The following is a 72,089-nucleotide window of genomic DNA, read 5'->3' as shown; positions in this document are numbered from 1 at the left end:
ATACTTATTTATAACGCTCAATTCAATAAACTAAAGTGCCCCGCTACGGTGATCTAGTGGTTATGGCGCTCAACCACTGACCCGAAGGTCGCGGGATCGAATCCCGGCTGTGGCAGCTGCATTTTCGGTGGAGGCGAAAATGTTTGAGACCCGTGTACTTAGATTTAGGCTTACGTTAAAGAACCCCAGGTGGTCGAAATTTCCGGAGCCATCCACTACGGCGTCTCTCATAATCTTATCATGGTTTTGTGGCGTTAAACCCCAGATATTATTATTATTATTAACTAAACTGAAACTATTGTTGCATGTCGTCGATAGAAGACGTCGCAGCTGAAGGCAACGAAGAAGCTTCTGAGGTTTTTAAGAGAAACGGACTTGGACAAGCGGCTGTGACCGTAATGTCGCGTACCACGCAAGAGTGACCGGCTGCGACTGAGTCTGTGTGTGCCGTGTCATGTGCTGTCTTTCTCTCTCTCATCATTTCCATCTTTAAATCTCAAACCGCATTGTTCCCACGTGTAGGGCGGCAAACCGTCTTTCCTAAACTGGTTAACCTCCCTGCTTTTCCTTCCCTACTATTTCTTCTCTCTTCTAAGGAAGAAAATCAAAATTCTGCAAAGGGGCCGAGATGAGAAACACTGGAGAAACGGAGCGTGCAGGCCTTGTCTACAAATAGATTCATACATCAACACGGATGCTAGGATTTACATAGGCGATGCGCGGAGCAACCGCTCCTGGTGAAACATCTGCGAAGGTTCGCAAAGTTGCGGCGCTTTATAGGCGCTTTAAGTGGATTGAGAGCAATTAACTTATAAGCAGAGTTCTTGCTTCTGGTTCGAAATCTTGTGGCGGGACACGGTACAGAGCTCGCTCAGGCATATAAGGGAAGCGCGGGAGTGAATGCAGGGTGTATCTAGTATTGACTAGACAGTTTAGAGGATACCCTTAGACAAAAAGCAGAATTAGTAATGGAAGTTCTTAGATTCTTGCTGTATGTTGCTGATGTCCCTGACAATCGCCGAACGGTCACGTCTTGACGAGCTCCCATTTTCTCTCTTTTTCGGTATCATAAAATACGCCTACCAGTTTTCAAGGGGGCGCAATGATTTGGCACACATGTTGCGCTTAAAAGTGTTTTTAGAGACGAGGACATCAGGGTGAAAACTGGAAAAGTTTTTGAAGGACCCTGTTTTTGCTGTTGGCCAGTGCCATGTAGTAACTACCTAGTTTTTTTTTCTTGTAGGATAGCATGAGTGCGCCGTCATTTTTGGCTACTTTCTGATTGCTGAACGCCACACATCTTCAACGCGCACGCATTTCGCAGGAGAGTATTTTTAGATGAAGTGTAAAGATTTCACCTAGTATTTTCCGGACTATATATCAGTACAAGTCTCTTTAACCGGAGCTTCTATGAGTTAAAAATTTCGCTGGTGGTGGCATAGTTTGCGGGTGTACACAAATAGGCCCTCGAAGGGGCGCCGGTAACAAGGGTATTTAATTTGTATGCGCCGTTTTCAATAACTCATGTCTGTACATCGTGGGCTTGTCGGCGATCAGCCGTGTCTGATATGAAAATGTGATCGTTTTTTCAAGGTCTCTTGTCATTTCACGTTGCCGCATTCTTTATTTGCGTTTTCTTGTTGCACTTTACTGCTTCACGCATGACCGTCATTGTTGCCGGCAGCAGCAGAAGGGTAGCTCTCCTAAGCACGTGGTTGTAGGTCTGATTCCCGGCATAGAGGAAGGAAGACGTTAGGAGGGAGCACTACGCTATGCAAGGAAGGAAGGAAAACGGGAGAGAGGAAAGATAGGGATGCTAACCAGTTTGGCATAACCGGTATGCTACCCTGTGCAATAGCATAGAAAAAGAAATGAGGAAAGAAAGAAAGAAGGAAAAGAAACAAAGAATGAAAGAAAGAAAAGAAGAAAGAAAGAAAGATAGAAGAAAAAAATTGGCCGCGTATCTGCGTGCTTCGCTGCAAATGTCGTGTAAAGACGATAGAAGAGGCGCTGTGTGAGATATGGACGCCATCTGGCAATACGTCGGGAAACATAAGTGCTGTGTTGCGTGCTGGTAGTCCCGGCGCAGCAGCAGGCGAAGACCGGCGCTGACCAACGCGACCGGCGGGGACGCCAGCCAGCCCGAAAACGCGGTTTGGCGCGAAGCGCTGAAGCAGAGAAACGTCCGCACTCAACGAGTACTCTCCACACACTCTTTTATTTACACGTCGCTTGGGTAAAACAGGAACGCCAGAGCGGCGCCCACAACCGGCAGCCTGAAGGCCGCCCACAACGCTGCTTTTTCATTTTTTAAATATTTTTTTCACCTTCTTGGCCTTCTCAAAACTAAAGTTTTTCAGCACCAACCCATGGCATTCGTACAGTGCAACAGAATCGAAACCGAAAGACAACAATGAGCTCGTGCGAAGGGCACGGAGGAAGGCAAATTTCAGCGCAGTCGCATTTTCACCTTTGTTGAAACAGCGCTCACTAGACGACGACGAAGTAAAAGAAGGCACAGGACAGGCGCTGCCTGTCCTGTGCCTTCTTTTACTTCGTCGTCGTCTAGTGAGCGCTGTTTCAACAAAGATGAACGCATACCAACTCGCTCAAGCTTCCATTCTTATGCATTTTCAGCGCAGCTTAAGAAACTAGGGTCCTTAAAATTACGTATGTACGCATTTTCTATTAAAGGAACACGCCACCTAATACTTACCTAGTGATGTTGCACCTCAGATATGCATGATATTTACTTTTTGATCGACAACGTTCACAAGTATGAACAGCCGTACCAGTTCAAGACGGCTGGCCCTTGGGCAAGTGGTTCAACTTTGGCCGAGTGGCTGAATCGAGGGACGTGCCGACAAACAGAAAGACAGACAGAGAGACAGACAGACCAAAATTTCTGCGTTTAAGTTCCCCAAGAAAGACTATCGTCTTTAAAAGAATAGTAGGTCAGGCACGCACCTCAATTTTTCCTTGTGCCCATTTTCGCGAAAGGGGTCGTGCTGCAGTTGTAAATGCGAAGCGTTTCTTACCGAACCTTTGACACTTTGAGCGTTTCTATCTATCTATCTATCTATCTATCTATCTATCTATCTATCTATCTATCTATCTATCTATCTATCTATCTATCTATCTATCTATCTATCTATCTATCTATCTATCTATCTATCTATCTATCTATCTATCTATCTATCCCAACTTGCCCAAGAAGTTATTCTGATGTACAAGTGCCGTTTGTAAAATATTGATGACCCTGACTGCGCCATTTTACGCAAATTTAGAACTGATCGATTTAGTCCCATACTTGTGGGTATGCCAGTACACAAAAAGCAGCATACTTTTCGTTTCTAGAAAGTTTAAACTAAGTTAACTTCCTTATTAAGTCAGGCGTTTACCGCGCAGCGATCGTTGCAAACGGATATTTATTACTTGGACCATGCCTTATTTGCATATACCGTAATGAACCGAGTTAAGAATGGAACGGAATGGTCCTTTCAATCTCAAAGGAGTATCTGCTACAAGAGGCATTGCGCCGACTCATGGAGTTTAAAAAACGTACACTTTCAAATGTTGCTCTCACGAATACATATTGAGATACTTGACAGGAACTTTCAATGCTTGGTCTATTCCGGCCCGTGTCTTAATAAGGTTTGGAAACCCTTTCCTAACACAAGAACAAACAAAAACGCTACAAACAGCAGGTCTCCCGTTATTATCATACTATACGCGTATACATATATAGTTATAAAGCTTGATGCTATCAGTACCCAGATTTCTGGCTCTACTCTAGGACTTACGTATGCAACTATAGTTGCATACGTAGTCCTGGTGTCTTCCTTCTGCTACTGATATAAAGAAAAGAAATACCGGCAGCTAGAAGGCAAACTGTAGAATCATTAGAGACAAGCAACCGGGCAAGAATGCTAATGAAACAAGGGATTAAAAGTCGAGCCAACATGTACCATAAGAGAGAAGTGTACACAACAATATATATATATATATATATATATATATATATATATATATATATATATATATATATATATATATATATATATATATATATATATATATATATATATACGTCCTACGTGTCCCTTGCATTTACCTGCCGTTAACTCTACAAGTTAAGCTACAAACTAACGTGAAGAGCACATATTGCACAGAGCGTGTGCCTAGTTCACGCCGGAGGGGGGTGCCAGCTACTAGGTAGCGGCCGAATGGCTTGATGCAGTCACGGTTTTCAAAAAAATACCTAATTATAATAAACAAAAATAGCAAGACCACTTCGACAGTTGCATGAACGCCGCTATTACCCGTTAGCGACAGGCGCCTAAACAGCGTAGAGTACACAGATATAGACAAAATTATAAAAAGCGCGCCACGTATTTACTGCAGCCTAACATGGTTGACAATGTTTTGTTTATTTTTTTGCCAAAGTAAACGCATTTTCTCCACTACAACGTGGTGACTTTGCCACCGCAGTAAACTTCCGAGTTATCTCCTTCCTGTAACACCATACAACCTATACAGGAATGGCAGTTCTTTCTAAGCTTGAACACCAAAGAATCGATTTCTGCTCACCGCCAGCGCATGCTTCTCTTCATTGTAAACGTAGGCGAAGCGGTGTAATGCGCGGCACAAATTTTTGTTTCCTTCATTCGTTTTAATCGCATAAGAGCTGTAGGCAGCCTGCTACTACAGCTTTCTTCGCTTTTCTACTTTCTTCAAGAACGAAGCGGCCGAAGTAAATTTGGTTAAGCGAACGACGAACAATAACGAAAGTATATAGTGCGTGGTCGTTAGCGGAAGCTGGTCCTCTCGGCCTCATCCTAAACTCCTTGCTGTATTTGTATACTGTTGTTGGCGCTTTGTTGGCAGCTTTTTTTTTTTTTTCTTGAGCTCAAGTTGGTTTCTTCCATTCTCTTACGTGCTCCCTCATTTACCTTCCCTCAAAGTATAGAAGCTTAAGCCTCCATTGAAGCAGCCACACAGTTCAGCATGTCAAGCAATGTGAGAGGCCATTTAAAAGCTGGCTACGGTGCTTCCTTCAGTAATATTTCGAACGGCGGCTCTCATACAAACGTTCATAGAAACCATAATTAACGAACATATTTTGAAACTGTTGCACCTATCATAACTGTTTTTTTTTTTCACATATATACTCCACCAGCTGTAAGCTAACAACCAAGCGTTCGTGAAGGGCCACGACATTCCGTTCCAATAGTTGCCGAGCCCATGAGCAAGGGCACGCAACGACCAACGTTATAGAAAACTTGGCAGACGACAGCGTTGATGAACAACGCGGCGATCTCACCAACAACATTTGCGGGTGCCTACGCCGCTCATTGTAAGAAATTCAGCGCGCCGCAAGTTCCATTTACTTTATGTATTATTTCCCAAGGAAGTGCACGGTTGCGTGCCCTGCAACCTATCTGCACTTCCCTCATCAGTTAGCACTCTACCCTATCAGTTCAAAAGATGATCAGCATGTTCTAGTATTATGGCTTTCCGAGCAAAGTGTTATTGCAGGTATATTAAATCATTTGGATGCTTGTAGGCAACCAAGCCATCAAGCTGTAAAACGACTTCTGCGAACATGTTTTTTTTTTTATCAACAAGCGAACGTAACCCATCTTTCGCCGACTCCCACAACTCTTTATCGCCCTTTACGCACGGTTGGTTCAGAATGCACGTGCTAGCGCATACCCACACAAAAAAAGATTACGTTGAAAACAAGGCAAGCAGCAACTTGTAAAACCAGCTGCGTGTTGGTTGACGTTGTATCTTAGAGACACGACAGTGGGGAAGCGCTTAACGTTATTACAACCTACACATGCACGCCTCAGCTCATCACGTCTTATCTGCGCTCACATTTTTCAATCCCATTAGTTTTTCGCGACAAAACAGCGAGAGAAACTCAGTGGCCGCACAGTATCGCTTCACAGGTGCATCTCCATGTCTACAAGTGTCAACTGCTCGCATGCCACGCGAACTGTTACAGACGCTTTATGAAACGCCTCGGTAAACACACCCGCAAAGTTGCGTAACTGGGGCCGCAACTTGAACCACTTATGCTTGGGGCGTAATACAGCCGCTACCGCGCAGTCGCTATTAGCGTTTTTTTTTTTTCAACAGCAACCATGACTCTCTTGGGCTTGGTGATTTATTGAGGACAAGCTCCCCTCGCAGAGCAAATTAGGCTTTCACTGTTGCGAACGGCGCATTACGGACAGCATTCAGGTAAGCCTGCCGCACGTGATTCCCGGGTCAGAGTAGTTGGGATAGCTCTGACGGGCTACGCAATTTTCAGGAGTGCGTTCATCTATCAAATATCTGCTCTCTTTCTCGATGCCGCCGCCATCTGTCTCTTTCTTTCTCTGCTTGCTTGCGCTCTCGCAATAAGCTATGGCCCTTTTCGTGCGAATGTGGATGGCTTTTAGTGTTCAGGCCATGACCCACGTGGAGAGTGCAGCTCGGAAAGCTCACGAGCGCAGAGAAAAGAGCCATGATAGGTGTACGTGTTCGCCGAGCATGTCAGGGCAGTTTGTCATTGCCATCTGCGCGTGTAACTTGTTTGATCTTCTCGCAGCGTCTGTTGTGGTCTTCATCGAGACGCCATGGTAGAACCTCTTTAATCATTTCGAGAATGACGTTGTACATGAAAGCAGTATTTACCAATTAAAGTGAACTCTTTTTCCGATTTACGTTTGTCCTTTGTTTCTTTCTTTCTTTATTTCTTCGCGTTGTTGAGGTATGATTTGTGACACGTGTGTGCAGTCGCACAGGTCACGCGATATTCGCCGTGTCTCTCTTGATGAGCTTCGTAGTGGAATTCACGATACACACGTGAACTTGAAGTTCCTCGGTATATGGCCATTATTCGAACATCGCTACGAGATAAAAAAATGGTTCATGAGCAGCGTACTCTGTAAACAGATATGACTATCGCACGAAGTTCATTGAAGAGAGGAGGAAACACAGGGCAATATCCAGCTGGTTGATAAACGTGCAAAGCTTCATCAACGAGAGGTAAACTGTTGTACTTTTTCCAAGATTATGATAATCCTACAAAGGCTATTTCATTCCACGGATGTGTACCCTCCCTCTCTTAATAATGAACACCAACTGACTCAAACTTCAATTGCATAGAAGTGTTACCTGAGTGATGTAGCTAAACGATGAATAATTAGGCTTGTAGGTACTTCATAATGGGAGCGCGCTAGCAACAAATGCGGAAGTGTACTCATAGAAGCTCTCGCTGACAAGAGTAATTACTGGGCCTCCTTTTGAACAATAATCTTCTTACATCTTCAGCGCGTTCCAAGTTTGCGAAATTATCTCACTACCGTCCTGGTGAACGTAGTTGCGTAAACTGGAAAAGCAACAAAGCGTGTACGTAAATTGCAGCCTCGGGGTTCACTCATGTGCTTAACAGTTGTCAAAGTGGGCGTAAGGTTGAATTTTCACAAAGAAACTGTCCATACAATAATAGAGTTACGGAGTTATGTTGCGAACTTCGTTATTTTTTGAGTGCGAGTAATATCCAACACGCTTTTAATTCTTTCGTGCTACAACCAGCGATGAAGAAAAACGCTATCGGCGTACACTGTCGGCATATTGGCGTACATGCCTCAAATCACGCTAGCACGATTGTCTCTGCGGAAGCCTCGCTTGACAGTAATTGTCAGGTATCGCGAAAATATCGAGTCGCCGTCGGAGCGGTAAACATCGAAGCTGGTGTCGCTCTCCCGCCGCCCGCAAGTGATTGAGATTCCATGCACGGCGCCAAACTTGGTTGGTGGAGATGAGCCCGAAGCGTTCCTCGTATAATAGCGAAGAGAAAAAGCACCGCAATAGAAGATGCGCTGCGCTCGAGTTCTGGTCGATTTAACACTGTGTAGGTGGCAGCAAATTTCGGGTTGCTGCGGACAACGCATAGCGCAGTGACACTTTAGCTACAACGGTGTTGTTTACAATGCTATTCTTGAAAAAAAAAAAAAAAAGTGATTGCTACTGAAGCGCGGAAGGACGTTTTTCTAGCATCGAACGCCAGATTCGTGCTCGTAATGTTGATCCAACACTCCGTGCTTTAGTTATTCAGCTTGCGTAGCCACGCATATAACAACCTCACCCCATTATATCCCGTGTTGCACATATGGTTGTATTGCATTGCATCTGAGCCTTGACGTATACTGTGTGCCAATGTTTCCCCTGAACTGTACAATGTACGTAGATGCACATGGCAGCTAGCGTCAAAAACAACCCGCGCTGTCGCTTATTCGCTAGTGAATGGAATCTGTTCGGCGCTCAGGCATATTTAATCATCACCAGCAGCAAAAGCATCAACAAAGTGAGCAGTTACGTAGGTTCGCGTCTTGCCTTACGGACGTGTAGTGGGCCCTTCGCTGATTCGCAAAAGGACGAATTATCACGTAGTGGGCACTGTGCAACTGTACTTGCAGTATAGGTATTCTAGGATGTTTGAAACGCCCAATGTTACGCGCACAGACGTTCGTTTGCTTGTGGCATGGTTGAGGAACAAACCGAGAACCTAAGCGAGGCTATAGTAATTAGGAATTACGCTGTCGTGCTCTACTCTTGAGGACGAAGCTCAAGCATCCTCCACGACTTCTTAAAGGCGAAGCATTTCTTAGCGAACCTTTGGCACTTTGAGAGTTTATATCTATCTGTCTATCTATCTATCTATCTATCTATCTATCTATCTATCTATCTATCTATCTATCTATCTATCTATCTATCTATCTATCTATCTATCTATCTATCTAGCCGCCTACGTCTGGGTGCTCTCATGATCGCCTCCTTAACTTCGTGTACACCATAACTGGCATGGGAAGGTAAGATTATTTGACGAATATGACTGTTGGGTCATGACATGAATAACGTGAAAAATCTTGTCGCGTACGTCGCCAAACCCTTTCCTCCAGACACGTTTGGCACATACCCGTTTACCACGGGCCGTGGTGTACGGGTATGCGCCACAGGTGATTGACAGTTTATATCTACCTAGGGATGGCGAGAACAAAATTTAAATGAGAGAGTGTTAAGAAAAAACCCTCCTCGGCAGCATTCACAAAGGAATCGAAAGAATAAGAATTAGACTCCCAGCAGACATTGAACCCAAGCGTTCTGCGTGGCAATCAGGTATTCTACCACAGCGCCACGCCAGGTCTATAAACTGGTTTGGAAAAACAGACCATGCAGGCGTAATGTCGGCGCAGCGTCAATTGTGGCGTCAATCGCGTCAATCTAAAGCAATAAACGCTACATATGTACTCCTATGATACAGGTGTTATATCAGATTAACGTCTGCGGTTCCACTGTTGGCTCCGCTTTTGCGGCAGTCTAATAAGCATTACATTTGTATTCCGATGCCAGAGCAAGCTATATTGAAGTATTGCTCGACCCCGGAGGAATACATTAACGAAAGTTACGTGCCATATTCACATCACTGGACCATGATGTGCACTTAGTTTTGATAATACTGACGTATGTACTCTGGCGTGAGGGCTGACGTTATGTCGCGCCATAAGTTACCATTTAAACATCAGTGCAGTCGACGTGCGTGGTAATCCCACGATGTGCACATAGCTACTACGCATACAAAAACACGTCGATCCGCCTCGTAACGCTTGGCACAAAGCCATAAAGTACAGCATAGATGTACTCGCTGACTGCTTCGCATGAAACCGATTCCCACAAGGCATGGGATCTGCCGAATTTTGTAGCGTTAGCTACACTTGCCTAACCGGAGCCGATTTCGCGTGGGTCATCATGAGCTGTGCTGCGCATGCGCGAGGATGAGTGCGGAGCCGGCATCCCACGCGCTCTCCGCCACCGCCGCACGCGGCTCGCCGCTGCAGGTGGCGGAGAGCGAGAGGAGTGGCGTCGGCCGGGCAGACAGACTGGCGCCGGCGCGGGCGACTCGCCGCTGCTGCTCTGCGCATTCGAGATGGGTGACGTCGTAGCCAAGGCGCGCGTAGCTATTCGCCTTCGTTGTGCAGTCGCCGTCTGACGATGCGCTGGTACCGCTTGATAGCGCCTCTGACTGGCGTTTGCAGGTGGGTAACGCCATGGAGAAGGAGAGCGCAAATGCTGCTCAACGGCGCAGAAGAGCCGAGAAGCTTATGTCATCGGATCCCGAAGTTGTTGCCTGGCAATTAGCGGTTCAGCGTACGAAAAATGAACAGAGGAAGGCTAAACGTGCTGCGGAGACACTGGAGGAAAGGAAGGAACGTCTAGCAAAGCGGCGTCGCCAGGATGCTGAGCGACGTGCCCGACCATCTCTGCAGCAGCAACAACAAGACGTCCTCGATGACGTCAAGGCTCGCCGATCGACTGCCTATACTGTGAAACTTAGCGAAAGCGCCAGTGCGACTCGGACCTTCGAGATGGACTTCGTAAACAATCCGTTTGGATAAGTGTGCGACGTGTGTGAAAGACTATGGCACACGAAAGACTTGACGCCGCTAAGTATAGTGCCATGCCTGAAACGTTGAGTTTAGTGGCGGCGCCTGAGTGCGGTGAAACCGTGGCGCGGGTTTGTACAACGTGCAAGAACTTTCTGTTAAGCAGAACATTCCGCTCTTTAGCGTTACCAATGGGTACCGTTACCCGGCCATGCCGCCAGGTCTGCCGGTTCTGAACGATGTGGCCGAATGTGTGTCATTGGAGCAGCAGTAAGCATGACAATCAAGCTAATCCTAGACATTCTGGAAAGCTCAGAATAATCAGCTGAACCTTTGCTAACGCTACGTATATATCCTGGCATAGCCGAGCTAAGCCACTGCAAATTTTTTTTCTTTTTATTTTAACCCTACTCAATTCGTCGGTCACGGACAACGTTAATTTCTCGCTCGCAACCAACGACGCCGTCACCGATGACGACACCGACGCTGACACCGACGCGGACAACTGAATTTCCGCGAAACGAGCTCTTTAACGCTACCTCGTTAAGGTATACGGAAGGACAGGGCAGTTAGCCAGTAATTAGACCGGCTGGCTACCGTTTGCTGGAGAAAGAGGTCAGGGGAATGAAAGAGGATAGAAAAAGGATGTTATCTGTGATATCCTTACCCGCCGAAATATGAGGTTAACGGAAACAAGTCTTCTAAAATCAACCGTTCTTTATCTGCTTTAACAGTTTGGACATCAGAGGTGTAACAAATCTGTTCGGTAATAAAATTTACGCAATCGCAGATAAAATGAAAACAATAAACGAGAGAATGCTAAACGTGGAATTGGTGGAATGTGAGAGGTATGGATCTAAGATAAACAGAGAGAGAGAGAGAAATAGAGAAACAAAGGTTACAAAGGCAGGGGGTAGACCAAGCACGCACTCGTATTTCAATCCTACACATGGGAAGGCAGAAAGAGAGAATATTCGAGATGAAAGACAGCAGCTATATAAGAGAGGGGAAGCAACAGATCGAAAGACAGGCGTTTAGCCAATAGATATATAAAATAAATACAGCCTACGGTCATACAGACTGGAAATAAAAGCCAAGTCATAGCACTGGTGTTTTGTGTGCTTGAAGATATTGATCTCAAATCATTTTTGTTGCAATCACATCATACAGGGTCTCACTAGACGAGGCGATAAGAATCAGCTCAGAATATATGCTTACATAGACTACCGTCAGCAGGCGTTCTTCACACCAAATTGCATTAGTTTAGTCGCGATACCAAGCGTCACCGTCGGCATAATGTGAAAATATCATCGTGTCGTTGAACTGCAGATACACAGACGCTGCTGGGTCGCGCGCTCATTCTTATAATACACATGTTACTGTCGCTCCCGGCGTTGGCTAAATCAAACTCGTTCGTCTGTTATTCACGGCGACAGTGCTATTTGCATATCAGTACCAGAGGATAATAGAAGTTGCTAGCTTCTATCCCCAGGTCCTCTTCTGTTCAGAGTTGCCGGAGTACACGAAAAAGCGCATACCGAGAACGGCAACCCGAGCCAGACTGTTCGAACAAGCGCGTCTCTGTTGCCGAAGTGTGATCGATCGGGCCTTGGTCGTTCACCGCTGGTGGTCCCTGGATGATTTGTGCTCACTTGCTCATGAATATTCACGGTCGATATTGACGAAACGACCGTGATTCATCACACTTCATTCGCGTTGGAGAAAATTACTCAGAAGAATTTATTATCCCGCTTAATTTTTTTTCACATTATAGCGCGCTTGCCCAGCTTATTCCTATATCTGTATTTTTTATCAGTTAATTACAAGGTTGTTATCCTGCACATATTGTTGCAATGTCTATTATTATCGAGGAATAGTAATTGGGTACCATACGAATATCATTATACCGATGAGCAACAGCATCGTTCAATGATCGCGGGTCATCGACTCAAGGTTGTCCAGCATAATGCCAAGACCGTATGCTTTTCGGGATCGTGCGATATGTCTTCTGTACACGGTAAGCCTGCCGCACTCAAGAGTTGAGCATTCCAAATGTGCTGAGTTGCCTAATTAGACCACGTACTGCTAAACATAGAGCGTGAGCAGCTCATCAAAGGATTTCAGTACGCGCGCACACAGTGCCTAAAGAGGGAGGGGGGTACTTACAGGGAAATAAATGTAGAATTATTGTCTTCCCCCCTTAACCCTTTCGGCCCTGGCGTCGACAATTGACGTCACCACATAAAATTTCTCCTAGCACCTCGGAAACTGAGCCACAAGTGCTAAATCTTCGGGGGGGGGGGGGGGTATTTCTTCAACCATCCTCACTATGATCGACACCACCATTGTGGCATTTTTGCGATGTTGGGAGCCGCAAGAAGAAGCAGCTTGACCAAAGTCACGGGTGACACTGAGGCCGGCAAGCTGTGGCGGGTAGGCGCTGTTTTCGGGACGAAGTCCTGAAGTTGTTTCAAGGACTTCCACGCTTCCAAATACGACGTTGGTACAGATTTTGTGTACTCTGGTGAGAAGCAAGGAATAAAGAAGTCATTTTTATCATTTCATGACCACTGCGCACTGATGACCTAATTTCACGCCATGTCTTTAAATCCATAAATACTTACACCACTGGCTCAATTTCTTGTTTGTGGTCTCCTGAGACCGTAACTATTAGGAAAATACGTATTAAAATGATATCGGACAAAAATAAAAATTCCAAGGCTGAAAGGGTCAAGCGAGCCCCGCTCAGTGCTTGCCATAGAGTTTCCTGCAATATTTACTACAGGTGACTGGTGCTGCGATTGCTGAGGCACCATTTGAATGGCGGGCAGTACATGGATTTGCCTAGTCTTCGCGCTTGCGACTTCAAATACATTTGTGCCCGTTTATTGCTGTGTAATGGCTATTGCATCGGATAAAAAAACGGCTCGATTTCAAAACAGTGAGCTGATCTGAGTTGGTGAGGCTAAAAATGTCAATGTGACGAAGTGGAACTGCTGAACTTTTGCTGAACTTCGTCTTGCAACAAAGCGACCGCAGGCCGCACGGAGCTACACGGAGCTAAGAGAACGAATCTTAGGGAAATCCATGTACTACCCATCATTCCCATGCTGCCTCCAGCTTCCGTAGACGCTAGCACCAGATGTCCCTCTAGTGCAGCATTATGAAACTCTATGGTGCCTGCCGCAGGAAAGAACTACTCAACTTCCCCGTCTGTACATTCGGAATTGATGGAGCACCAATTCTTTTTATTAAACTTCGACACCAATAGTGCGAAGCATTCGGCCTTCTTTGTACTGCACTGAACAAGACAAACATATCAGGAGGCGATTTATTCTTGTGTCATTGTCACGCATGTCGCTGTCGCAACAAGCAACAGTGTCGTTGCTAAAATGCCTAAACTTTGTTATTCCACTCAACGACTTGATGCGCAAAGTCGGCACAAGACTGACTATATATTTTTTCTTGTTTATTTTCTGTTTTTCGCCTCTTTACTCTTTCCTCTATGCTAAAAAGCAAAGCGTAGTTGTATCGGGTTAACGTGCATGCACTTGATAGTGCCTTTCTTTATCTGCGTGAGGCAAACACACACACACACACACACACACACACACACACACACACACACACACACACACACACACACACACACACACACACACACACACACACACACACACACACACACACACACACACACACACACACACACACACACACACACACACACACACACACACACACACCTTAATCATCCCGGGGATTCCCAACGACATGAATGCGTTGGATACTGTCATTATTACAAGTAGTGCATATGGGATGGTGGAAGATTGGGTTCAAGGGTACACTCTATGGCAACATTACCCGAAAGAAGAGTAACGGAGCCTAATAGGCGCGCGTGATGAACGGATAGACCGTTGAGGAGCAACCGCAGAGGAACGCGTGCCGTGTGCAAACCACTTTGTCTGTGAAGGGCTCAACCGCACGGGAGCAGCCCGGCGCCGTTTAAGGTGGCGGCCCCGCGTTCGCTCGGTATTTTGCTCGAGATTCGCTGCCGGTAGCGGCGGCTGACCGGCTTGCTCGAGCTGTACGACGAGGCTCGCAGAAAACTCGCCGACTAGTTGGCGGCACGGTGGTTGGCGGCGCCTCGGCATGATGGCCGCACTTGAGCTGTTGCGCTATGTGACTAGAAATGTGTCTTTGATATATGGCATCAAGGTGAAATTATTTGCATGTGATAATTTAGACAAGTGTTATTATTTCACCTTGCAGGTATTTGCCATGAGCGTGCATTTTCATCCTCTCTGTCTTAGATTGCCTTAAATTCTATTCAAGCCTTAAAATGTCCTAAATTCTATTAAACTTGGTTTGTGCGGCTGGAAAATGACAAAAAGGGGAAGCTAAGCAAGGAGCACCACCGGGCACGGCGGGAATAGAGAAGTATAAAAGAATACGGTTTGGCAGAAGAGAAAGAAGACATGACAGAAAAATTCAAGGAAGCCAGTCAGACGAGTGTTTTGTTTATTAGCCCACACTGGATTCGATGAAGCGGGCAACAGAAGGAAAAAAGGAGGGAAAGAGTGTGAACCGAACGCACGAGAAGAATTCACACCAGGACTACAATGAGTCGCTGAAGTTAATATGCACGGAAAACAGCGAGTAGTGCACCAACCCCTTTCCTTGCCATGGACGGACGTGGTTAGGGGGGTCAAGTCATTCTCGAAAACGCCGTGCTGAAGCCCTGTTGGCTTAGTGCGACTACCAAGAAAGATGAGTATGCCACCTCGATTTCACTCGTTGCGCACATTTCGCAGGGGTGACAAAAGCAAACTCGTTTGACTTTCTGTCGGCGCCCACCGATCCAGTCTGAGCAAGAAAGGGGAGCGCTAGACAGGCGACAACCATTGCTAAACAGGGTCACCGTTACAGCAGACAAATGGCGCCAGCTAGCTCCTCGCTAAGGTTCACGAACACAAGACATCTGAACTATCTGGGTCACCTGTCTTAACCCTTGCAATTCTTTTTCATACTTCACGCATTCTTTTTCCGTTTCCTAATTTAGTTCTCCTTGAGCAAAACTTATTTATTCCTTCCGAAAGGGCGTTGAATAGGGCGTCGCATTTTTCGCGATCGGTGTTATGTAAAACGATTTCCAGCCGACGACGCTTATTTATGGCAGGTCGCGTGAAGATTGCTAGGCCGTGCGCAGAAGTCACAGCAGCAGCAAAATATGGGACCGCCTGTGTTCAATGACAGCGCGTGGTTTTTCGTATTACGGCTGCCCGTGACGAGACAAATAGAGGTGGCATGCGCTCATTTGCATGATATTCAAGTACGGGTCCAAAAGACGTAGGATGTCGCCCAGAGTGAAAGCTGGAGAGTGAGGAGGATATGTTCGTAGTAAAAACTAATAAAAAGAAATAGTCTAAGCTGAGTGAAAAGAGAGATGCCCTATTGGGGTTTGGTCTTTCTTTTTCTGAAAACGTTAATGTACTTCTTGAAGACCCCAGATTTGAATGAAATAATACAGTGCATGAACGGCTTTCTGCTTCTTCCTCGTAATCGTGTACAGCCGAATTCCGTTCCAAACTCAAGAGTAGCCAACCGGAATGTTGAGTTGTTTAAACTTATCGGTCTTCTCTTGTTGTCGTGATCTCCCTACCGCGCTAGATCTTTTTTCTCGTTCTTTGTCATTCTGCCCTACCGGTGCTGTTATCTTTTTCTCAGCGACTACCGCTCAAGAGTGACCGACTGATTCTGTGTGTACTGTGTCATGCTGTGTCATCTTTCTATCTTTCTCTATCTCTTCCCCCTCCATATTTAAATCTCCCCACCCTGTTCCCATGCGTGGGGTAGCAAACCGGTTCTCCTATACTTGTTAACCTCCCTGCCTTTCTTTCTCTACTATTTCCTATATCTCTCAGTGTTCAGGAGATTGCAAATAGACGTTACGAGTGAATACTTTCTTGGAATGCGTAAATATTCACGAATGTTTAAGAATATTTACGAAGATTTAGGAGAATTTATGGCAATTAACGGAGGGCACTAAAAGCAATAAGACAGCTGTGAGTGGTCGATGGAATATCAGTCAACGCCAAACCTTGATGCCAAACGTTTGGGATCCGGAATGATTTATTAAGAACTCTCTGCATCCAGCACATACATTCGTGATGTTTGAGGAATGCATTCTAGGCTACAACAATTCCTGATTTTATTTGCGAACAATTACCAGAACTTGTGTTTCGGATACCTGTTTCACGTTTTGTAAACGGGCAAACTGCAGTGAAAATTGCCTTTTCCGATTCATTAAACAGGTACAATGTCAAATGCTCATTGCTTTTGCACAGGAGACGTCCATTCTAATCAATCAAACGCCAATTTTTGACCTGAACAAATATGATACCTAGCAAGCCCAGTAGTGATGCAGAACTATCGATGGCACTATCGATACTATCGATAGTTGAGTCACTATCGAACTATCGATAGTAAAGAATACTATCGATAGCGCTATCGATAGTAAAAAATTTGATATCAGTATCGATAGTATAAAACCAACAGCACGAACTCATTGCAGAATAAACTTGGTTCCCCGCGCGCGCGGTACATAGGAGAGCCGGAGAAGCAGGCTGAAGGGCAAGAAAGTTGACATGCTTGTGTTCTTCACCAGAGTTCTTTGCTGACACATGGTCATAAAGTAAAACTCTTCAGCTCTAGCGGAAAGGAAGCCGTTACATGTGGTGGAACTGCGCGGCTTCAAATTTGTGTTGCATTTTATGATTTCAAAATAAAAAAAATATGAAGAACTAACTTTGTTAATTGTAAGGTGCAACTGGTAGCTTTTGGATATGACTTCCTTGATGGACATATTCTGCCCTTTTCACTGCGGAAATAACTTATTTCTCTCGCCTAAAATTGTTTATAAATGATAGTAGGCTATCGAAAATATTTTGACAATATGGCTGGCCAGCAACAGCACAATTATTCACACCACTATTGATAGTATTGTCGTGTTGTGGCGGTAAAGAATGCTGCAACAAGACTGGGAAATATGGAGCTCTTTATTTGGGCGATCTTGTGACCAGAAAATCAAAACTCAATATACAAGCGATACAGGCTGCGCACTGAGAGCGGCAAGAACAGTCGTCGGCCGTCGAGTAATCTGATCACCGGTGGAAAGCGTCGTCTTTTATACATCAGTCATCGAACCTTACAGCGTTATCGGTGGGGCTCGCGTAAGCTCTCGAATAAACTTGACTATTCGCGTCCGGCGCGTAACCTTAACAGAATGATCTCAAACAATCGTGAAGCTTCTCAAACATTACGGCGCGGCCTGCGTCAAACGTTGCTAACAGTTTTTCTGGGTGAAACCCGAATACATCAAAACAATGCAATAAACAGGCGTGGCAGTAATATCGGTAGTAATATTTACCATGGTGCTACCGAGTGCACTATCGATAGTTTGTCGATAGTAGTACTATCGATAGTTTGTCTGCACTATCGATAGTTTCAAAAATACTATCGATACTATCGATAGTCAATTTACCGATAGTTCTGCATCACTAAAGCCCAGGGCAATGTACTTGCTTCTATTCTTTGAAGTTTTCGCTATTTAACCAACATGATAATGATGCTAGGAACAAGAACAGCTCGAATGGGTACAACATGGGATAACGCGAGCCAGTATGGTGTTGTCAGGCGCTTAATGTAATGATGATTTCAGAATTTCTTGACACAAATTGCCATCAGAAGTTTTTTATCACTTTAAAATGACTGGGTTAACTTAGAATTTCTTCGTACAATCCAACAGCTCACGTTGTATAATATTTATACAAGCAAAATCATTACAGCCCACCTCCCCTTTTATCCGACATAAAAGAAATGTGGAATGGGACGAATGATCTTTTATAGCGGTTCTTTGTTACTTCACCGATCAATAACGCAACACATCATAAAGTCGTCCGCACAAAGCGACGTTAACTTATGGCAGAAAGCGTAAGCTACTTTCTACGTCCTCAAGCAAATTCCATCTTCCCTTTTCTTGTATAAAGGCCCGGCGACTTACACGACACAGTGGTACTTAACGCTTTTATTTTCAATTGAGCTAAAGCGGTTTCGAAAACAGCGAGACCATTCTGGACTCAGTTGAAAAGAAGTTAAGCAATCAGAATAAATGCAGTACGTTTTCGCGGTGCACACCGGGGAGGCGACGATGCGAGCTGAAGTTACAACATGTCTGAACTGCCGAGATCGCACGGTCGTAAAGTGAAATGATGTGCCAAGTAATTTGCACTGAAACGTTTGTTTATGTCATTCCTTTTTTTATCAGTAATGACGTACCCCGGCTGTACTTAAGGAGAAAGCTTTTTCACAATTTTGAAGTGCATTACAACTGCCGAGAAATTTTTCAAACAAATCACAACGTTGACACAGGTATCGACTAGCGCGTACATTTAATTATCATAAACAAGCGAGGCAAGTCAATAATACTTATAGGCATTATGCCTAAACAGTGAACTTCGAATGGTCTGTGTATTTATGCTTGAGGTACTCACGCGTGACTGGTCTTATACCTTTGAATTTTTTCCATTAAGCTTATATCATAAATCGTAATTCAGTTATCAATTTTGTGTGCAATTGTAGTTGATATATTCGCATCGATACGCTAAGAAAGCATCTAGCTTTGCCCTAAAACAACTTTGTCAAAAAGAATGCTTTCATTGATGTCATGAATAAATGCCTAATTACCAATACCACTATTTACAGTCGCTATTCCTTTGTTTTTAACTAAATTGAGTCGTTCGCGGGAAGTCATGTGCAGGTACCCCCAAATATGTCTTCCAGGGTATAAAGCTAGGGCGTCTGCAAGGGCACAGCAAGGACATCGACATCATTTACGGTGTGTTATATTGCCTCGGCGTGTACATACCGGTTATCGGGAGTCACACCATGTACAGTAAAACCTCGGTGATACGATCACGGCTCGTACGAATTTCGCGGTGATACAAATTTTTCTGTGGTCCCGACCAAGGCCCATATAGCCTGCAATGTATTGCAGTACGGTTGTTGCGAACCGATTTGCACCCCGCGGTGTTTGATACGAACGTACGCTAGCGCACAATTATGAACAGGTGCTGCCGGCGCTGTCGCGGAAGACGCGGCAGTCACGCGCGGTCGCTGGCATGCACGCTGCACGACCATCAACGGCGCGTCATTGCCTCCGAGATAGTGCGCGCGAATCTTGGAGGTCTTTAGGAGCCTTCGCGTTTAGCTTACAGATGACGTTGACGTCGCGCTTTTTTTTCTCCCGAAGCGTTGACGCGTGCTCCTGTGCTATAGGCAGCAGCGTACTTGTACTGTGTTAACACATGCCTGCCACGTCGATGCAAGCCATGTCCCCGCAATGAGACATTCTATGAAACAAGACTGAAACTTGGGCTGCGGGTTCATCATGAAGTCCCATTAAGGTGGACGAAGACCCCAAGGGACGAAGCGGACGGTCTTGCAGAAGGAGCTTGGCCTCTATCTATCGTGTGCAAAGCGCTTATTAAGTCACTTTCGCCGCAGTGCTCTGGTGTCATGCAAAAAAGCGTAGTAAGATTAGGAACGGGCTACTAGCGGTCACGAGGCACGACACATCTGGTTCATTAATTACACACACGCGCATGCACCGTATATTTATGAGCACAAGTATGATGTCTCTTTGACGTCTAAAAACTTTACTGACAATCGTTCAGAGCTGTTCATGACGTCGCTGCGGCCCTGAGAAATACTGAATTAAAACGTATGCCAACTTTCTTTTGTCGCATACTATTTTTTCATGTTTTCCGGTGATACGAATTTCGGATGATACGAATATTTCTGCTAACCCCGCGAGATTCGTATCACCGAGGTTTTACTGTAGTTGTCAACTGTTTTCTTCAAAGACAAAGAATGCATCTCAACCTGATGCTTTAAAACTTGCAATGTTATATTGTGTTTGTCCAGAGTTGTTCGTTTTATTCAACTGTCTCATATGCCGTAATAAGTGAGCGCCCTAGCACCCAATTCACATTCACAACACGTGTCTTTGTTGTTAATTCACGTCTTTGGTTTTCAAGATATTTTATCAAGAATACTCACACGCGCAAGTTTTACGTTCGTGGCAGTTATAGCTTTAAATTATTAGCTATGTATACATATCCGCAGTTAGAGCTGTTCTAAGCGCTACATTAATTAATGGAGATGTGAGGACGGTGCGGATGCATAACCCTAAGTCACTTTTATTGCGATAGCAAATTATATGGACACTGTCGGCGGATTTTTACCGTTGCCGTCACCTTCATGTCCCGGATATGTATATGTATGTATATGTAAACAAAAGCCACAAACAAAAATATTCTTGTAAAAAAAAATCTGAAGCGCTCGACCGGGGTTTCGAAACTGCGGCCCCTCGCCGTTTGCCGTTTGACGTTCTCAGGCTGCCGTGCGCAAGCGATTTCGTTCGCGCACGTCAGCCGTTCTTTGCCGTTCGAAGAATAGGTCCGAGATCCGTTTTCGTGCCGTTCTGCGGCTGGCGGAGAGCACCGTGGCCAATCAGTGACGGAGGAGCGGTTGCCATGACTACGGCGCGCCGCGTCGTCTGCTTTCGACTTTCCGCGTCATGTGCGTCTGCCGCGGTACGCTTCGAGCTGCTTGCTTTCTGCTCCGCGTTTTTCACGCTAGAAGTGCGCATATCGTTCGTGTCATTGCCAGGCATGGTTCCAGCAGTCAATAGAGCGTTTTAGTCTGCCCGGCATTAAATAAAGCGTCGCGTAAAACCAAATAAAGTGTCCCCAAGCTGGCGCCAGGTCAAGTGGCGCCAGCTATCGAGGATAAGAAACAACTAACATGCGCGTAATCTATGTCCTCCGTGCATTCGGAAGCGCAACTCTATGCGCCCATCTCCACTCGCTAAGCCTACAGCATCGATTATTTGACTACCGCTCTCAAAAACGGCGCCGAAGCTTAAGGACATGAATCTAAAGCAAATGGAAGCATCAATTCGGAGCTTACACGCTACAGTGCGCACGGCGGCCACTTGATAGATTCGAGATGGACGACAACCGCTTTTGGCAGTGCGGCCATGTTTTTTGGAGGCTCGCCGGCGAAGCTTGCCGGCGAGCCGTGCAAGTTGGACAGCTCTCGCGCGTCCGGCGACGGCGGACGTTCTTCGGCACCGCGCCGTTGCGGCAGGCTTGCCGCTAGCGTGAGCGGGCCCTTAGAGAATTACGCCGTGCCTCCTTCGTTCTCCAGGATACCAACGGCAGAATACAAATGCAAGCGGCGTTGGGTGAAACACACGGGACGCCACACGTGGAGAAATTAAAATTATGCGAGACGTAGGCCATGCTGCATCGTCGCCATCGCTGCATTCGTTTGCGTCGTATTGTTGGCGACCCACGCTAGTTTTCAATTTCGGGGTTGTAGTGCCACGCCACTCGCGGTCAGTCGGCCAGAGAAAAAGAAGAGCGTCCCGTGGCTCATGGTGGCGTGAGCTAATGGGAAGGCTTTGCCTCTTGTACACTTATGCCACATGAGGGAAGAAACGAGATGGCTGAACCAGAATCACAGTATGTATGTTACCGCGCGACCTGAATCATGAGGCTAAAAAACAGCGCAAACGAACAAGACATCCACGAAGAAAAGAAACGTACGACACAAGCGCTGACTAACAACTGCTTTATTCTTTCATAACCAACGCATAAATAAGCCCAAGGAGAACTTACCGCATGTGCGCACACAGCAATAGCTCTAAACCGAAACGTGTAACAAGGATGATAGTGTATTAGATACACGGAGACATCAAATTATATTCACATGGGTGCAGGGACAAAAAAGTAAACAAGAAGTAGGAAGGACAAAGAAGTGCCTTTCTGCTTTATTAGCCTCAGGAATATGTACGACCTAGAGCCAAATGAAGATTTATCTTAGTGACCAGAATCTACGCCCGCAGGGAACGCGAGCCGTGGCTTCACGTGCCACTGCCAAGGGCTGTTTTTATTTTCTTCTCTTGAGCTAGTGCGCTCTGCGGTTTTGTTTGCCGCCAAAGGAAGGCGCTGCAGGGTCTTGGGACAACGCGAGCGCAAGAGTCCGAGAATGGCGTGCGTTCTGCGCATGTGTCCTGGCGGCTCTCAAATTCCATGGGTCCCCATTTCTAAAACTGTCTAGTGCTTCGCCGGAGTTGGGATGTGCGCCTTCGACTTGTACTTTGACATACAGAGCGTGGTCGACCATGCTCGCGCGTTATCTCTTGAGGGGATGTTTTGTACACCTTCTGTGTTCAGAGCAAAGTTTGCGTTAAAGCTATAGACCACACGAAGGTCACTTTGCTCGCTGCAGCGGCCGCGTTTGCGAAAGGAGTGATCTGCTAGCTTGAAGAGCCAAAGTAGGGGATGGTTGAAGTAAAAACTGTGACAGTTCGCGCTCGACCTATGAATACCTGTGTGTTCTTTTCGTGCATCCTTCTTTTTGTTTGCGCAGCGCGCTGCAAGTGTCGAGCTGTGTCATTTGTTAGTGCGCACTCGCCTTGTTTGTTTTCTTTTCCTGTGTCCTTCGTGCTCAAGCGGCGCGCAGCAAGTTTTTAGCCGCTTGTCGTTCTTCCTGTGACATTCAAAAAACTTGCTATCGCAATCATTGCTTCGCCCTCTATAGGCGAAACTGACTTTTTTTTTTGTCTAAGTGATTAGTACAGTGAGACACCACGTGGTGGTATTTGTGACCATAGGAACAAGTGGTTTTGCAGACATATATGTAGCAGAATGTCCGACGTAGGGGAACACTGACTTGGAAGTTATGTTGCTTAGCAACGGAACAACAAATCCCGGATTGTGAAGGTGAAGGTAAAATCCCGGATTGTGAAGAAACCATAGCGAGCGACTCGCGCAGCTTTTACCGCTACCGCTACGACACGCGCTGGATAAAAGAGGGGTGGGGGTGAGATGGCGGGTATTGCGTGATAACACCATCATCTGAAGGCTGCTGCATTCGATCAACCATACTAAGCTATTGAAAGCAGATACAGACGAGGCTATATCAGTCACATCCCCCTCTAAGTCAAGTGGTTTTGCCGCTTGTTATAATATGGTATCAGCGACGACTGCAAGAGAAGCCATCAGTATTTTTTGCGAGCCTAAACAACTACACTTGCGCCATCCTAATATTACAAAAACTGTCGTTCTTCGCAAGTCCTCTCTGAGCGGCTGAAGCACGCTTGTATATTGTGTACTGCAACGCATAATTAGGAAGCCGTACACAACTAGAAAATACCTTCTGATAGCAACAGACATAAAAGCAACCAGTTTTGGGACGTTAAACCCCAGATATTATTATTATTATAAAAGCAACCAGTACGATCCGCTTTCGTGCAACCTACAAAATAAAACTACCAAAGGTTTGTGCGAAAGCAACCTATAATGCATCACATAACTCGAACATGAAAGACCTGAGGAGATTAAGCCGACCCCCTTGCAGCGAAAACGACTCGGGGCTATAGATTTCGTGCTTCGATCACGACTCGAATCTCATTCTGGTGTTTACGCCGGCCAGGTAATAAAATACTTAGGAGCAGACAACTGGCCAAACACAGTGCTGATGCTGTGCAGGCCACTGTGGTCTCGTATCAGCTAATGGCTAACGCACACGAACAAGGCTGAGGCCTGGCGTGTAATCGAAATTGGTGGCATCACTCTAACAAACATGGAAAGAGCGTAGACTTGATTGCACTAACTGGCATATGCGTCAAGCTTAGTTGCGTTATTCTTTTGTCAACGCAGTGAGAAAGAAGTGGGTCTGTGAAAAAAAAATGTAATGGCGTCTCTTCCACGGGTATAAACACCTGTTCAAAGCACATGCTTCCGGAGAAAACTATATGCAACATGCTATCTATACTAAGAGACCTTGCGAGGGCCCTGCCCGATGCCATCACGAAACTTGGGCATTCATTTGGAGAAGATTATAACTTATAGCAGGCTTTCAACCTCAACGTACAGAATGACCAAGGTAATAGGTTTGCACTGCTAAAGTGGTTGTTTTGCTCGCCAGTTTGATAAAAGAACTCGTTGCTTCTGTGGCAGCACAAGCAACGAGTTCTATATTTTCAAAGCAAGTGTAACGAATGAGAAAGCAGACTGCGGAATTTTCAAGAACATATCTCCAATCTTGGTTGCAGTGCAAACTTTCGGGTCAGAAGTTTTGAAATAAAAACATGTTAAGAGACTGGAGGCAGGTCAGAAGAGCGACGCAAATAATACTTAAAGTTATAACCGTGCATGAATTCGTAGTTGCATATATGTGTTTCAGTGCATAAAAGAGAAAGTGTAGCATGACGGCGGCGTTAGATGGCCTACTGTGTAAACAATTTTAATGCAGGACGCACAATGTAAAATAAGGGAACGTGGAACCACCACTTCCAGAAAATCAGTTTTTATACAAAGCAGTTTTCATGCTGTTATAAAAAAAAAAACACTTGGGTTCTCCTACTGAACTTCGTAATTCAAGTGATGTGTAAATATTTTCAAGCCATTTCCGGCACGTGCCCTCGGTGTGGACTTGAATATCGCATATCCGGATATCGGTCTATACATATCGAAGTGCTTAAAGTTAAAATCAGGACACACAAGTTGTCACTCTTTTATTGATTTTAATAAAGCTTCTCTTGTACCCATTTTAGTCATTCTCATCTGTCATCGGCCAGTCGGATTACTTTTCTGTTGACTATTATTCCATATGTTGACCATATGTGGACCATTAGTGAGTAAGCGCTGGTGTCGTGCACTTTGTTGTCCTTGTCCTTTTTTGCGCTTCTGTTATACAAGAAAGGACCATTATTCCTCAGCTATTTGCTATTTATGTATGTTTTACAGCCGGGGGGAGCTCGGTTGGGCCACCCCCCCCCCTTCCATTTCTTTAGGAGGGGCTGTATGTATGTGTGTATGTATGTATGTAGATCGCCGCCCTCTGAAGACCCCCTCCCCCCCACGTTCCAATGTTCCAATGAAGGGAGCCCTCCCCTTTGGCGCCTCGTTCCCCAGCTAGCGCATGTGCTGGCCGCGCGCGGCTCATGCGCCGGGAACCGCCGTTAATCGGCGACATGGCTACCGTGGCTACGCCGCCAGGCCCTTTTGCTTGGTGCGAGTCATGTGTTGCTCTTCCCCGCACGAACCACGTGTCCGGGCATGTCTGAAAATGCTCGCGGCACCCTGCGTTAGGCTACGTCACTGCACTTCGCCGGTCCTCATTGGCCGCCACTGACAACTCCCTTTTCCCATGAGCTCGCTTCTGTCTGGCGCGGGCTTGCCCGGGGGTGCTATTCTGGACATTGTCAAAATCCGGCATGTTGTCAAATTCCGCCATGTTGATGATTTTATTGGTCACGCGAAGTCGTTCGCATTGTGGTGCTGCAATGGCGTTACGTCACAGGAATCCGCGATGACGTAACGTGCCAAAAAATAGTAATTTTTTTCCGAAGCAACGCTTCGCCGTACTCTGTCATGTAGAAATAAAGGTTTGGGTGAAACAACGAAACCGAAATATGGTACTGAGCTGTGCCTACGGTCAACTTGCGGTTTATCGAAACTACTGCTCGCTTGACGAAGAGCCGCCATGTCTGCAACACGATTGGACATTGCACTGATGGCGCCCATTGCGTCACATGATCTCACTTTTTGTAGCGTCAAATTGACGTTGCGTGACGTTGCATCCTGCCAAATTTGCAGCTTAAAATGTGAGAACGATGAAGTGCCCAAAATTGGCCGCCATATTGTTGTAAATTGAGTTGCTTGTTCGATGTGCAGCCTCACATACGTATGTGTAGATATCATTCCGTGAGTTACTTTACAAGCATGTTTTTGGTTAGTAATATTGTAAAGTGTTGTACATGAAGCTTGATTGTTAAAATAAAAGGTTATTGTTTAATTTGACTTGTTCGAATTTGCGGTTCTCGCCGCAAGAGAACGCTAGATAAGCGAAGAAAAATGGCGCTGCCCTTTGTTGTGTAGTGGCTGGAGCTGCAGGAAGCATCGCGAGTACCGCGATGCTTTTGTGATGACCGATCAATTATTTCAACTGTGGTGCCGGCTGACGAAGGACACTGTGCAATGGCTGTGCGGGGAGCTTCGCCAGGACCTGGAGAGGCGGCGTACGGACACGAGAACAGCCCCGACCGTTGTTGTTGTTTTTGTTGAGCTACAAGTGCTTGCGCCCTTCGCTTGTTCGCCACCGGCAGTTACCACGACGCGATCTCGAACAACGAGAACGTGGCGACGAGCTAGTCCAGTGTGGGTCTCACGATTCATGCTGTCATGGAAGCGATCGTCGAGCGCCTCGGCAATGAGTGGATCGCCCTCCCTGCCAAAAGGAAGGCTTTGTCCACATAGATGCAAGATCTGAAGGCTGCGTTGAGGTGGTCGACGACACGTTCGTGTGCATAAGTGGGCCGTATGAAAAGGACGATGGCAACAAGGCTGCTTACTTTTGCCGCAAGAACTTTTACGCCCTCAGAGTCATGGTGCTGAGAACAAATTTCATCTTATTCAATCTCGCGCATGCTGTTAGTAGAATGCAAATGAGGAACGTGAAAGACAGCTTTTCGCCACTCTCCAGTATTTTAACGACATTTGCCGTGGCTCGAACTGCAGTGATAGAAAAGAACGCAGTAGTCGCGGTAAACGGAGTTTCCGTCACTATTTAGTTTTGGCAGGGGTGACGTGACACCATAAAAAGTTCATCGAGCTTCATATTTGATCGTGGTAGCTTTTAAGAAAAATAATGCATGAAAAGAAATCAAACGTGCTGATTGGGCTCTAATTTCATAAACAGTGATATGCAGACATGCAGTAACTACCACATATGAAATGAAAGATACAGCTGTCGAAGCTGCGCTCCGAAAGCAACTCGAGAGAAATAAGTGCGTTGGACCACACAGTTACAGTTGTTCTGCATGTAGCTGGTTGTATTGCTGTTGCCGACTTCCTTCCAATGCAAACAACAGTCTGCAGGTATGTGACCAACCCTGCCGATGACTGTCCTCGCACTCGGGGCCCGTGCACGACGCCTTTATGTGGAAGACATCCACCGTGAGCCAGGACTGGGCAGTGGACGCCGTGGCCAGGTTGGTGAATAGCTGCTTTGTATGCAAGCGTGAGAATGCTTGTGTGGTGTCTTAGTGTAGCAAAAACATTATTCATGGTAATTTTATTACACGCTGCATGGTTCTTAACTACTCAAGTCTCTTTGTCCAAACTTCTGCCCCGTATGTTATTACTGGCAGCTACCTTGGTCGAACACTATCTACTTTAGTGGCACTCGTGTTCCCTTGAATGAAAATTCTCTCATGCACACATTTGAGATAACAAGTCATACTGTGACCCGAGGCAGCACACAATAATCCGACTTGCTCTCAGTGTATAATTGCAACTTGTCTTTCTATGGTCATGGGAAAGACTACTAGTGCAATAGAAAGGTCAAGCATGAAATAAACTTTCATGAAGAGATTGTATGATCCTTTATTATAAAGTGGTGAAATAATAAATAGTAAGCATGCGATGATACAGAAAATGCTACACTCTGAGGCTATGTTAAAAAAAAGAATACATCAAATACAACTGCCATGGATGTTGTACATTCATAAATACAATTATGTGTAGAAAGGACAACTTGTATAAAAAATACAAATAAGCAAGCACAGCCATGTGCTATATAGCAATAAAATAAGTCAACTGACAACTCAAAGGTATTTCAGTCATGGTTCATAAGAAGCACTAAAAAAACAACTCAAACGGTTGCAAAAGAAACCTGCTATCACTTTTCATTGACGGCCTAAGCACACACAAAAAAAAACTAAGGGAAACCAAGCCTTGAGTGCGCTGACCGTCTGCAGCCGCACATCAGTCCCATGCAATCAAAAGAAAGCACAACACCCTTACCACCAAAGAAGATGCGCCTTCTGTCACTCGCCCCTTCTTCTCTATGAAAGAAGTTAAGGGCTGCAGTTCAGTAGCTTCGTTGTCATTCCTCCTGACGAAGGAATTGAGTTGATAAAGCCATTTTTTCGTTGGAGCATTTCAAAAGCCGCAATTATGTAACCTAACCAGACAAGCAATTCTGTGAATATGTCTAGCTGTAAAAAAAAGGAAAGCAGTGCATATCAGTGACACGATGTCTTCGAATAAGTTAAAAGAATTGAGAAAGGAATAGTACATATTCATGTATACATTCATATTATGCTAATTGGAACACTGTCCTCCACAGGTGATATGCATACTCGCTTCAACCTTGGCTGCTTAACCCCATCCCTGGAACACATCCTGCAGGATCCTCTGCTGCCTGATTCCACGCACCCACTCTTCACTGCGGTGCGCCGTATAACTGTGCACTGGAGTCCTCAAGGCCCACTTTCGGTGCTTGCAGAGGTACAGAACACTGTACTATGGCCCACTCTTCACGTCGAAGATCATCGCAGTTTGTGTCGTGCTTCACAACCTCGGTGTTTGGCAGCAGCTGCCTGAGCCAGACGACATCCCTTGCACTGAAGAACTCGAATGAGAATATGCGGACCTTTACAACAACAATAGCGACGATACGGCTGCAGTAGACATGAACCAGGCGGATAGGCAAAGGCAGGATCACGCTCTGTAGAGGTTCACAGCTGGGCACGACTCGATGTAATGGGGTTTACATTCCTGCGAGATGTGCACAGAAACGTGAAACACAAGAAGCTCTTGCTGTTTCTCATGACAAAGTAGCCACTTGCATTGTATTCGATCCTATACCTATCCCCTGTACTTGTGTTCTTGCAGGAATTGTATTCTGACAAAAGCTTCATTGTGTTCGTTCATTGAGAGCATGCTAATTGTACCAAGCAGTTAGGCAAAAGCATGCTCAGTTTCTGCCGCAAATCATAGCAGGATTTGTTTGTTGAGACCATAGTGACTCTGTAAACAGCCTGTGTTATTTTGCAGCAGTGCATGCAACATTGAATGCCATTCCAGAGCATTGTTTTCGGCACTATTCACAATGCGAACCCATGTGATGACTGTACGAGCCTGGCAGGTGTGTACAAAAGCTCTATTCATGTAGTAGCCACTCGTACATGCAAGAGCACAAGCTTGCTGTGGTTGGTAATCTATGTAAACGCTTATAGGCACAAAACGAACCAGTACCGAAAGGGGCAACGTGGGCACAGCACTGTGTAGCTACTTTCTGTCCTGGTTTCTCTGGTGGACTATAAAAGTTTACATGCAAGAGTAATACATGATATTTCATAATGTATTGTGAGTCAATTGATCTTCTTCTGTTAAGTCATCATTGTGAGTCAATTCATCATCCGTGCAATAATAAAAAGCAGTCAAGTTGTCTCATTGCTTACATCATTGTCTTATCATTCACTGCTGCCAACAACAACAAAGGATGCCTCTAATATTGTACCAGCCAGTTTTGAAACCAGCACATCTGCATAAAAGACATCTCTTTGAATGCAGTTTGTGCACTTCTTAGTGTTGCCAGTCAAATGTAACATCAACTGCATGAAATACTACAATTCCTCTTCTTTATCTGTGGCCATTATGCACTTCTTATCCTTATGTTGTAAGCAACGTGGAAGTACCTTCCACAGTTAACACCTTCGGAGGTGCATCACTTCTGTGGATTGAGATTCGCCTAGACTTTATCTTTCAGATTCAACTGATCGCGCGTAACGTGAGGTCCTGAAACTAACTTTTATTGCTTCTGCTTATGTATATTTACATGATTGTAACTTTTACTTACAGTAGTCCTTACGCATCCTCGGCAAAACATATAGCACCATCTTAATGGTCACGACAGTTCAGGAAGATACTTCGCGCATCGAAGACGTTATAAATAACTCAGCTGGCTGTTGGGCTAGTTGGCACATTACTTAAGATAAACTAGACGCGGAACAGCCACCGCAACAAAAAAGACAGAAGGAACAGAAGGGGCATTATTAATACTTGCAATGCTGTGCAGCTCCTTATAGCGCTTCTGGACGCCGCGGGCCCTGGGAACGAAGGGCCACCGCAGCCCAAGACGGGGTCGATGCGCATAGTTGTAGCGATGCGGGCGTCGTGCACCAAAACGTGCGTCGCCAAATCGAACGGCCATCCGCCTGTTCTCCTGCAATAAGCATGTGCATAGCTGAAACTTCAACACCACCCGAGTGAAACGCAAGCTTACCTGACTGCACCGTCATTCCGCGCCTCGAGCTCGAGCTGCCGCCACTCCGGCGGCGGCCAGCTGCTGGGGCCCAGGCGGTAAAGGCGCTCTGTCATCGTCTGTCACGGCTCCCATCGTACCTGCGGTAGTAAGTTGCAAACCACCCTCCCCATACAGGGACGATCGGTAAAAAAATGCAACATCGCGGCCCACTGTTCGCGATCTGCCGACATAACCACAGAACACCTACACAAAACAACCAGCGAAATAACGATGTCGGCCATGTCGATGCTGGCTTGGCTGGCTCGCTTATTGGCTAAAAAAGTTACTATGGCTTTGTCGCTCATCTCCAAATATGGCGCTAAATTGCAGACGTTATCGTCTGCTTCACAACTTTAAAACTAAACGCTTCACTTTTCTTTTATTTTTTTTTTGTTGTTGCATTACCAATTTCAGGTACAAAATACTATTTAATTGTACGTTTCTTTGCATCTTATGTCCCCTTCACGTCACGTTTCGCAAGCATTTCATGCGTTTGCGTCATCATTGTGTACACGTCACGCCTACGTCAAATTTGACAGAAAATGGCGGAAGTCCAGAATAGCACCCCGAGTGAGATGAACTCAAGTCGACACGAGTGCACGAGTGGTTGACGCGCTGCCCTGGCAGGCGGCTTCTCGACCGTGCGCTCGACTGCTGCCCTTTGTGTGATGGTCGTAGTGCCGCCGGCAAGTGTACTCGATCGGTCTTGCGGAGTTACTCTGACGGCCCGCAATCCCGTGATTGTCGTACTGTGCTGCATCTTGGGTTAATAAACCCGTGTTTGTTGACATCCTGACTCGAGTGCCTTTTCTGCGCCGTGCCGGAGAGTCGACGAACCCGGCCGTCGCGTCTTTGTTCGCCGCGTCCCTTGCCGGTCGCCTCGTATAGGGTAAGCTTCGTGCAAGACCTATCGCCACAATTTATATATATATATAAATATATATATATATATATATACATATATATATATTGAAGAAGCTTTTCCAATGGCCCAAACGTACATGGGAAGAGAAGAGACACAACTATATTAGGTATTTGCTCATAAGCCCTGACGAAGACCGGTCCTCCGGTCGAAACCGTTGGCAAATAAAATTAAGACAACCGCTTAGTTGTGTCTCTCCTATATATATATATATATATATATATATATATATATATATATATATATATATATATATATATATATATATATATATATATACAGGCAGGCATGGTGGTGGAGTGGCCGTAGCGTTGCAAGTCAAGTAGATCCTCCGTGAGAAGTCACAACGTTGTTTATTTCGACGTTTCAGCCAGAGTCTGGCCTTCATCAGGAATGAGGGTACAGTTTGTTGGTGCTCAGTTTTATACAGTCTTAAAGAAGAAAGGATACGCGAGAAAGAAAAAAAAAAGACCTGACAACATGGGGTAGACCCCCCACCCCTCCGACGATCACTTTTAAGATGTCCGCGGCCTGCATATCTTTCCCTCTATTAACGTATTCCTCCCGACCAGGCAGCGCCTCGTGGCTCAGGCGGTGCAGTGTGGGGAAAAAAGCTCTTTTTTCCCCACACTGCACCGCCTGAGCCACGAGGCGCTGCCTGGTCGGGAGGAATACGTTAATAGAGGGAAAAATATGCAGGCCGCGGACATCTTAAAAGTGATCGTCGGAGGGGTGGGGGGTCTACCCCATGTTGTCAGGTTTTTTTTTTTTTTTTTTTTCTTTCTCGCGTATCCTTTCTTCTTTAAGACTGTATAAAACTGAGCACCAACAAACTGTACCCTCATTCCTGATGAAGGCCAGACTCTGGCTGAAACGTCGAAATAAACAACGTTGTGACTTCTCACGGAGGATCTACTTGACTATATATATATATATATATATATATATATATATGTTTACTTCTCTATTCACGACAACACCAACGACACTGCTGTGCCAGAAATGAAATATAAATATATAAATATAATAAAATATTTCGCTATGTGCGTTGGACTTACGAGAGGCGACAGGCGGAAAGTCTCTAGCTCACGCGTTCTGTGAATTCACCGTTAACAACTCTTGCCCATTCATGCGTATTGGCTGTGGCACTCGGGGCTTAACATCTAAGGCCAGTTTTGTGCAAAGCTCATCCGTTGTAGGAGACTTGTTTGGGGTGCTTTCGAGGAGGTCTCGATGAAAACAATTTTCGCATCCCACATAAATTGTCGGGAGAATGAGGTTCCGTTTCGAAGCCCATGCAGCGAGAGAAGGCGCTCGTATTGGAACAGTAGTATGCTATGGTATGTGCATTAATAGCATTCTCCTGTTCCAGTCAAGTTTCCTTTCTTGCCTACGTGTCACCTTTCCGTAATTTTGGGCACTACCTGCGTTATAACTCCATTTGTTTGTTGCTACGAATAAAAAACGCCAGCCCTGCGCTGAAACCGCAGCACAGTCACAGCGAAAGCTGGAAGAGCGGCGTTTCTAGAGCCCGTTAAGCTCTCTTGGGTCTACAATACAAGTACACTAGAAAGGTACCCACTACGCCATAAATCACAATTTTTAAGACGTTCGGAAGCACCTACTAAGCCATTATTCGTCATTCTGCGGAGAGCGAGGCACCAGCTACACGTCTGTAAGGCATTATGCGCACTTTGTTGATGCTGTGCCTGATGAAGATGAAGAATTATGGCAGAGCCCTTTCTAATGGGTTCGAAGCATTGAACAACCTACTCATTGCGCAATTCGCATTGTGTGACGCCTCGTTACAGAATTCGCGTTATGCGACGTTTGGTGCTTATTTTACTCTTCTACCACGCTATATTGCATATGCTAATGTGGTTCCTTCCCGACATGAAGCCTGTATAGGACCTTTTTGCAAAGCAGTTTCAAGCACCGGCATGGCTCAGAGGTTGAATACTGGGCTCCCACGCAAAGGGCCCAGGTTCGAACCTCGTTCCATCCTGGAATTTTTTCTTATTTCGTTTTTTTTCTTATTTCGAGCGATACTGGTTACGGACACCGGCGGCGGCGGCGGCGGCGGACAACTACGGCGCCAAAAACGGCCGGCGAAATGATCTCATAACAGCTTTCGCTGTAATAAAAGTAATCTGCTTCCATCGAGTTAGTCGGTTTTATTGTCATATTTACACAATGTACATGTGTTTCTGATGGCGCAACTTTTTACTGCCGAGAGATCAAATAAAGCTTCTAAGGATGGACATGTACACAAAAAGAATTAAGGTTAAACAAATTTTGCGAATGAAACAGCATAAAGGTGCATCAAGAAATACGGAAGTGATTCGGTTAATATTATGTAGGAAAGGCTAAAGGGCAGCATTTCTCCTTACTATTATCAGTCGCTATATCATTCCCGTACAATCTATTAAACAAGGTATCCTAATGCGCACGCCGAAACTGCGGTTAGTTATTCAGATGCAAGTATCATTTCGCTAAGAAAAAATTGCGATAAGCAAAACAAAGCGGCCCGTTCCGTCTCACCTTTTCAGGCGCAGGTAAACACAACAGGCTTGATTTTTAAATAAAGCTTCTCTACTTCCATACAGCCACGAGGGTATCCTACGTGCCCTGGTTTAAGACTTTTTTTTCTTTCTTCTGTACAGCAAGAACAGCGTTCTCGTTAAGCTCGTCAAAGAGGGCAGCGTGCCTGCTCAGAATAAGCTGGAAATGGAGAGACCGCGGAATCAAATCAGTCTGTGTCTTTGCAAATGCGAACTATGGCCTCTCCGCACAGAGCTTCGGGGCAGAGCTTAAAGGGGCCCTGCAACACTTTTTGAGCAAGGTCAAAAAGCGCTGCCAATCGGTAGTCGAGGCTCCCGAGAACACGCGAGCCAAATATTATAGCGAAGCGAGCGGCCTGGAAGTCACAATAAATTCTCAAAGTCAGCTGAAAATCGATCCCTCTTCTCTCAACAAATGATGTATTAGTCCGCAATATATGACGCGATTGTCGGCAGTTCCACCATATGCTGATGTTATAATCACGATAACACCCTCATTATTACTTTCGTTGTTAATTTTGAGTTCAATAAGTAGATAATATGTGTGTTTATATTCTGTTATCGCGTTAAAAACACCGAACAAACATTAATATTACCACTTCCGGTCTCACCGACAGCTCGTCTGCTCGTAGTTGCGTGGTTGCGTTTTCTTCGCCATGCGCAGTGCCGAAATCGGAATATTTCTGTGCTTTTGACCATCGCCGGTTGCCGTTGAGAGTGGCAGCCGTTCGTGTGTTGCCTCGTCAGCTGGAAACTGCATCGTCGGCACGTTTTCACGACCGACCGAGGCAGCGGTGCAGCATATCTCCGACAACAATGCTGGCGCCGGCTAGTTTAGGATACCTGTGTTCGCTGTATGGCAAGAGTCCCGTTCGCTGTCCAGTATGTCATCGAGCCGTACCTCGGCGTATCCTCCCCGTAGTCGTCTCACATTCCCGAGAAACCGCGACACAGCAACCAAGCAGACTCGCATTTTCACGGTAGCTGCAGAAAGCCGGCGGATGGGTCCGCGTCGGCCCGATGCCCCACGATCCTTTCTTCTAGTCTTTAGTTCTTTGTTGTCAGCCCGCACTCGCTGTGCGCCCGCATTCGAAGAGCAAACAGCATCGAAGTACCGCCACTGGGAGAAAGGTGCACGCAGCTTTGCCGTATTGAATCGCGACGAGGCGGTGTATCGGAGTGTGGGTCGAAACCCATCTCAGCTGTAATTCGTTCCAAACGCGCACGCAGGTTTGCGTCCATGGTTGGCAGAGCGATGAAAACACTACGGCAGTTCGAGGTGCACACCCAACATTACCAAACCGACTCGCAGTTTTCAAGCACGCGCGATACACGGTGCGATGGGCTCCGCTCGACGACGACCACGCAAGCCGACCGGAAGTGGCGCCACAGACCACGTGGTTGCGCCGAAACGCCAGAGAAAAAAAAATGAAGAAAAAAAATGCCGCCGGCGCTGACGCAACTCTTCGGCGCCTCCTCGCACCTCCGTCCCCCTCCCTTCACGCCCCGCGCAGCTTTCCGCGCTCTCGCGGCGTTGAGTAGAGGGAGAAAGCTGCGGAACGTGATCTCTATAATTTGATAACACCACTTAGACTTGACGGATTCGAAAAAAATTTGCGGCATATGACTCCTGAAGAGTCATACGTCAATAATGGGACTATTCCAATATAACTAAGAAAGGTGTTGCAGGGCCCCTTTAAACAAAGGATTATTCTGTAAGAAGAAAATTACGAATGTGCAACGAATTTCGAAGCACATATTTGTATGCCTCTTTATAGCTGTCTTTGTGCATAGGAAAACTATATGTTCGAAAGAACTGCTTCTCTGTTTCTTTATTTTCATTTGATGAATCCTCAGAAACAGAACTCCAATTTAACTCGTGAGAGCACTGCTTCTGGACTCACAGCGAGTCCAGTGCGCCCTCTCCTGAAACACATCAAAATCCGATTAGCCCACCGGCTGGCAGCATTACTAACATCCACGAATGCGAAGAATGTACCTTTAGCTCATGGACCATTACCGTAAAAAATAAATATTGAAGTTTTACGCTACTAAACAAATACATAGGATGGCAATGTGGCGCTGTTCACACTTATAAAACCACCTGGGTTGAATAAAGTACGCAAGTTGGATTCTGTGTAATAATATTATAATCCCTCAGAACACACAAAGTTCAACAGGAGTCGTTCTAATAACCCAAAAAACAAACATAGTACTGAATTATAATTAGTTTTATTTTCATTTCTTGGTGGGCCACAAGTTCCAACACATGCCCCCGTTTCTATTTGACAGAAGCTTTGCAGCAAAACCATTAATAACATTTTTTTAGTTATCTTTTAACGCCAGGAGACACAGACTCATGATCGTTGCGTTATTCAAGATGAACCGTATTCAAGAATTTATCATTCTGGATAATGGCGCCAACAGTACTTTATGTCAAGTTTCCCAGCAGTCTACCGCCTGCCGGAGCAATGTTATTTTTGTTGTTTGCAAGCAGTATGATGTCGACGTCTTCGAAATGCAAAAAAATGTTCAATTTCCTTTCATGTTTCGTAATCGTTTGAAGCCCACTGTTATTGCAAAAGACAGTGAAAGGACAGTTAACGCTATTACAACCTAGTTGTGATGCAAAACCAAGAATCCGGAGCTTTTCTTGTTAAGGAAGTACATAAACAAGGCCAAAGAAGAAAGGTGTGCCATAACAGACAACTGCGAGGCGTCTGTCATCAGTTAAGACTACATTATAACAATGAGAAAATTGTTGGATGACTTCCCACGTTAATACTTCGGCTATCATACTGCGGGAATTTTCCAAGCCCCTGGACCCACCGCCCTTAAAAGAGCCCAAGATAAAAGAACTCATAGTTTCGCCGCAAGCGCGATACAATGAATGCGAAAGCAACAAATTGGAATGTTATACGAAGTAAGACTAAAAGCCAACTCCTTTAGATTCGATGTCACGTAACTCTACGAAACGCTGACGTGAGGCAATGCGGCCGCTCCAGGAAGCGAAGCGGTTTCATGCTGTCTGTCGTCTCATCGCGATGTAAGCGCTGAGAGCACAGCACGTAGACGGGTATACGAGCCGTGTACTCACGCCTGTCGAGTGTTCGCAGTTGCTACCGGAGCGAATTAACAATAAACAAGTGGAAGAGCAACGTACCTTGATGCTATGAGAGAAATATAAAGAAATATGACGATTCTTCCGATCGAAAATGGCAGTCGAAAAGAAATACTAAAGTATGCGAACAAATTGAAGTAGCGCATATACTTGAAGAGGAGTACTACTTGGCTGAGTTGGTATTGCTTACTGTGCGACATTGCACCGCTGGTGAAAAGAACACATACAAGACAGGCAAGAACACGACGACATGAGCGGCACTTCCAACTGATTTATTTCCCATATGAGACTGAGTGTACATATACATGTGAGATACACATGTGCAGAATGGCCAACAGTGTCTAACCCTGCGCTGCTTTCAAACAATCTAAACTTTGAAGACCGCAGCTGTATCGACGTGTCACGCATGCATTCACCACCCAACTTAGTAATGTAAAAGGCTTCTAATACCTCACGTGCTGTCTGATGCTTGCTCTTATCCAGAATCCTAGCCTCGTGAAATCGTGGTTCGCATTTGCAGACCTCACTTTATAAACTAAGAGGTGGCTGAATCGCACGGAAGCAACTCTTTGCTCGCACGAGGCGAGTACTGCCAGCACGCATGGATATTATGGAAAGTTAAACGTAAGTCCAAAAACTGTAACGAGTTCCGAAGGTGTAGTTAATGGGTGAAATGAAGTCCTTCTCCAAACAGTATAAACAGGTTTAAAGTATCGTCGTACCATTGCACGTGAGTTAGTATTAGAAACCTTTTACATACTCAAGTTTGGTGGCGAATGCATCAGTGACACGTTGATGGAGCTGCGGTCTTCAGAGATTATATTGTTTGAGAGCTGGCTTGGTTAGGCAGTGTTATTGACCATTCTGCGAATGCCTATGTCACATGCATATGAACGCTCCGTTTCATGCTTGAAATAATTCAGTTGGAAGTGCCGCCCGTATAGTCGTGTTTGTGTCTTTGATAGTGTTGTTTTCGCCAGCGGCAGAATGTGATACAGTAAGTTAGCGCAGCCCTGCATTCCATAAACTACGAGTCCCACTGGTGCCCGCTATTTTACATGGTAGCGAAGAGCGATGGGACGGTGGGCATGAAGCAAGAGGAGTGACGCACCTGCAACCAGTTAACGTGCCACCCAGCAAGGAGTCTCGCAGTCCAACACGCGAGGGGTGAGCAGAGGTGATCAATCACTTGCGACTGTCATCCGGTGCCGCGCGCAATTCATTTGCCAGCGCCTTAGCCCCTCTTTCTCCACCTTAACGACTAAACGGCATCTTCACCTTGGCAGCAGGGCCACGTTCTTACCTCGCACCTTGATTTAACCTGTCCTGATCTGTTCACAAACGGCCGGGGAAGTCACGCGGAGAATTGCCGCCAAGAACTAAACAAACGAGTGAAAGACGGAGAAAAATAAAAATAACATACCACGAGAGAGCATAAGAACAACGCGAATGTTAATACAACACTAAGAAAGAGCGGATGGATGAAAGAAACACCAAGTTGCGAGTGTTTTGTGGCGAGCGAAAATGTCTTCTTTCTTTTCTCTTTCTTTTGTAAATTATTCCTCGTGTAATTCACGTCAATGTACGATGCGTAAAGGTCTACTAATAACGGCTATTCATAGCACAAATGAAAAATTACAAGAACAAGGGAAAAAAACTCTTTGTAGCATTTACTCACTACGATGGTAGTTCCAGAGGGCCGGGTAACAGCAAAGTCGGTGAGTCATTCCGGAGCCTGCATTATGCGGCAGTGCATAAGGGAAACAATCCGGACTAGTGTAAGAAACATGGGAAAAAAAGGGAGTATTTAGAGGAAACACAAAGAACGAAGACTTCAGCAATGGGTAGGTGGTCAGATACCCAAAAAAAGAAACTTAAACGCTGAGGACATAAGCGACGTAGGGAGCATGCTTCGGCGGGCCACAGTAGATGTGACAATGCTTTGAGGCAGCTGTCATGGCGCCGATTACGACGCAGGAGGCTCGGGTGGAAGCTCAACAGAAGATGGTTTTCTCCCGACAAGAAGTTTGGCGTCTGACAGCAGGATACAAGCCCCAAGGCAAGAATTCTTTTATTTATCGAGGCATGCCCGAAAAAAAAAAGTGCTAGTACTACATAGATGAACGTCATTCTTGGCAGGCCTCTGAGGGACAAAACTGTATTTTTGTTTATCAGCAGCTGCGCATAATATACGCCGAAAGGCGGGATGCCGGAAGTGAGTAAAGCAATCGCATCGGACCCCGTCATGCTGACAGACGTGCATAAGGAAGTAAAATAAAGATAAACCAGGCGGTGGGTTTGCAACGAAGCACGAGGAAAACAGGCATAAACTTCAAGGAGTTCTTTACGAAGAGTTTTAAATGTGAAGCTACAAAAAGTAACGTAAAATGTGAAATCTTCTTTCGAGTGTCGTATTCGCGAAAATCTCGGAGGCCATACTTTACGTTTTTGTTCAATCCCGGGTGGTGGCGCTGCAATTAACTGCGCTCGCTGTCAAATTTCTTCTACTCCACTTCATATGTTGCGTTGCTTTTCGAACCAACACGTAGCAACAGAAGCTAGTTTTAAGAAACAAAGGAAAACCAGTACAGCTATAAAAGGCGACACTAAGAATAAAAACCCACCATCTATAGCTGCGATTCGAACCCGGGCCTTTTGATTGAGAAGCCAGCATTCTACACCTGCACCACTTTGGCGAAGCCGCGCGCAACTCTTAAACGACGACACATTGCAGACTACCGATCGCAGCGCCGCAAGCGGATTGACCCTGTTTGGGCTTCACTTTTCGAAGATCGTTCCGAGCACTCCCCTTTTCTAGTACACTATACGTATGGTTTGACGTAACATCAGCACTCACGGTAGAGCACATACATCAGTATTATCGAAACGAAGTGCACTTTATGGCGCGATGACGTGAATATCGTACGTAACTTTCGTTATGCATTCATTCTGTGTCGAGCGACGCTTAGATATACCTTGCTGAATCATAGGTATACAAATGTAATCTTTATTAGACTGATATAACAACGGAGCCAACACCGGAACCACAGATGTTAATCTGACATGAGGCCTGCATCGTAGGAGTACAGATGTAGCGCTTATTTCTTTGTTAAAAATTAGATAGCGAGCACCACAAACACAACTGACGTTGCACCGACATTACGCTTGCATAGGGTGCTTTTCCAAAGCAGTTTCCAGACCTGGCAAGGCTTTATGGTAGAATACCTGATTGCCACGCAAAATGCTTGGGTTCGATTCCGGCTGGGATCCTAATTATTCTTTCCATTCGTCGAGTCAACGCTACCGATGTCGGTTTTTCTTAACGCTTTCGCATGTAAGTTACCAATGTCTGTTCTCGCCGTTCCTGGGTAGATATGAACTGTTAGTCACCTGTGGCGCATACCCTCAAACCTCGGCCCGTGGTAAACGGGTATGTGCCACACGTGCCTGGAGGAAATTGTTTGACGACGTAAGGGACAGGATTTTCACGTTAGTTATATCACGACCGGGCAGTCTTATTCGTCAAGTCTTCTTACCCTCCCATGCTAATTTTGGTCTACACCAAGTTAAGGAGGCGATCACGAGAGCACCCAGACGTAGGCGGCTAGATAGTTAGATAGATAGATAGATAGATAGATACGTAGATAGAAACGCTCAAAGTGCCAAATGTTCGCTAAGAAATGCTTCGCATTTAAAATTAGGATCCGAACAGTAATCGAACCCAAGCATTCTGCGTGGCAATCGGGTATTCTACCACAGAGCCACGCCAGGTCTATAAATTGGTTTGGAAAAACAGCCTATGCACGCGTAATGTGGGCGCAACGTAAATTGTGGTCGTGGTGCTGGCTCTCTAATTTTACAAGAAAGCAATAAGCACTACATATGTACTCCTACGATACTGGCGTCATACCAAATTGACGCCTGTGGTTCCAGTGTTGGCTCCACTTTTATAGCTGTCTAAACAACATTTCTATTACTATGATTCAGTAAGCTATATTGAAGCATTGCTCAACCCCGGAGGAGTAATTAAGTTAACGAAAGAAACCTATGACATTCCGATGAGTGCACCATAAAGTGCACTCAGTTCCGATAATATGACGTATGTACTCTAACCTGAGGTCTGACGTTACGTCTCACCATAAGTTACCCTTTAAAAGCCAGTGTTGTCGACGTGTCTGGTATGCCCACGATGTGCACACAGCTACTACACTTACAAAAAAGACGTCGATCCGCCTCGTAACGCTTGGTTCAAAGCCATAAAATTCAGCATAGAAGTACTCAAGGACTACTTCGCATGAAACCGATTCCCACAACGCGTGGGATCTGTCAATCTTTTTTTTTTCAGCACGCCTACAATGGCTGATGATGCATTAAGCAACGGAACCAATAGCGCAGGGGATTCACTATTTTATGGAAGCGTAGTTGCGTTGTTGCTACTTAGTCGACGTCAAAAAGAACACTTTAGTGTCATGGTTCTCAGTCCAATGTCTGCCAAGTAATGTACATGAATGACATCACAACTTTTAACTTACGTACAAAATTTACCACGCCATTAAATTCGCTCCCTGCTGGTTTACTGTCTGAAAGCCCACTTTGATTGTGAGATTGTTTATTTTTTTTTACATCAGCCAAAGGTAACCACCACTAAGATTGCCACGCTGAGGTTTCTAGCAGGTAATGTTACTACACAATGAACGCGTGATAGGGCTGTCTATAGTTTATTCCGCGTCCTCCGTATGAATGTGCATCCATGGGCGCATGAATCCCTCGGTGCCTCTTAATTATCATCTGACCGCGCTTGTGGGGAGCACGCATATGTTACAACAATATGGATTTATTGATCACCCCGATGTGGTGGAACAGAAAATCAGTAACTCTCTTGAGGGTTTTTCACGCGTACGTAAGTGAATGTTTGGTTGTTGCTGCTGAGCAGGGCTCCGTGAGGTAGAGGGAAAATAAAACAGGCCTTTTTTCAGAACGAAACGAAATTCTAGAGCTGTGTGATCTCGTGTCAAGCTTTGTGACTGTCGTTATATACCGGGTGTCTATATTCACGTGAACATAATTTTAGAAATCACTTTGGCTCATGTCACTGAATAACTCATTTAGCTATAATATTCGAAGACATAATCAATGAGCACCCTTAAAAATAAACATGAAGAATAACAATGGTTAACTCATCAACATTTTTTACAAATTGCTTTAAAGTATATATCGTAATAAAGATAACTGTACAAAAGCGCTCTTCATGGAATTTTGGTTTTGCATTTACGATCATGACGATTCAATGAAAGATTAGATGGTGAACTTCCGGTTAATTACCATTTACGCTGATACAATTTCAACTTAATATAACGTGGAGTTTCCGTAGTTTGGTTTTTTTCTCTTGTGTTCCTGGTTTCATGCCTCACTTTCTTGCGAAATCGACCCGCTTTTGGACCTTACTGTATAATTACAGGAAAGGGGAGAAGGGGACTAGTTAGTAATAACCGTAACCGTCCAGGGAAGATCATTTCGCGCACTAAAGTCATCCGTTTATGTGTCACTTCCCTGCGCCTCTCGGAGCATGTGTGCATAACGAAACAATGCTCGCAAAGCGGTATTTTTCTGCAGCGCTACGTTTGGTTTACACCTAAAGGATACTATTAAGTAGGTTTGTTATACGGTACAGAAGACACGGTAGCGCCCCCATGCACGTGTCGGCGTCGCAGGAGCAGTGCGGAAATGACCTGCTGCTTTTCCGAGGAACTTCATTATTCACGAAGAGGGGGGGAGGGCGAATCCTCTGCCGTAGCGCTACGCGACGCCAGAGGCGTGATCTCAAAGCTAAGGAACAGAGTCGATGAAGATTTCTTGCACGACCGACGTTGACGCGCAAGACATTACACGCACTGATTGTCAGCGCGGGTCTTCGTCTTGGGAGTCGTTTGAGACTTTCACTAAATATAGGGCACTCTGAACGCGTGCCTATTCTTCTAAACAATTTTGTTTACTTCATTCAAGTTCGCTTATTTATTGTCAACTATAGGATACACAGAGAAGAATGCTTTATATATTTGATCGCCACGTGCCCACGAGGATGCATTCAGTTTGACCTAAATTCTAAACTGAATTCACGCTTCTTTTCTTATTTCCTTTACACCATGTTGAAGATTACGCGTTGCGACGGCAGGTTAAGGACCATTTATCGAAAGGAGCAGGATGAATATCCAATGATAATTTTGTTTTCTTTCAGAACACGAAAACATGCGCAGAGACTTAGGACGATGCGCACACAGCGCTTGACGTAAGACGTAAGTAACCAATACCGTTTTGAACATAGCGCAAATTACACGACCCAAATTTTTCGGTCTGCCAGTGTCTCCGACAGAAGCACCTTGCACCGTAAGCACAACTGCAAAACAATTGAAGGACACTTTGTAAATTGAAGGACACTTTGCGGCCATTCGACTGACTATGCCATTGTGTCGGGGGAATCCACATTCTTGGGGCGTTTCTCCGAACCGCTTGCCGTGGAATCATCACCGCGCCTCTTGGGAGCCATCCGAATAACTCGACTGCTGCGAAGTGACGACTGACGATGGAGCGTTGACGCGCGCGCCACTGTGCCATCGCGTGATTGCTGAGAGAGTCTGAGGGTGAGAGGCTACAGCTGGCACTGTTCCAGGGCACAGACGGACGGACGGACGGACAGACGCGAGTATCAGACATTAAAGGCTTTCGCCTTAAAACATCGAGTATCGTTGTTTTTGATGATAGCTTCTGGGCGTGCCGGTGGCCGCATCGGAATCACCTTATATGAGAAACGCCTCGTTTTGCGCTCCGTCTATAATATTCATACCGTCCTCCGTGAGGCGCTGGAACGAAGAGGGTAATCATACTCTATGAAAGCACGGATACGCACATTCTAAGCAAAATTTAAAGCAAAGAATTGGGGGCGACCCTAATCCTTTACTTAGGTACCTGGTAGTTGCACTCCCACGTCGGCATTCATGTGCTCTGGTGTGTTCCTTGCCCTGGTGTGTTCCTTGTAGCCCTGTAAAGAAACATATGTTTCTTCGCACGGCCGAAGCGGATCTCAGAGGCCACGCCGAAAGGAGCGCGTAGTTGTGTTCTGCTCCGCCAGGTTCTGCACCAATCCCCTCTGCTCACAAGAAAACTGTTCAAACGAACTCATTCAATTACTTTCATTAGTTATCCAGACAGCTTATTTGGTCATTGTCTTAAGCAAGCATACGCTCTGATATCATGCGTATTCAATGTAACTCTTAATTTGGACCAAAACTTCCGATTTCGCACCAGTTTTACTTTTAGAAGATTCTTACTGAATATTAGAAAAACCGGAAGAAATTTGTTCTCGACCGGAAGTGCTTTGAAGAGAAGCGGGAGTGTCACTCGGTGGTCGTGCCACTGAAAAGGCTGGCTTCCTGGTCTAACCATTGCTTCATCGTCTTGCGGCTATTTCATCGACCAATCTTTAGATTATTTCTCATATATGGTCTGGCTTTATAGCTTTATAAATTGCTATCTTCAATACTTTTATGCCTGAGTCTTGCGAAGGGGCTGTTAGAAGAGCTTCGCGCCTGGCTTCCAGAACTGAGGTTCCAGGAATTGCAGTCTGAAACGTGCCATGCGTCGCGCATTAATCTTAAAGCTAATTGAGCTTCCCTCCCGGCCCCTCGCCGTCCCACATTTTTGTCCCGGAAACCCTTGCACTAACAAAGAAGGCAGCGGCGTGCACCCGCTCAATGTGCGAGTCGGATGAGGCGGCTTTGCATAAGTTTCCCGTTCCACCTGTGCCTTGAATTTGTGGCACGCTCACTCGAAACGCGTGCCTGCTGCACAGAACATAGCGACAGCTTAAGGGAGAACCTCGGCTACTGCAGCGAGACGTTATGTGCGTATGATTAACGGCAGCCACGCTATACAATTTGAGTAGCAGAAGAGCCATATGCGCCAATCCAAGGCGGAAGAAATGGAGCTTCCGGAAGCGGTTATACTGAAAACCTTTATAACCAGCGAAGCTATTTAGCAAATCCTTCCTTGTCCGACGAACGAAAAAACTATCATCATCATCAACGGGTACGCGCCACAGAAATTGGGTAAATCCTACTACTCCCCACTGGTCCACTAAAAATGAAGAAGCCAACAGTTAGCCCAACAACAAATGGCTGCGAAGCGACGGCGGCGAGGCGAAGATCCCGAGTACGTGCAACGAGAGAATACTATGCAGCGGGAAAGGCAACGGCTACTTCGAGAAAACCCCAAAGCGATCAAAGGCCTAAGCCACCGACGACGTGCCCGCAGATCTATGAGATGTGCGAATGCTTGGTTTCAACGCGAGGTTCTGTCCCTGGAGTTTGGACATCCGTGTCGTGTCTGTAACTGTGGTTTTACTAGAACCTCTCAGCGCTGACAATCAACGTAGAGACAACCTCGCATCACCTAGCTAAAGCCTAGCAAGGACATAGAAGCAACCTAGAAAAAACACATCACCTAGCTAAAGCCTAGAAACAACCTCGAAGCAACCAGATTAGTCTTCATAATCGTCCAGTTTGGCTGCGTCAAGCCTTGCGCGGCTAAGTGCAAGGTTTGCCCGTTTTTTTCTTTGTTTTAACGTTTCTCTTTAGAGCTGCTTTGTCACAGTTGGAACACGTATGCCTTAACGCATGGTGATTCCTACTTTTTGTGCAAGAATCGCAATAAAGAGCTATCGCGTTTTCAGGCAAAAAAAAATATTGTTCGAAATGCGCTTAACACGCAACACTCTGACTAGGAATAATTATTTGTTGAATTAATTTGTATTTGCGCATTACGTAAATAATGAAATAAATTATTTATTTATTTATTTATTTATTTATTTATTTATTTATTTATTTATTTATTTATTTATTCTAGGGCCAATGTATCACCCGTGCAAGAATGAATCAGGAAGTTCCGAAAAGTTAGGGCGAAAGATTTTATGCTGTGAAAGACGCAGATATGTGTTTATCGTTTATACAACCTACACACCGGAGCAGCAATACCAAACAAAAGAAAAATAAAAGGTTTCGTCCTCCATATCCTCAAGCTTAGAGATCCGCCTGAACAAACATATACTTCGCGACACAACCTACACATAAAGGCTACCCCGATGAACAAAAAGTCGTTCATATAAAGTGTCAGTGTTCATTTTTGCGCTTGTAACACAGTCCGTCACGTTGGCCATTCCGCGGCTGACCTTAATTTGAAGCCGCCTTGACCGCTCCAAGGTTTTTGAGAATAGCGAGCGCACGTCCACGGAGTAGAGAGACGACGACCGTCGTCATATTTACACAGAGAAAACAGAGCCCTGCGTCGGTTGCTATAGCTTCAATGCGCTCAGTCCATTATTAGTCAGTATTTCGATATATCGAACGGCCTGCCTTCCTCCGCGTCTGATTTGGCATTTAATTTTCGTTATTCTTAAACCACTTGCACTACCTTCGTGGTAAACTGATGATGACACTGGACGGTAGTGCGCTATTGTACCCGGAAACCCGTGACTTGAGTTTCGTTAGGCAGGTATAGTGAAGCTACCTTTACACTGCGTTTTACTTCATTGCTAAGGATTATTTCTCATTTGGTCGCCTAATAAGTTCATCGTGCTGCGAAACACACAGACAAGCACACACACGAACACGAAGGCACGTGTGCGTGTCACAAATAAAGAGCAAAAACACACGCTATATAGAGAGCATTATCGAGAAAAAGAAACGAGAGATCTGCCTGAACAAACCTGTACCTTGCGACACAACTCTGCCTGAATAGAAAGTCATCAGCAGAAACGAGGCATTAACGAGGACGAATGTGCGTTTAGAGCTCGTTAAATATGCAGGATTCCACACCACGCGTGGCCGCCCACGGGGTCCCAAGACAGCAGCGCGTGAATCTAAGCGTCTGAAGGGCAACAGCCATTCGCACGGCCTGCGAGCATATATATATATATATATATATATATATATATATATATATATATAATATAGCTAGCTCAGGAAGGGCGCTGCGCCACTCTGTACGCTGATCGCCAAAACACGAAACAACTTCCGCGTGCTGAAGTGCTAGCGAAAGAAAAAAAAACGCGAACTTATAGCCTGAATCCCGCACGAAGAGGATTTTGTTTGCACCCAAAAGCCGGGCGCGGGAACGATCACAGATGCTTTTCACTTCTCGCCATAACTTTCTGCGAGAAACATGATCGCGTGGTTATTAGTTTTTGCGTTCCTGAATCTGAACAGGCCGTAGCGCGTCCCCTTACATCCTAGCTGACAACAAAAAATGAGGCCACGCGGATAAAAGTTCGAACCCGTTCCCTGAAGGAATGATTGCGATACGCGCACACTCATGCACTTTGTTTATTTTTGTGTGCATTTTTGGAGCTTCAGTGAAAGAATGTCATAACATATTGTCTTTACCGTCCAAAAATGTTCACCAGGCGAGCAGGTGAAAATTGAGCTTAGGCTTTGTCGTATGCTAGTTTTGTTTATTTCTCAAATCGTATCAAAATAAAGTCAGGAGTCAGAAAAATCTAAGCAGGAAAAGTACCAGTGACTACAACGATGTGGCTAGAAAGGCATGAATTGTCAATCGTTTAAAATGAACTTTCGTAGTTGACCTAAACGTTGCATTGTTTAAATAAGATTCCCTTCACTGTCGCGTGATCATATTTCCTCTTTATAGAAGAGCTTACATTCCAAAGGTAGCATGAGCGTAATATTGAACATTATTGTAAAAATTGAGTCAATGCTATGCACTGTCGAAATCGGTGTAGTGGAAGCTTTGAGCGGCACTTGCCGTGCTGCGTTTAGACTAACACACTATTCCAAAGTAAAGGTTTTAAGAGGAACACGGTTAACCTTGCAATGGTATGTCTTAAATGGGGCAGACTGCCGAGACATTGGCATTGCTTTGGATTTATTTAAAGATTAAGAAGCAAAGCTCGAACACAGAGTATTTGCATGCACTTAGTTTCATTACGATAAACAAACGCTGAACTCGTTTACACCAGTGATTCACAGAATTTTTTTCAGGTGGCAAAAAATTCAGACGGAACGTTTCACAGCGTAAATTGTATACACGGAGGTTTTGACGCTGTATTTATTTATGATAAGGAGGTTGGGTGAGATGCAAAACACTAGCAATCCATGCATACATTGTTAAATCTCGCGCACGTGTTGCTATATTTGAAAAAGCTTTCTACAGGTTGCGACATAGTAAGACATTCTATATCTCGACGCTTATCTGTGGTAAGTAAAAGCAGAAATAGAAAATTCGGAAGACACGCAAAATTGCAAGTCGTTTCAGATTGCTTTGCCGAAGGCGCTTACAATGCTTTTGAATAAGTGGGTAGGTCCGCTGTGAAAATTTACACAGGGTCCGATCTTTCAGAAAACGTAGCACGTGGCAGACAAAAGAAATACATTTACTGTATCCAGTCCCACCGGAGACGTGTTTTTGCCTTAATTTGGAAATATATTACGAAATTTTTGAAAGGCATTGCAAAGTAAAATTGGGTGGCGGGCTCTTCTAGAGCGAAGCACGATGTCCTTTGCCGTACATTTCAGTTCAGCAAACGTTGTGGCCGTTGGGTTATATGGAACGCCGCCTGACAGAAGCGACAGAAGGGCGAGCTGGTGGGCATGCATGCGATTGCTGGAGAAGAAGGGAGACGCGACACCATTCAGCACGCTTCGCGTACCTCCTCTAGTCCGGTAATGTGTATGCAAACGCTACCACAAGTGAAGAAAACCAAACCACGTAAGGGCCGGGGTTTATGTGGGAAGGGAAAAGGGCAGAAAGATAACATGGAAAAGAAGTATAAAATAGAGAAGTCAAACGCGCACACCGATTGGAGTGTCTATCGCCCATGCACAGGAAGAGAATGCCCTACGGTCCTAGGATCTGCGTCTACATCCTATACGTGTCCTTCTCTTTTTAAACATCCATGCCCCGTTTCAACACACGCATATTGTTTGATTTGGTTCTTAATTTTCTTCTTTGTTTGCCAACGTGAACAGCGTTAGAAAGCTCCCTAATCGATGTACTGCCTAAAGATCGAGGTTTGCGAACAGTAAAGAAAGGATATAATTGAGGGAAAGAAAAATAAGGAAAATTATCTACTAATTCCTAACGCGAAATGCTGGCACGACTGAAGACAGGAAAGACGGCGTAATGCTTCAGAGATCTTGAGAGCTCCTAAGAATGACGTTGCTTTATCTTGCGCTGATGAACGACTTCCGCGAAAGAGGCCTGACGAAATACAATGTAAGTGGATCGATTGAGCCATTTAGTCTTCTTTGACCATAACTAGTACATGCCAGTGTGACAAGCCGCTTCTTAAGCAACACGCTTGTTGCCCAGACTCAAGAAACAGCCGAGTGCGTTCGCTCTGTGATATAGTGTAGCACTTAAAGAATCGCTTATGATGAGCATGTTATCTTTACTTCTCTGCCCTCTTATGTATACCGTAATGCAACCTAAATTTGCACGATAATGCGCGAAAACGTTTACTGGGAGACTGAGAAAAACGAATGAAGAAAAGTTTTAATGCTCGCACTAAGTTGCGCAAATCACGGGCCCGTCGCAGCTCGTGCTCCCCGTCTTCGAAATATATTGTAGCAAAACAGCCATTTGGGCTAGTTGGTAACGGTTCATATCTTAAAGCAAATAGGCGCACTATGGGAACAAGGACAAAAGGGAGGAACCGACGACACAAAGCGCACACTCGCAACTGAAGGTTTATTGAAAGAGTACACATAAATACGTTACAAAAAAAGGGGCACGTGGTGCAATTTTCCTCGCCGAAACAAAACAAAACGAGATGAGTATCCCCTTAACAGATCATGAAGGCGCATGCGTCTATACACAAAGGAAGTTCGAAGAAAACCGGACTAAAGAAAATTCAAACTGCGTGGGGAGGAGGGGGGGGCGGAGGAGAGGGGAGGGCAGACAAGTTTAATGCAGTGTGTTGATCAAATATGAATATTCTATCTCTGTTATGGCGATAGAAGGGTGGCTGACGCATCTATCCCCGCATCTCTTTATGTGAAAAGCTTCAATTAGTTCGCGCGTGGTTTTATCTCGATGCCTAGATAGAACCATCGCGTCAACGAGAAAAGGTGAGCATCCGCACGTGGTGCAGTGCTGGGACAAGTGGGCACCCTCTCTTGACGCCACGGCTCTGTTGTGCTCCTGGAGGCGAATATTTAAGCAACGGCCAGTTTGGCCAACGTATACACGGCCACATGACAGTGGTATGAGGTACACGACACATGTTGCGCATTGAACAAAGGCGAGGTGTGTTTAACCTGGCACTTCTTATTTTCTATGCACTTCGCTTTTGCTGCTATCCTTCTGTCTATTTTACCGCATACTTTATTGAGTTTATTTGGAGCCGAAAAAACAACTTGTACATCGAAACGATTAGCCACGTTTTTTAAACCATGGGACATTTTATGTATGTACGGGATCACTGCGGGTTTCGACGTGCGCAGCTTTCCATTTGCTTTTTCTCGTGCCTCCCAACCTGATTTAACGCATTTCAATAGCTTCTGGGTCACTTTGCGTGTGACTGTCTGCGGGAAACCAGCTTCTTTTAGCCTTTGTAGTTGGTGGCCGAAACTTGTCGTTATCTTGTCGGGACACGTTTTGGTTAGCGCTGCTCGCAAGCAGGACGCTGCAATTCCCATTTTCACAATTTTCGAATGTCCTGAATTAAAGTTCAGTATCGGCTTCTTTGAACGGGGAAAGTACGACCAGCATACATGGTTACCCCCAGCCATCAGCCTTAAATCTAAAAACTGTAATTGTTTGTCTTTCGGCAGTTCTACAGTGAAACTTAACCCGCGACCGTATTCTTTAAACAGTTTCAAAACAACAGAACCTTCTGTTCCAAACACCCAGGATTGACGAACACGAGAAAATCATCTACATATCTAACAATCTTTGTTGCTGCCGCTCCCAAATTTTCATTAATTTTTTTGTCGATTCCGCCCAGATAAATGCTACTGAGGACAGGGGCAACTTTAGATCCGATGCAAACACCTGTTTTTTGTCGGTAGAATTTGCCTTTCCATTCCACAAAGGTGGATTGTAAGTAAACGGACAATATTTCCAAAAAGGTGCTCACCGACAGACCACAGGAGTTACGGAACTTCATCTCGTCATTTTCATTAGTAATGCATAACCGGACACTTTTTAACAAGTCGTCGAAAGGCATTGAGTAGTAAAGATCTTCTACGTCTATGCTGAAGAACTGGCATGCGCCTGGGTTTGACAGTTTTAAAAAACTTACAAGTTCATCTGAGTTCGGGATGTTGAAGGGGTCACACACCGACAAGTCCTGTAGATGCATTTGTAGAAAAACGGAAACTTCACGCTGCCAGGTGTTTCTTTCTGTCACAATTGCACGGAAAGGGATCCCGGGCTTGTGAGTCTTTGCCACGAAGAAGATCTGCAGGTTGAGGTTCTCCGACTTTTTTACTGCTGTAGCAAGTTTTTCCAGATTGTGCTCAGAGAAAAGGACCCGATTACATCGGGCCCTTTTCTCTGTGCTAATTACTACAACGTTACTAATCCAAGTGTCCTCGCCTCCTTGATCGCTGGTTGCACCTGCCGAGCAAGAATCCTGTCGTGGCACGCAAGGTATGGTCTCTGCCCCAGCGACGTCCAGGTGCTTTGTGGCTTCATGGAACCTTCCGCGGAACACAGCAAGAGGATTTGCAAAATCCTACGAGATGAAAGCTGGAGACAAGAGCGCCACTTTAGAGACTGTCTGCGTACGACCTGCGCTTCTCATTACAAAGACGGTTCACACAGAAGGCGTATCTCGAATGGTGCAAGGTTTCAAAACAACTCACCGAGTGGTTGTGGAACAGTGTACGCCCCACGTTGCCTACACGGAAGAAAGCCAAGGCCACGGAGGCGAATGTGGTCTTCCTCGGAAACAAAAATGTTCCTGCCCAACACGAGAAAATTCTTCAACTAGGACCGAAGTTCTGCTGTGAGCCCGTGCTCAGTCCACCGGAGAAATTAGCCATGTCCAGGTCTGTGTCATGGCGCGTGTCGGAGGAGGACCGCCCAAGGTTCATCACAGAAGCTGTGGGCGTAGTCGCAAGGTCACAGGATACCCGAAGACGAACCCTAAATGTCAAAGGCCTAGTCAGCTATGCCGTAAACAATGATTTGCATTTGATGACTTCCGATAAAGAAGGCTTCTTCGTCGTGGCCCCTGAAACCGCCTTCTCACAAAAAGCGATGCAAGCCGTCACAAAAACTTCGCTCCTGTGGACGTCAAGCCTCAGAAGGTAAAAAGCGAGCATTGGCCCTGTTGCAAGAGCACAATCTGGAAAAACTTGCTACAGCAGTAAAAAAGTCGGAGAACCTCAACCTGCAGATCTTCTTCGTGGCAAAGACTCACAAGCCCGGGATCCCTTTCCGTGCAATTGTGACAGAAAGAAACACCTGGCAGCGTGAAGTTTCCGTTTTTCTACAAATGCATCTACAGGACTTGTCGGTGTGGGACCCCTTCAACATCCCGAACTCAGATGAACTTGTAAGTTTTTTAAAACTGTCAAACCCAGGCGCATGCCAGTTCTTCAGCATAGACGTAGAAGATCTTTACTACTCAATGCCTTTCGACGACTTGTTAAAAGTGTCCGGTTATGCATTACTAATGAAAATGACGAGATGAAGTTCCGTAACTCCTGTGGTCTGTCGGTGAGCACCTTTTTGGAAATATTGTCCGTTTACTTACAATCCACCTTTGTGGAATGGAAAGGCAAATTCTACCGACAAAAACAGGTGTTTGCATCGGATCTAAAGTTGCCCCTGTCCTCAGTAGCATTTATCTGGGCGGAATCGACAAAAAAATTAATGAAAATTTGGGAGCGGCAGCAACAAAGATTGTTGATATGTAGATGATTTTCTCGTGTTCGTCAATCCTGGGTGTTTGGAACAGAAGGTTTCTGTGTTTTGAAACTGTTTAAAGAATACGGTCGCGGGTTAAGTTTCACTGTAGAACTGCCGAAAGACAAACAATTACAGTTTTTAGATTTAAGGCTGATGGCTGGGGGTAACCATGTATGCTGGTCGTACTTTCCCCGTTCAAAGAAGCCGATACTGAACTTTAATTCAGGACATTCGAAAATTGTGAAATGGGAATTGCAGCGTCCTGCTTGCGAGCAGCGCTAACCAAAACGTGTCCCGACAAGATAACGACAAGTTTCGGCACCAACTACAAAGGCTAAAAGAAGCTGGTTTCCCGCAGACAGTCACCGCAAAGTGACCCAGAAGCTATTGAAATGCGTTAAATCAGGTTGGGAGGCACGAGAAAAAGCAAATGGAAAGCTGCGCACGTCGAAACCCGCAGTGATCCCGTACCTACATAAAATGTCCCATGGTTTAAAAACGTGGCTAATCGTTTCGATGTACAAGTTGTTTTTTTCGGCTCCAAATAAACTCAATAAAGTATGCGGTAAAATAGACAGAAGGATAGCAGCAAAAGCGAAGTGCATAGAAATAAGAAGTGCCAGGTTAAACACACCTCGCCTTTTGTTCAATGCGCACATGTGTCGGTGTACCTCATACCACTGTCATGTGGCCGTGTATACGTTGGCCAAACTGGCCGTTGCTTAAATATCGCCTCCAGGAGCACAACAGAGCCGTGGCGTCAAGAGAGGGTGCCCACTTGTCCCAGCACTGCACCACGTGCGGATGCTCACCTTTTCTCGTTGACGCGATGGTTCTATCTAGGCATCGAGATAAAACCACGCGCGAACTAATTGAAGCTTTTCACATAAAGAGATGCGGGGATAGATGCGTCAGCCACCCTTCTATCGCCATAACAGAGATAGAATATTCATATTTGATCAACACACTGCATTAAACTTGTCTGCCCTCCCCTCTCCTCCGCCCCCCCCCCTCCTCCCCACGCAGTTTGAATTTTCTTTAGTCCGGTTTTCTTCGAACTTCCTTGTGTATAGACGCATGCGCCTTCATGATCTGTTTAAGGGGATACTCATCTCGTTTTGTTTTGTTTCGGCGAGGAAAATTGCACCACGTGCCCCTTTTTTTGTAACGTATTTATGTGTACTCTTTCAATAAACCTTCAGTTGCGAGTGTGCGCTTTGTGTCGTCGGTTCCTCCCTTTTGTCCTTGTTCCCATAGTGCGCCTATTTGCTTTAAGATATGACCCGTCTTCGAGATGCCTGGCTTCCTTCTCGGGAGCACGCACTTTCTTAGGACGCCCCATGATTCCTAGGTCTGCTCGCATGCTCAGGTAGAGTGCCTGGACAGCCGAGTTATTAGGACGCTCGCCTTCGGATCGTGAGTGCGCGGGCTCGCATCCCGCTTCGCGAACAATTTCTTTCGCACAGAATTTTCTTTTCTTTCTTTGTTTGTTTTTTTTGTTCTCTCTCTACTTCTTTCTCTCCCTTTCGTTGATGTTCTCTCTGTCTCTCTTTTTCTTTCTGCGGTACAGTCTCTATATTTCTCTCTTTCTCATTCCTTCTGTGCTGCGCTTAACTCTCTCCCCTTCTTTTTTCCCTCCTTCTCGCCATCAAACCTCTCCTGCTTACGCTGAATTCTCTTTCCAACCCCCTTGCCACACTATATACTATACGAGGCCATGCCGTAGCGGTGAGTAGTGCGATTTGACCTAATTCTGTGGCACATACCCTTTTATAATCCTAGCTTTGCGGCAGGGACGACATAGCAGCAGGTTTAAACAGCTTCGCTGTTTATAGAACAACGGCAGGATTTTAATTTTGTGCCAGTAATAAAATAAGTGTAAGAGCACACCGTCTTTCTTTTTTCGTCTGGGGCAGAGGCAAATCAGCTATAATTACAGCTTTAAGTGTATGTAGCATTTTCACCGCAGAGCACTTAATTACTGATATCTCGTTCGAACGGCTTGCGAGTGAGTGTTTCAATTTCAGCGTCCTCTGTGTAGGCATATTTGTTTTTTTTTTACATTGTTGCTTCAAGCTTTTGCCACCCTTGTCATACGGGTAGTCTAACCCAAGGAGGTTTTAAAAAAAAAATCACAGCATATCCACGGAGTGAATGATGATGAGTGGGCGAAGCTGCGGAGGTTCATCGGTAAGCCGTGAATCTTCCGTGAATTCTGCCCAGTACATCATCACCGACGTGAGATCGGGCGCTATTATACTAAAGGTTCGATGAGAGTTATGAGGACTTGCAGCTCACTTTAATTTTACATGTACGCTGTGAATTTTCATTGTTTAGAAAACCATTGCTTCAGAAAACATCTGGGGCCGAATTCACAAAGCTCACTTACGAGCAAATTGTCGCGTAAGAGAAATTTTGTCGCGTAAGTCGATTCACGAAGCGAAAAAAACGTCGTAAGAGCCATCGTTATCACATCGGCCGCTGCGGTAAAGCGCGCTGCGACTGTCAAGGAACATGCCAGCGATGGTGATGCAGTTGCTATATTTGGTGACGTCACTGAAAAAGGCTCGTAAGTGGATTCACGAAGCAAAAAAATTGCGCAGAGACAGCGTGGCTACGAAGAAATCCCAAGAGTGGTCCGGACTACTCTTACGAACAATATGGCTGTTTAGAACATGCAACTGCGGCGGGCATCTGGGTGCCATGGCTGATTTTAAGCTAATTCACGGCCATGTAAGGCTGCTTGATGACTGCTGGTACGTTTTAATTTATTTCGGCGCTTTGAGTTCGTGTGTTGTTTCGCTTGAGCGCTATGGACAGTATTGACACTCGCAGTCGTGCAATAAGCTGGGAGCCGCAGTAAATAAAGAAGCCTATTGGGTGTCAATGGCGAAAAATTATGCATGCAAAGGCTTGTGGTTGGATTAAAAGCAAAGTTCTACATGAATGGTCGATGAAGTCGAAAGCTGAGCGGTGTTTGGTCAACATTTTTTTGTTATGTTGTTGTGTGGCGTCCTACTTCCTCCAATGAGACGTCCAACTTATCATGATATACGCAGCATTGGTCGAAATTACCACCAACGAGGTTCAGAGGGGCACATCAGCTGCACGCTATTGGAAATAAAATTGAGCGGAGCATTTCATTTAGCCGTTATTAAAGCCTATTATATGATTCCACTATTTGTATAGTTGGATTGGCTTTAACTGCCCAATAGGCACGATCGCCGAAACGCAGCTGTCGCTATGCGCTTTGGGCCGATCCAGAGCGGGCTCGTACATTTGCAAATCGCAGCATATTATAGATGTGCGTGATTATGCATGAAATCACAAACAAATCGAGCTTTTCGACCTCCACTGTTCGGAAACCGAAACGGAACGCGTTTATACGGCGAGCAGTCAGAAATAAATGGCTCCAGTAATTTGAAATGACATCAAAAATATGTACGAATGCTCACGATTCTCGAGTATCGCTTTGATTAATAACTGCCATTTAATTTGGCGTGAGAATATCAATTGAAGGTGGCTTCACGCACTCATAAATGTATATTGTGCTCATAAACGTCAGCTTGATGTGGAAATCATCGCGTAGCCAAGGCGAAACCCCCGCAGGAGGCGCCTATCGTAGCAGACGACAAACGATAGCAGACGACGGTTTGGGCGAGAGGCGCAATTTGTGATTGGTTGGGTAGCAGTACTCTCCACAACAGGCCATCTTATGACGTTAACAGAACACTTCTTTCATCGCGCGCTCCTGTCGTGTTCGTCATATCTTCCCCCTCGCACATAAGAGAACTTTTTATCTTCTCGCGATCAACGCGAAAGAGCTTTTTCTAAGTTGTCTTAGCGCCTACCCCTTGCTGCGCAGTTTGTAAGAACAACATGGCGGCGTAAACAAGTGCGGGTGGTCATTTCCGCGAACGTTTGTCGCAGTATTGTGGATCCCGTTGCTCTTTCAGACCGTGCAAGCCGTGCGAAAACGAACGGCAGTGTCTCTCTGTGCTCAGTGGAACGTGGAAGCGTGTGCCTCGGCGTGCTTGTAAAGAGGAAATAGGCGCCAGCGCATCGTCGTAGCCGACTTACGGTGTCTGCCAAGTGCGTTTGAATACCGTTAACAGCTCGTTCGCATCGCCTTCTAGTTGTTCGTTCACGTGCAGTGTGGTATCTGGCATCGGAACCGTTTGGGCAAGTTACTTGAGTGATCCTGGAAAGTCGCTGTTACTCTTCAGCGACGCTGTTTATTGGATTCCGGTTTCAGCAATGCGCTTCTATTGTCGCTGTATTGTGGATCCCGTTGCTTCTCGCTGTGTTGTGACTTCCGTTGCTCTTTCGGAGCGTGCAAGCCGTGCGAAAACCAACGGCAGTGTCTCTCGGTGCGCAGTGGAACGTGAAGCGTGTGCCTCGGCGTGCTTGTGAAGAGGAAATAGGCGCCAGCGCATCGTCGTAGCCGACTTACGGAGCCTGCAAAGTGCGCTTGAATACCGTTAACAGCTCGTTCGCATCGCCTGCCAGTTATTCGTTCACGTGCAGTGTGGTATCTGGCATCGGCACTGTTTGGGCAAGTTACTTAAGTGATCCTGGAAAGTCGCTGTTACTCCTAAGCGACGCTGTTTATTGGATTCCGGTTTCAGCAATGCGCTTCTTTTTTTAAAGCCAATATTCGATGAATGCGCTTTGCTCGAGAAAGTAGCGAAGCTAGGGCGAACGGTGGTTCTGTGATGACAGATTCAAGGCTTGTGTAGAGGCTGTGGTTGTGTGACAGGTCAATAGCTCAACGGCGTTGACGACTACGTGTCCTAAGGCAAGTAATTGCAGGTTTTTAGTGCTAAAAATTTGTCGTGATGCTTTAGGCGAACTTGAAGGATTTGGCGTAGCTTTTGTCTGCCAACCTATTGCTTCTCCTGGTTGATGTGGTAAACCCAACGTCGTAACGCGCGGAACCGGAAGTCGCACGCCAATGCGTTCTGCTATAAATATGGCTGCCTCAGCAGCAGCCACCCTTGACTTTCGCCAGAGACACCATGGAGTACTTCATGGCTGCCATCGCTCGTGAGCGTCAACCTTCCCTCCGGAGAGAGCGCACGTTCCGCCGGCGCCTAGCCTTGGATGACGTTCCGGACCAGCACCTGCGCAATTACCGGTTTCCGAGGCAGCATATCGTGACCCTCTGCACGACACTCGAGCCTCGACTGCAGCGACCTACGGCGCGGTCTCACGCCTTACCAGTGCACGTGCAAGTCCTGCTCGCTTTGCGCTTTTTCGCAAGCGGGAGCTTCCAGACGGCGGTAGGGGACACGGTTGGCGTTAGCCAGTCGAGTGCGTCGCGCGTTGTGGCAGAAGTTACTGACGCCCTGTGCTCGCTCGCTGCGGAGCACATACGCTTCCCGGCGACACTGAGGGCTGCTAATGCTTCCGCCATCGGTGAGTTGAACTTTCGCAACTAAACTTGTTGCTTGACGTGTAGTGTCATAACGGCTGTAGTTTTCTGTTAGCGCTGCAGACTTAATGTTAACCGATGTAAATCTCTGGAATTACACATGTGTTACTACTAGTATACCATGCATCTTGGTACCAGTGATAATGCACACAATATCAAGTACGAAGTATAAGTTTCTACAGCTGGCATTGTTGAGCATTTTTTGTTGTTGCTTGGCCTACACATAATTTTTTCAGATTAATTGGTGCCTTTCTGTTATCTAGGAAGTGTCACAGTTTTGGGGAAAGTAATTTAGGTGAATTAACGTTTCAGGAGTCATGAATCAGCTTTTTACAAATTGCCTTTGTTTCCTGTCATTAGTTGCATGCAATGTTGTTCTTGTGGCAGCACCAGTATTTCACGAGAATACAAGGTTATGCTGCAAAATGTTCATTTCCACTATCACACACCATCTTGAGAAGCTAATCATTCATGAGATGGGTAACACACTTGATTACGAAAACATACCAAAATATGCAGAGCTTATGTGGCACTTCAGTGCAGGCACGTAGGCAAGAGGGGGTGCCAGGAGGGCCCGGCCTTCACCCCCCCCCCGAACTTTGACCAGCCTTCCATTATCCCGGGCAACTTTTCTCTTTTTGCCATGGAAAGACTTTCTTTTGAACAATTAGGCCTTGGGCCCCCCCCTGAAAAAAAAATCCTGCCTACGTGCCTGCTTCAGTGTTTCATGGTGCGTAAGCATACTTGATGGGCTTAACGGAACGGTATGATTACGTTGCTGCCTAATATGTCTTAAAAGCACTTTCAATAGCTGTTTATTCATCTTCTTTTTAGCCTTCTCGCAGATCGCACAGTTCCCCAAGGTCCTGGGATGCATAGATGGCACACATGTGCAAATCAAGCCTCCTAAGGACCAGGAACACGTGTTCAGGAACAGGAAAGGCCTGTACTCGATCAATGTACAGGCTATCTGCAATGCTGAAGGTGCAATCACACAGCTGACGTCAAGGTGGCCCGGCAGCACTCACGACAGCTTTGTTTGGGCCAACTGCGACCTGCGGAGGTGCTTCGAAAGAGGGGAATTGCCTGACGGCTGGTTGCTAGGTAAGTTCTTTTTAAAGATATAGATGAGAAAGCTAACAGCAGTTCATGTGCACGCCTTCAGACTGTTTTTTTAATAGTGGCTGATTGTATTATTCTCACATAGTGGTGTCAATTGTACTGTCATTATGAAGTAAACTACTGCGAACTGGTGTGTCTCTCTGTATTTTTATATATATATATATATATATATATATATATATAGAGAGAGAGAGCGACACGCACACACACAGTTGAACCCATTTATAAGAGACGTGCACGGGGAAGCAATTCTCGTGTTTGATATGAGTTGCCTCTTATAACCAGGGTACCACGTTTACATTTTCTTCTCAATCCCTATTTTAATGTAGGCACACTGATGTCTCTTATACCGAAATGTGTGTTACAGCAATGTCTCTTATAAAGGAGTTTGGCTGTGTTTATATATATATATATATATATATATATATATATATGTATATATATATATATATATATACTGCTGTTTGCAACTAGCAGGGACACAGAGCATCAGTTTGAACATGACGCCACTCAAATGCAGTAATAGTGCAATTTGCCAGCCATACCATAATTTTTCGAACGTTATGCCTTGTTATTTCCGCACCATACATGTTTTCATGCTATATGCGATGTCCTTAGTAGTACGTTTATTTCAACCCATCACATGTGACATGAATACACACTTGTTCCTCTGTTAAGGTGACTCTGGGTATGCCTTAGAGCCATGGCTGCTCACCCCTCTAAGGTCTGCGGCTGGCCCAGCGGAGCAACGCTATAATGCAGCCCATACCCGGACGAGGCAGGTCATTGAGCGAACCTTTGGAATCCTCAAGGGACGCTTCAGGTGCCTGCACCAATCCGGGGGTGTTCTGCAATATAGCCCATCAATGTGCGCCAGAATAGTGGTGGCATGTGCGGTGCTGCACAACATGTGTGTCCGGCATGGCATTGGCCTCGACGCTACTGATGGTGAGTGTTGTTGCTGTAGTAGCCTTATTAATGTGTTAGGCAAAAGAGTACTTCGTTAGGAGAAATATTGATGACCAACAAATGCACTAGCAATTAGCAACTGCCGTGCAGCTCAGGAAAGTGATGTTGTTCAAGCTTTTAAGCTATCCACATGACATATTTTATTCCTCATAATGAAAAGTTCATCATTAGCTCGGTCAGCTCCTACCTCACAACTTGATTCTTTAGGAAAACATCGAACTTGCTCAAACTGCTGCACATGATTTGCCAGTTTCTGTACATTAAGGCTTAGAAATTGGTACATAGCTGTACTGATAAAAACATATGCGAGTTTTAGTAGCGTACCGCAGTAGTGAGGGTATGAAGAGAAAAGGTCGCGCTGTACAGGAATGGAATGTTGCAACGGGGAGAGTGTAGTAGATAAAACGCTTAACACTGGAACAGGATTTTCATGTATTGTCGCTTTGTCATGCAACTTTCTTTAGACTTGTGCCTTCATCATTGTCGCTTCAGGTGTGAGTGAACTTCACAGATTTTCCTGGCCGTGGCAGGCACATTTTGGTGGGAGCAATATGGTAGAGTAGAGCAATATGGTAGTGCACCTGAAAGAACACCAGATGGTTGAAAGTTCCGGAGCGCTGCACTATGGTGTCTCCCATAATCGTATCGCTGTTTTGGGATGTAAAAACTCAAATAATATTATTATTAATGAATTTCACAGATTTATAAAATAGGGAGATTAGCAGATGTGACAGTCACCTATGTTCACATGAACAGCTTTCTATAAGCATTTTACTTTTCATACACAGTTTCCAGTTAAAGCATTGCGATTTGTTTGGCAAACTCAAGCGCACCACTTTGCACTACACAATTTCTTTGCTGTGATAGCATTTTTCTGCGTGAGAGCTTTTGCGATGCGGTGTTCATTTTAATGTTCATTAGGCTTTGGTAGCAAAAATGGTGTAAGCATGCTGAATCCATGCTGACAAATATTGCAGTGACATCATCTGTGAATGTTGCTTCAGATTAGTAAAGGCATTATTAAAGTGGGCGCAAAAGATGTGCCTGTCTTTTCAGGCATGAGCTTCAGGATTAGTTTGAAGTCTGATATTCAGAAATTGGTTAATAAATGATATGGAAGGTTTCCCATTACAAAAAACATGTACCAGTTATAAAGTAGAAGCTTGTCAGTCTTCAGTCAGTTTCACCTATGCAAATTGTGTAACTAGCAGTCCTTTCAAAACAGTTGTGTGGTCTATCGCAAAGTACACTCCTTATTCAGCTTCGCTTTGTTCAACGTTGCACAAGTAAACTTTTGTGAGGAAACCAGCATGTCCACATGAGTGTGCCTAGGTCTGGGTAGCGAGAGAAAACTTCCGCTAGGCTGTGTGTATTTTACTTAACGGTCATGGTTTTGATTTGGCAAAGTCAGCATCCATACAGCAATCGCATTCGTTAGCAAATGTCATGTGATGTTATTAATATTTGCCATTATAATGTTTACAGATCATTGCTGCCTCGCTTTGCAATTGAAAAAAAAACAATGCATGCTGCGGTGTCTAAACTCATTTGCCTCTATATATGGGGCAAGCAAGACAATGAACATTTAGTTTCTGAACTGCTATTGTATTTCAGAACATGCATGCTTGAGGTGGGGGGCAGCAGTTAATTGTCACTGGGCATTCAGGTATAAGTTGTATGTGTATAGCAGACGTCACTGATAAGTATTTCGCACACCCTTTGGCCACATTCTGGGTTGCCGTGGTTGTAGTGTTTAGCGAACCCTGGGCACTTTGAGCGTTTCTATCTATCTATCTGTCTGTCTGTCTGTCTGTCTGTCTGTCTGTCTGTCTGTCTGTCTGTCTGTCTGTCTGTCTGTCTGTTCTGTCTGTCTGTCGATCCAGCCAGCCAGCCAGCCGCCTACATCTGGGTGCTCTCGTGCTCGCTTCCTTAACTTGCTGTAGACCAAAATTGGCATGGGAGGGTAAGAAGGTTTGACGAATGTCTGTCTGTCTGTCTGTCGATCCAGCCAGCCAGCCAGCCGCCTACATCTGGGTGCTCTCGTGCTCGCTTCCTTAACTTGCTGTAGACCAAAATTGGCATGGGAGGGTAAGAAGGTTTGACGAATATGACTGTCTGGTCGTGACATGAATAACGCGAAAATCCTGTCGCGTACGTCATCAAACCATTTCCTCCAGACACGTGTGGCACGTACCCATGTACCACGGCCCGTGGTTTACGGGTATGCGCCATAGGTGATTGACAGTTTATGTCTACCCAAGAATGGCGAGCACATACATCGGTCATTTAAATGCTATAGCATTTAAATGCCGAAAACCGACACGGGCAGCGTTGACCCGAAGAAAAACCGACACGGGCAGCGTTGACCCGAAGAATGCAAAGAATAAAAATTAAAAATTAGGATCCCAGCAGGCATCGAAGCCAAGTATTCTGCGTGGCAGTCAGGTATGCTGCCGCAGAGCCACGCCAGGTCTAGAAACTGCTCTGAAAAAAGACCCTATGCAAGCGCTAGGTCGGTGCAACGTGAATTTTGATTGTAGTGATATGTGTCTAATTTTATAACAAAGCAATAAACACTACATATGTACTGCTATGATCCATGGGTCATGTCGGGTCGACATCAATTGTGGTTTCAGTGTTGGTTCCGCTTTTATAGCAGTCCAAGAAACATTACATTTGTATTCCTGATTCGGCAAGCTATATTGAAGCGTTACTAGACCACGGAGGAATATGCTAACGAAAGTTACGTATCAAATTCACGTCATCGCACCTTCGCATGCGCTCTGTTTTGATAAGACAAATGTCTGTGCTCTAATGTGAGTGCTGATACTACGTCAGACCATAAGTTACTAACTAAACGTCAGTGTAGTCGGTGTGCTTGGTAAGCTCACGTTGTGCGCACAACTCCTCCATTTACAAAAACACGTCGATAGTCCAAAAATGCAGCATAGAACTACTGACTGCCTGCTCTGCATGAAACCGATTCCCACAAGGCGGGGAATCTGCCGAATTTTTATGAATAGAAAAAGAATGAAATGTTTTTACTGTTGCAGTTTTTGTACTGCATTACCTTCCACTATGGCATTAATTTAGGCCGTTTACAAATGTTCACATACTTTCATTTACGAAGGGCAAGAAACATGGTGCTGTATGGACCGCAAACTATCTTGTGGTGTCTAGTGTTCCCCGGATCAGGGCTGCCAGGTTTGACTACTGTGCACCAGTTTGGCTTCTTTTTCGGGCAGGTGGTGGTAGAAAAGTGCCTTGGCTACTTTCATGTTCACTTGATGTGGATGAAATTATCAGTACCTTTTGCTCTCAGCGCTGCTGCTGCCCATGATGTGTCAAAGCATGGCAGGCAAGGCGTGTTTCCTGGTCCCGAAGTTTAGTTCGACAGTTGCATTATGCGCAATAACATGCTTTTGGATACGTGGCTGGAATAGGGGAAAACTGCTGCATGAAGCCTCACTTTGCAGAGCAGCCTATTGAGGAACGTGACTTCAGACTAATTCGAAGTTAACAGGACAATTGAAAGCGCTCCACATCCACCCTCTGTACGCTTCAGCATTGCAGATCGGATAGCTGACGAACTTTTTGTACTCTTTCTGAGGTGTAGGTACTGACTGTGGTTTGGGTATAGTATTAACTTGCTGGGACTTTGTCAGTGTGTGATAAACTATTGTGATAGTGGCTATAATTCATGCTTATATTCCAGCAACAGCGATTTTGAGAACACTCATTTTTATTGCAGCCACAAGGCTGTTACTGGTAGCCGTTTTAAAAAAGGTCGCGCAAGACGCGTGAAGAGTGTGTCATTTCTGCAACAGCACAAGAAGCCTGGTCAGCATGCACGAAAAACATGCTTACGTAACCAATTTATGCTTCAATTTCAGGAATTTTTGTTTTGACAGATTCCTGATGCGCCTATTTAAATTTCCACGAAAGTTCTGTTGCATTTAGTTGGTTAAATGAGAACGTCGTAGCAGTTCTCACGAGCGTGATTACTTGCATCTACTTTTACTGCCCTTAGCTCAAGTGGGATATGTTTTGGCTAGTTTTGAATCGGTAAAGAATGTGGGTTCACTTTGAAAAAATAGCTGTGAGTATAACGAATGCTAATTTTCATGCACTCGGAATTTCTCAACCTCTCAATATCTAAGTACAATTGGCACTCGGCAATGCCACGGTGTGTTGAAGCGTACATGAAAAGAGTTATCATGGCTAATAGTGACAACTAGGTGATTCAGCGTTCGGTAATTTCGCTGCACCTGTGCAGATGCTGTGAGAAAGTATGGCTGTAAGTGTTGCTGGTGCATAACCACCTCTATTCGCCAAACCTTATCACAGTTCATGAGGCAGCATTTTCACATTTCATATGTGAAATCTAGCCACTTGCTCACACCATAAATGCTGTTATAAACATGCCTGTGAATTAACGTTTCAGTTGAGTTGCGCCAAAGAATGCCCATAATTAGCACATTTTCTGCTGTGCTTGAAGCTTGCTACTAGCAGTGAATTGTTGTACACTCATTGCAATTGCTGTTTTGCTGCATAAGCTGGTATGAGCTCACATTTATAGCTTTTTTCGTGTCAAGTTTATATTTGCGAAATGTCTTGCCACATGGAATTGTGTCGCTTTTTCATGCTGCTTCTTTATATATACACATAGTTATCGTTGTTCCCTAGATGACCCTGTTTTCGACGAGGGCGGGGATGACCCTGAGCCACCACGCATGCAAGAAGACACAGCAGCTGGGATTGCCGTACGTCGCCGGGTTATCGAGGCCATGCATTCATTGGCTGTGCAGACGGTATGGCAGCTAAACTTTTGCTTTCCTTACACAATATATAAACAAAATTTTACCGGTTCATGTTGTTGTCTCCATCTTCCTAGTCACAGTTAATGCTTTAGTGTAGCTGGCAAAAGTTAACTGGTCACAATAGTTTGCGATCAGGGGCGTGGCAGAGGGGGGGTTGGGTAACTCAACCAACCCCCCTCCCCACCCGACCTTTTTCAATTTTACTCGCGTATGTATACACACACACACATACAAACGCAGGCACGAACATACACAAAGTATGATTGACCCCCTCCCCCCGCCCCCCCCCGCCCGAAAAACTTGTCGATCACTTGTCGAGGCAGACTACTGTCTGGTCAGTTTGTACATGCCGTGCAGTCTATAGGGAAAATAAACCATACAGACATTTCTTTCCTTTCAGCTTTCCTCGCACAGCGTGCACTGCATTGGTGACTTACAGGCATTTGCTGTGTTAAACCACGTCATCCTATCCTTTATTGGTGCCCCGCCACGGTGGTCTAGTGGTTATGGCGTTCAACTGCTGACCCGAAGGTCGCGGGATCGAATGCCGGCCGCAACGGCTGCATTTTCGATGGAGGCGAAAATGTTTGAGACCCGTGTACTTAGATTTAGGTGCACGTTAACGAACCCCAGGTGGTCGAAACTTCCGGAGCCCTCCACTACGGCGTCTCTCATAATCATATCGTGGTTTTGGGATGTTAAACCCCAGATATTATTATTATTATTATATTCTTTATTGGTTATGTAGAACAGAGACGTGTAATTGGTATCTCCACAATATCGGGGGCGTCAGAGCCTAGAGGGCCTTAGAGTAATATAGCCAGACAATATTGCACCATCCACTGCAAGATGAGCTTTTGATTCTTTCTAAGGTGTAAAAAACAATGGGTTTTGAAGTCCTCATGTTGAAAAAATCTAACACGCAATGCACACGGGCTGCCAAAATCTCTTCTCATGTTGAAAAAATCTAACACGCAATGCACACGGGCTGCCAAAATCTCTTACAAAGTGCATATATCTAAGACAATCAAGAGAAATATCACGAACGGATAATTTCCGTTTTGTTGCCTTCAAATAAGTAATAAGAGTGAATAATATTGTTACGTGCACATGAGATGTTTATGGGGCATTTAATGAGCACCGAGGCACAAAAAAGACCGTGGTGATCGCAGGAGCGGCGTCATCGTTCTCTTCCTCTTCTGCTTCTCTCGATTCCCCCTGGCAGTGACACTTCATAACAATATTATCTGAGCACATGCTCGTGACCATAGGCGTGCGCAGGGTTCCCCATCAGGGGGGGGGGGGGGGCGAAGGATCATTGCAGCGCACCCCCATGCCTTGTAAGTCGATGTATGAGGCAGATTTTGCGCCCCCCTTCTTAGTATATTAGGGGGGGTCGGCCGCCACCCCTGCCCCCCCTGTGCGCACGCCTATGCTCGTGACATTTTCACCAAATGGCAGATATTTTCTACTATGTGTATCGTTGCACTTCATTCAGTAATATGTTCAATCATGAAATGTCTGTTGGCACTACCCAAGCACAGTGGGCTCCACTGAAATACGTTATGTAAGAGTGTGGCACCTGCACAATTTGTTCCCTTTAGCAAGTGTTCAAACTCCTGGAATTTCATCAGGAAGCTTTCAGTTGGTCATGGAGGCATCTTATAACAATGTACACTACATTGGTATACCCTCTGCCAGTGCATGTTGCTTGTCTGCCAATAGAGGCTATGCCATTTCAACAGGTCCACATTGCACTTCCTACAGCAGTGATGCTACATATATGTCACATGAATTGCTTTGCACTAAGACAAGGCTTTGAAGATTGAAGAATACGTTAGGAAATTGATTCTTACAGCTGTTTCGCTGGTAAGACAGAGTAGTCGTGAGGCCAGAAGTACACTGAAGAGACCTGACAAATACACATAGTTTGGTACACATATTGCAGGCCGTTGGAGGGTATTATTGCAAGAGAACAGTGTGCTTCTTTTTGTGTCGTATGTGTGCACTTTACTTGCAGTATTCAAGTTTATGATGTTGGCGAGAAATTAAAGGTGGGTGCTTGCAACTGCTTAGATGAAGACGTGTATTGACAAAACGTATTCTACAGTGTATTACAGTGTACAAGCGTATTACAGAAAAACACAGAGATAGTTGGTTCACCCACATTAGATTCTCACACGCCAACACATTAAACTTGTGTAAATACACAATTTGTTTTAGCATTGTGTACTCATTTTTGGTCAGCTTCTCACATAGTCACACATTCAATTCAACAAAGTTTTAATTCTGCTGTTCAGAATTAGGCACAACCACGTTGCCCTCAAAATGAACATTATATTTGTACAATTTTAATTGAACAATTCTTTCCAGAGCTGTCGCAGTCCGCCTTTGCGCCCTCAGGAGCTTCCTTTGCGTCGTCAGGACTTCCTCAAACATTTCAGATACCTCTGAAAATACAAGAGCAAAAGTTCTTAGCACCTCATTGCATCACCTGTGCACTTTCGTGAACACCACTGCTGTAATGACCATTTGTACTTTTTCTACGTTCCAGTAATGACATGACAACGGACAGTCATCATCATGTGCTCTGTGGCTCAAGCAAGGGTGACAGATGAACAGGGACTACCAGTGACTGTTCCGGGCTCTTCACTGCACAAGTCAAATTGAAAAGTACATCACAATGACTGGAAAACTTTCAATTGTACGGCGGCTACTGGTGTGCATGCACTTCAGGCTTTGAGCAGCATATTGTGCTGTAGTTCCTTGCACTTCAGTATGAAAATGTGTTCCATTTATTGCGCTCTGAAAGCAAAGTGCCCAGCAACCTCGCATTTTCCGCTCACAGAGTAGCTGCCGTGGTCGGCAATCTAAACTCCTTTCATGCTTGGTGCTGCAACCCAGTAGCTGCGAAGCCAGCACCGTGGGCCATTTTTTTCATTTTTTACTTTGTTGCTGAAGAAGGACACGCACAGCATAAATGAACTTCTGTAAACTCTGGAGCACGTATCTCTGTGAAATACGACCCTTACTGTTTCATATGTGCACTTTTCTCTGCTTTGTCTCCTGTAGTATAATGTTATCCCGCTGCCTGCCTGTATTCCCTTACAATGGAGCTCTCTGTACAAACTGTTTATGTATTTTCATGTACCATTTACCTGAGCAAGCTTCCTTGCAATGTCAATAGTTTCTCATATCTGCAGCACTTTGCTCACGCTTTTGCTGAATTATTTGCAGCTGTGCAGGTAATTAACTCTACCGTGCGTCTACTTGTGCTCTTTAATGCATCTGTACCATGGTTCACCCAGCAGGTGGAATAATGGCGTGCTTTAGTTGCAAAGCAAGCGACTTCTAGGAGGTTGTGAGGCTCAGGAAATATTTTGGTGATCGCTACTATGACTGCGTTCTGATAAGCTATGGTAGCTCCATGGAAGTGTACTCAACATTCAGTTCTTGTTTTATTTCAGTGCGAGACTGATGTGCTTGACCATATTTGCTTTTTTGTGCTTATTGCTACGGGAACATATAGGCTACCAAATGTTGCTTATTTATTGTGTGATCCAATGTGATTGTGCCCGGCAGCAATATATGCCTCAGGACAGCGAGACATTGTGCCGCTAAAATTGCACAATCTTGGACATTCAGAACGCGCCAGTGCGCAACAGTTTTCGGCCACCGAAAGAAAGGGCAGCAGTGCAAGAACTGGGCACATGTGCACACTTGCGCACTTGCACACTCCCTTCAGGAGCGTTTTTGGGAGCGCCGCAGCGGTCTTAACGTATTGATATCAGCAATGTTTTCACTGAAGTAATTTGTTAATGTAATCTGCAAGATTACAACTACTAATGTTATTCAATTGGTGTGTTAGTGAAAGGTCGGTCTGCTGCGTTACACGATAGGGCTTACACTGCTAACGAAATTTTACTCATTCAACCGTAGCAGTCCTCGCGAGTGCATCAAAGTCGAGCAATTTCATCCTGTACAAATGGCTTTCATGCACTCTATATATGTATCTTTAAGCAGCCTAGCATTGATCAGCTGCTCGCACTTTGCTTTATCTGGACTGCATAGGATAGCACTGCTGCATTCTGTACTTTACTGTCGGGAACTTTTATAGGCAGTACTTGTTTACTCACGTCTGTTGTTCTGTGGTTGCTGCCGCCGCCGCGGAGTGGTTCTGGTCTGATGTGGCTGACCTATATTTAGAAATGACATAACTTGTATCTACAGTCGCACACAAGTCTTGTGTCATTTTACGGTCGCTAAATGCATTGTTGTTGAAGTGGCATTTACTACAGTCGGATCCACCTAGTCAAACTCGAACATTCCACATTGCTTTTTAATGCAATGATCATGCATAACATACAGCCTTGTGGCCTCATGATCATGCGTGACACACAGCCTTGCAGCCTCCCACACAATAGGATTTTCAAAAAGTTCTTGTGAGTGGGTGGTTGCAGAGAGCTTGCACTAATGTATTTTAAGGTAGTTTGAAAAGCACTTAGTGCATTGCAGCAGTCAGAGTGTTCTCATCTGAAGGTAATGTTAATTTACTGCATTCAGATATTATACATTTATGTTTAAGCTTATGCGCATTTTTGTTCTTAACAGCCCATCTAAGAACTGCGCCTCAACTAGAAGAGTCCGGCAGTTTCGAAATTAACATGGTGCAAATTATTTTCAAGCTTGCCAGACCAACTTGCCCAAGCGTCGGCTTTATGCTGCATTCATTTCAAGTATCCCAAGAGTATTTGAAAATAACGCTGATGCACATCTGTGTCATTTCATTAAGTGAACAGTTACTTTCGCTTTCCTTTGGTCACATAAAATTTACAGAATTCTGATGTATTTTTTTCTCAGTTTGACATTCCTGTACATGTTCACTTTCTCAAGTATGTTTGCTGTTGTGCAAAAATTACTTTCAACCCGATGCATAAAACGTACGCATGAGGACAAGAGCGCCGTGTTTGTGCCCTTTCTTTGTCCCGTCTCGTAGCGCTGTTTTCTACGTGAAGATGTTTCATTTTACTTGCGTGAAGTCGCGAGCAAATGTTTGCACACCGCAAACCGCGAAAAATTAGTTCTAGCACATCTCAATACAATGTACATTGCTTTCACGGAACAGTGAGATATGGGCACTTAAGGCAGAGGGCTTCATTTCACCAAGCATGCCCATGCTTCAAGCATAAAAAGACTTGTCGACAACATTTGTTCCCCAAACTCTTGCTCATGACTGCACACACCTGTACATATGTGTTTTTTACTACTCACTATTATTGTATGTGTTGGCAGTTACTGGTAGGGGCACAGACGTAGCCAATCCGAATAAGCAACCTTTGTGTTAACTCTTGTTAGGTCTACCTCATGTGGTTTAAAAAGGAACTAATGATTCCAGCAGCCGTATGCTTACCAGGGGCACCCTGGCTTTCTTGGTCGCCGGACCTGTACAAATGCAGAAAATGTTTTTCATTTATGGAGTGCCACGTCTTGAGTTATTGCGCCTTACCCAGCAGCAGAAGGGATAGCCATGTCGCTTCATAGGTGCCTGCAGTATAGAAATGTATGAATCTCAAGGGCAATGCAATGCAAGTCACATTCGGTAAAGAAGCCAGTTCAATCGAACTATTTATTTTTAGCTATGCCGCTGCTTGGGAAAATACGCTTTGTATAGCTCGTAGGTTTCAGCAAGCAATGACAGACAATGTATACAAAACCACACAATGTAATACAAAGGGAATGTTGCAGGACTGGTGTTCGGAAAATAGATTCTCTTTGTGAGGACAGCTGAAATTGGAGCATTGCAGAACATTTTCACCCTAGTTTCTCACCTCTCTGTTACGCATTGGGTACCTTCATTATATTAAAACACGTCATAAGTTAAACACTTTCATTGGCCATTTCGACTGTCACAGTAGTATTACATTTACTGCACACCATTTTTCTTGCAAAGCTAATTCCCTTGATGCAGCAGTACCACTTGAAAGATGGAAAGTAAATACAACGACGTACATAAAGCCAGCAGACCATAACGAATACCTAGTTTACATTAGCCAACAGCAGCTAAAAGTATCTGTCAGACAGGAAATAGGCTGCTGCCCTGAAAAGTGATTGTGAAAGGTTGCCTTGAGTGGCGTTTCTTGTTCGATATTGCACCAACGCAACTCTGTTTTCTTTGGGGCTTTCGGCTTATTCAAAGGAAAAGTAGGCCCACTGTACAGCGCACTGGAGCACTCTAACAACTCTTATAGAGAACCTTCCAATTTCGTATATGCACACATCAACAATAAAGGGGTCTGTCTTGTACTGTCGAATTTTAGGGAAAAAAGGTTCATTGTGTATGGGCATTTTCTAAATCTCACAGATTATAGAGTATATTTGTGATTTCTACATATTGCAATAAATGTGGATCTTCACTGCTTACCTTCTAAATTTGTTTATTTTAACATAACAGGATGCATAATATCGCTGTGGTTCATGCATACGTACATGCGTGAAAAACCTCAGTATGGTTAGGAATATTCATTTATCCTGTTCATTGCTCTGTGCCTTAC

The 72,089-nt window shown here is 45.2% G+C and overlaps 1 protein-coding gene across 1 annotated transcript; it reads left to right on the top strand.

The window, feature by feature from the left end:
- Nucleotides 1-57,240: 57,240 nt before the first annotated feature.
- Nucleotides 57,241-69,472, top strand: LOC119393707 (putative nuclease HARBI1). The gene is made up of 5 exons (XM_037660829.2): nucleotides 57,241-58,611; nucleotides 59,462-59,731; nucleotides 60,428-60,697; nucleotides 65,405-65,529; nucleotides 68,093-69,472. Exons 1-5 carry the CDS (start codon nucleotides 58,212-58,214, stop codon nucleotides 68,093-68,095), a joined length of 1,068 nt encoding a protein of 355 aa, XP_037516757.1. The 5' UTR covers nucleotides 57,241-58,211; the 3' UTR covers nucleotides 68,096-69,472.
- Nucleotides 69,473-72,089: the final 2,617 nt, after the last annotated feature.

Source organism: Rhipicephalus sanguineus, chromosome 5, assembly GCF_013339695.2.
Source record: "Rhipicephalus sanguineus isolate Rsan-2018 chromosome 5, BIME_Rsan_1.4, whole genome shotgun sequence".
NCBI classification, from domain to species: Eukaryota; Metazoa; Arthropoda; class Arachnida; order Ixodida; family Ixodidae; genus Rhipicephalus; species Rhipicephalus sanguineus.
Note: the sequence above shows the minus strand (reverse complement) of the source record. Positions and strands in the feature narration are given on the sequence as shown.

Excerpts from the sequence above, each read along its gene's own strand:
- LOC119393707 (XM_037660829.2), top strand. The coding sequence starts at position 58,212 with ATGGAGTACTTCATGGCTGCCATCGCTCGTGAGCGTCAACCTTCCCTC. Across the intron at positions 58,612-59,461 it reads TGCTAATGCTTCCGCCATCG|CCTTCTCGCAGATCGCACAG; the intron begins GTGAGTTGAACT and ends TCTTCTTTTTAG. Across the intron at positions 60,698-65,404 it reads TGGCCTCGACGCTACTGATG|ATGACCCTGTTTTCGACGAG; the intron begins GTGAGTGTTGTT and ends GTTGTTCCCTAG.